The sequence below is a fragment of the Euleptes europaea genome, chromosome 7 (genome assembly GCF_029931775.1).
Source record: "Euleptes europaea isolate rEulEur1 chromosome 7, rEulEur1.hap1, whole genome shotgun sequence".
Lineage (NCBI taxonomy): Eukaryota > Metazoa > Chordata > Lepidosauria > Squamata > Sphaerodactylidae > Euleptes > Euleptes europaea.
In genome coordinates this window covers 80,479,896-80,550,991 of record NC_079318.1, presented here as the reverse complement: position 1 = coordinate 80,550,991, position 71,096 = coordinate 80,479,896, and the positions used below count along the sequence as shown (strand labels likewise).

The 71,096-nt window shown below is 47.3% G+C and overlaps 3 protein-coding genes and 1 non-coding gene across 4 annotated transcripts in view; 3 read left to right on the top strand and 1 right to left on the bottom strand.

The window, feature by feature from the left end:
- The window catches only part of FIBP (FGF1 intracellular binding protein), a 20,780-nt gene extending 11,127 nt beyond the window's left edge, over positions 1-9,653 (top strand). Inside the window, exons 6-10 of the mRNA XM_056852925.1 lie at positions 4,058-4,166; positions 6,587-6,650; positions 7,114-7,200; positions 8,760-8,857; positions 9,470-9,653. Of these exons, the coding sequence (XP_056708903.1) occupies positions 4,058-4,166; positions 6,587-6,650; positions 7,114-7,200; positions 8,760-8,857; positions 9,470-9,539 (428 nt within the window). The 3' untranslated portion in view covers positions 9,540-9,653. The remainder of the gene's footprint in view (positions 1-4,057; positions 4,167-6,586; positions 6,651-7,113; positions 7,201-8,759; positions 8,858-9,469) is intronic.
- Positions 8,280-8,351, top strand: TRNAA-AGC (transfer RNA alanine (anticodon AGC)). Its single transcript has one exon. It is a non-coding gene; the product is annotated as a tRNA-Ala (tRNA).
- Positions 9,654-14,986: 5,333 nt separating the features above from the next.
- On the top strand, positions 14,987-44,835 carry EFEMP2 (EGF containing fibulin extracellular matrix protein 2). Its single transcript, XM_056852923.1, is given in 13 exon segments — positions 14,987-15,157; positions 15,159-15,206; positions 15,208-15,256; positions 21,435-21,526; positions 22,432-22,480; positions 24,263-24,499; positions 33,128-33,250; positions 37,817-37,933; positions 38,310-38,429; positions 39,931-40,050; positions 41,047-41,173; positions 43,586-43,781; positions 44,644-44,835. Coding segments are annotated over 13 exon segments (1,611 nt in total). The 3' UTR covers positions 44,806-44,835.
- Positions 44,836-50,910: 6,075 nt separating this feature from the next.
- Positions 50,911-68,224, bottom strand: MUS81 (MUS81 structure-specific endonuclease subunit). The gene is given in 16 exon segments (XM_056852930.1): positions 50,911-50,977; positions 51,532-51,615; positions 52,566-52,669; positions 53,219-53,341; positions 54,269-54,364; positions 54,590-54,706; positions 56,661-56,773; positions 57,966-58,093; positions 59,395-59,483; positions 59,865-60,039; positions 61,696-61,784; positions 62,002-62,082; positions 62,317-62,415; positions 64,461-64,606; positions 65,987-66,119; positions 68,111-68,224. Coding segments are annotated over 16 exon segments (1,758 nt in total).
- Positions 68,225-71,096: the final 2,872 nt, after the last annotated feature.

Below are 71,096 nucleotides of genomic sequence, written 5' to 3'. Positions count from 1 at the left end.
TGACTGATCTCCCTCTCAGTGGGGGTAAAACTGTGTTGTGGGTTGTTACTGATTTGTTTTCTAAGCAAATACATTTGATTCCATGTGCAGGGATCCCCTCTGCTCAGAAACTGGCCCGCCTCTTCGTGACGCATATATTTCGTTTACATTCGTTTCCGCGTAAAATAATTTGTGACCGCGGAAGTGGTTTCGTTTCTAAGTTTTGGAAAGCTTTCCTCAAGTTGGTGGGGGTGGAACAGGGATTGTCTAGTGCATACCATCCTCAAACTGATGGTCAAACTGAACGTGTCAATGCTGTACTCGAATGTTATTTGCGTTGTTATGTTAACTACCACCAGGATAACTGGGTGGAACTGTTACCTTTAGCAGAATATGCCTACAATAATGCCATGCATCAATCCACAGGTTTTAGCCCGTTTTTTGCTGTGTATGGACAAGATTTCAGTCCCATCGTTCCTACAGATGATGTAGAGGGGGAGGGGAACCCCGACATTGCCTCCTGGGCACACGCCCTCCGTACCACTTGGCCCTGGCTCGTTAGCAACCTCGACCGGGCCAAACGTAAATACAAAGCGCAAGCTGATAAACATCGCTCCCCCGGGGGTGATCTGCAAGTGGGTGCTTTGGTTTACCTTTCCACCAAAAACCTCCGTTCCACCCAACCGTGCCATAAACTCAGCGCCAAATTCATTGGCCCTTTCCCCATTACTCGGGTCATAAACCCTGTCACAGTGGAACTGGCTCTCCCCAAATCCTTGAGGCGTGTGCATCCTGTTTTCCACATAAGTCTCCTCAAACCCCATGTTGCTTCTCCACGGTGGCATCCGGACCCACCGCCTGCGCAACCCATCATGGTGGGGGGGGAAGAACACTTCGAAGTCTCCAAGATCCTTGACTCCCGTATTCACCATGGCACTCTCCAATATCTAGTTCGTTGGAAACATTTCCCCCCTGCCTATGACGAATGGGTGCGCGCACGGGATGTCTCCGCCCCCGATCTCGTCGACGCCTTTCACATTGCTTACCCGACCAGACCAGCCCCCTTGCGAACTGGGAGGGGGCCTTGAGGGGAGCAGAATGTCAGGCTGCTATCTCGGTTTCGTTATTGCCTCTGTCTCTGTGCTGTATTGTCTGCCCCCCAAGGTCGCATGCCTAAGCCTGGGAACTCAGCTCCTGGGAAACTGTATTCCTGCGTGTAATCTCCCGCCTTTACTGCCTTATAATATCTCCCAGCTAGTGAGCCTTTCATAGCTGTCATTTTATTCGTTTGCACTGTATGCCTATTTGATCAGTAAAAACCATCTGTTTGGACTCTATACGACTTTGTGGTGATTTCTGGTTCTGTGGGCCAAGGGCTGACAGTTTTAATGTTTTTATGGTTGTTTGTGTTTGTTACAATAAAATTGTGTTTAGATAATGAAAAAAATACACGAGCACTTCTCAGACTGGGGTCTAACGATCCCTGGGGGTCACCAAGGGCACCTAAGGAGGTCTGCGAGAGCTGTGCAGGGACAAAGAGACAGCCCTTCTTACAGATAACATGCAAATAGAGCTGTCTCCATAGAGCCCTCTCTGTTTTCTAGCAATGGGGGCAGGGACTCCCTGCCTAAAAGAAAGGGGACAGATTTCCCCCTCTTTGGAAGAGTGGAGGCTTTTTGATCTGTCACACCCTGCAGTCAATTAGCTCCCTGATCCCCTCAAAGCCCTAAACTACAAGCCTGAGTGGGACCAAGGAGGTACAGCCCTAATGCGGCTGTCACCGTGACTTCTGGTATAAAATCGAACTGTGTTTCACCCTACTTTCCAAGAACAAAAGATTTCCATGCAGAGGTAGAGAGAGATGCCACTCTGTGTCCATAGACAATAATAATAACAGTTATGGCCCAGTAAGGAAGCTTCTTGCAGGGTCTGGTACAAGAAGGGATTAGAAGCGAGGGATTAGAACTTGAATCATGGTCCTTTTGGGTTGTGGCCTTATAGAGTCAGCTACCCTCAAAGACTCAAACTTGTAGGCCACGTACAGGCAATACAAATGTTCTCCGCACGCTTGCTTTAAAAAAATAAGCTTAGCTGATACGGTTCTTACTGTGTTTGTTTTGAGTATTCAAGAGGACAGAAGCCTCTAGGACTATGCGTGCTAGGGCAAGGAGCTGTTGGGTGCTTGGCAGATGTTTGTAAAGGAGGGGTGTTTATGCAGATGTTCAAATCTAATAGGGGTCATCGAGCTGCCAAAGTCTGAGAACTGCCGCTGTGTGTATTTGGGATATGTCCCTGCTTTACGTTTTGTTTGTGAAGTGAGTTGCATCTCAGCAGGGACTGGGTGTCTCCATATTAGCCAGGGATCATGAAGCTGTTTCCTCTGGGATAGCTCAGTTTATTTATTACCATTCTGTTCCTTCTCTCCATATAAATGTTGATGACAGCAAGATAAATAACAATAAAATGGCAGAGCAGCAAAACAGGATTAGAATAGATATGTAGATGATAACAATTAAACTGCATCAGAGTAGAAAAATATTTCTTTGTGGGCTTTTCAGTCTGCACTTCTCCCCTCAAAGCCGATCACAGTGTAAAAAAATAAAACATATAGAAAATCCACAATTCCACACGAAAAATGTAGGCACCAGTTAAAAGTTCATAAGGATCACAAATTCTTAAAAACCCTAAACTTACTGCAGCATAGAAACAGTTGGGAGCCTTTGAAACAATGATTATATCCAAACGTGGTGAAGTTTTATGTAAAAGCTCTAGGAAAATGAAAGCACCTAAAAGGTTGTGAGTTTAGAGCCAAGTGAGCTTCTGTGGGGGGAGGGAGTTCCACAGCCTGGGTGCCACCACTGAGAAGGTCCTGTCTGTGGGTGCTCAGCTATCTAACCTGTAAGACTAGGGACCCCAACTTTGTTGTGGGCACCCCTAGAATTTTTGAGAACAATGAGGGGGCGCTACCACAACATGACTGTTGTAGAGGTTGGGACCAGTCACAAAATATTGGGAGGTTCTGTGCCAAGCCTCTTTACAATGGAGTAAAATGTTTCTGAATGGGTGCTCCCTGTGGATGGCACCACACTGGGGATCACTGCATAAGAGTTGGGGCATGCACAAATTAAGATGGTCTCAATCGGCAGGCAGGGAGGGAGGGACCGTGGCTCAGTGGTAGAGCATCTGCTTGGCATGCAGAAGGTCCCAGGTTCAATCCCCGGCATCTCCAGTTAAAGGGACTAGGCAAGTAGGTGATGTGAAAGACCTCTGCCTGAGACCCTGGAGAGCTGCTGCCGGTCTGAGTAGACAATACTGACTTTGATGGACCAAGGGTCTGATTCAGTATAAGGCAGCTTCATATGTTCAGGTACACATGGGCTTAAGGTGTTTCTTCAGGTGCTCCAATCCCACATTTTGAAGAGCTTTATGGGTAACCATCAGCCAGTGTAGAGCTTTTGGAATTGACAGGGCAATCTATGTAACTTGCACCAGTGAGTAACCTCACTGCTATGTTTTGAACCCTTCTGAACAGTCTTCAAAGGCAGCCCCACATAGAGTGCATTGCAGTAGTCCAACCTGCATGTAATTAGACCATGGATAAATATAGCCAAATCATGACTTGGTTGGACAGCACTTTGCAGGAAGCTGTGAAGAAAGACCTTTGGGTCTGCTGGGTCACAGGAATTGCCTTGCTGGTCATACCAAAGGTTCCTGCCATCTAATACAGCATTCCGTTTCCTACTGCAGCCCAACCAGTTGCTTTTTGGAGGCCTACCCACAAGGCTTTAAGATGATAGCCTCTCACTGTTATTTGTCCCCAGCATTGGATATTCAGAGGTATATTGCCTCTTTATGTGGAGGTTCCACTTGGTTAAGTCTTTGGAAATGTCTTTCTGTCCTTCACCGCTCTCCATTCCCTTTCCTGCCACCGCTTCTCTGTCAAACAGATTTTTCAAGATGAGCCATAGAACACAGAAACATAGAGCTGGAAGGGACCTCAAAGGTCATCTAGTCTGACTGAGACTGAGCATGTATGGACACAAACTCGATCATTTCAATTGCTGTTTTGCTTTGGCAGATACCAACGTGGATGACATGGATGTCGACCTTGACAAGGAATTCTTGCAGGGGCTGAAGGAGCTCAAAATTTTGATTACAGACAAAGACTTGTTGGATCTTCACAAAAGGTATCTCTGCTGGGCTGGAGAGGTAGCACTGGAGAGGGGAGGGCTGGGATTCTGCCATCTTCTCTTTCTGGAGAGGAATGGGGGTCTACAGCGCAGGATGTGTGGCTTTCTCAGTTCCATTGGGGACCATGTCTATTTTACACTGATGCCCAGACAGAAAGGAGAACATGTTTATCCAGTTGTATTGTTGCTTTGTTTTTGCAAAATATCCTGGAACTTCCTAATGGGCAGCCAAATAGCTAAGAGAGAAGAAGAAGAAGGAGAGTTGGTTTTTATATGCTGACTTTCTCTACCACTTAAGGCAGAATCAAACTGGCTTGCAATCACCTTTCCCCCACCCAACAACAGACACCCTGTGAGGTCGGTGGGGCTGAGAGAGCTGTGACTTGCCCAAGGTCACCCAGCTGGCTTCGTGTGTAGGAGTGGGGAAACAAATCCAGTTCACCAGATTAGCCACCTCCGCTCCTGTGGAGGAGTGGGGGAATCAAACCTGGTTCTCCAGATCAGACTCCACTGCTCCAAAGCACTGCACTTAACCCCTACACCAAGGGTCGGCAAACCGCGGCTCCCGAGCCGCATGCGGCTCTTTGGCCTCTTGAGTGCAGCTCTGCCCATGTGCGGGCGCCCGGATGAGGAAGCCCCGCACGGCGCCTTTCTTTCTTGAAGCCGCCCGCAGCCTTTGGGGAACTCTGAAGGAGAGCCGAGGCCTAGAGCACGCAGTGAGTGGCGGCGGCAGGAAGAAAAGAGCCGCTTTTCCCTCAGAGTGGGAACCGGCAGGCGTTCGCGGGGTGGTGGTGGTGGGGGTGAACTGTGGCGCGCGCCTGGTCAGGTGACCCCAGGACTAGATGACCCTGGTGGTCCGTTCCAACTCTGATTCTAAGGTGAGCGGCTACCGAAGTTTAAGCTGGGATCAATGTTAAGGCGCCCCTGGACTCCTGCTTCATTTTTACTGCTTGACAGAACCCACGTCTTCCACCAGCAGTTGGTTTCTCACCATGACTGGGATTAGCTACGCCTAATCATGCAAGCCCGGTGAGCTCTGTGCGGCGGGCCATCCACACTCGCTAATCACCGAGCCAATCGCTCCGCCGGGCGGGGTGCCCTGGGGCGCTTTGCTTTCCCGCTGCCGCGTGGCGGCAACCCCGCGGCCACATGACGCACTGACTTCGCCCTGGCCACGAAGAAGCGCGATGCCGCCGGCGCAGCACCGGCCACTAATGGGGAAAGGGAGGGGCAGGCAAAAGAGACGAGGCCGCTCTCCCGCCCCGTCCGGGAAGCGAGCTTGCAGCCGGCTCCTTGGGGTTCCTTGGCTGAAAAACCCGCAAGGAGAGGGGTGACCGCAGCCCTTGCTCGCCGCCCTCAGGCATCTGGCCCTTCCTGGGAAGAAAGGACAGCGGAAGGAGCCTTTGTTCGCCTACTGGAGAGGCCGGAGGTGGAGGAGATGAAATGGGGCTTGGGGGAAGGAGGGGGGAGGGAGGGTTGAGGTGAAATGGGGCTGCTGGGGGAAGGAGCGGGGAGGTGAAATGGGGCTGGGGAAATGGGAGGGAGGGGAGAGGTGAAATGGGGCTGGCGGGGGAGAAGTGGGCAGTCTAGCTTGGGGGGGTTGAAGTGTGTCTTTTCTTTATCATTTTTATTATCATTATTATTACTGTGTGTTTGTGGTTGGGTGGAGGGAGAACGTAGAAGCGCCCTTTGTTTGTGAAGTGTGTAGAAATGGGGTGTGGGGGAGGGTTGGCCTGCTGTTGGTTCTGTAAGGTGAGTTTAAGAAATTTGACTCTCAAAAGAAATCTCAATCGTTGTACTGTTGATATTTGGCTCTGTTGACTAATGAGTTTGCCGACCACTGCCCTACACCATGGTGAATCCCAGGCAGGGAGTCTGTAAGGCAAGAGGAGGGTTTTTACCCGTGCAAATTCTAAGTTGAGTTTACATCCTTCTAAATGCATCGGATTCAATTAATCTAAAGGGTGTAACTGCTTATGCTTGCACTGTAAACCTTGCTAGGAAACATTGAGAGCTAGCAGCTTGCTTTTTTTTTAAAAAAAAAAGGTGACTGCTGAGCCACAGGATGCCAAATTCAGCCCGAGGTGTCATATTTTGCCCTTGCCCTGTCCACAAATAACATGCACTGAATACATGGGTGTGTATGTAGGGAGTCAATAGCAACCTACTGAGGTCTTAAATGTTCTCCTGCATTAGTTGTTGTGGGTTAATTTCTAAAGAGATGGGTACTGGAGCTGCAGTTTCCCTAGAAACCCCACCTCCTCCAGAGAGCTGGAAATGTTTTTTTGCACATGCTCAGAGGAACACTGTTCTTTCCATTTTCTCCAGGCCTGGTGCTGCATAATAGGTTTGGGGGCTTAAAATTCTGGCTCCCCCCCCCCAATTCACGACCTTCCTCTTTATCTCTTCTTACACAGCCTGGTGTGCACATCCTTGAGGGGGAAGATTTCTGTGTTCAACGAGATGGAAGCCAATTTCAAGGTGCGCCGTGGAAAGTGGAAGGGAGCTCTGCTGTGATGCAATTTCTTAGTGTCAAGAGGCCGTGTGCTCCTTTCCACCTGCATCCCCTGCCCCATTTTCAGCTCCAGCTGGATGTGAGCTGCACCAAAAAAAACCCTATCCAAAATCTGTGCATGTACCAAGGCTGTTATCTCTCTGGTGGCCAGCGGAGGGAGCTGTTGTACTTTAGACCAGCGGTTCCCAAGCTGTGTTCCCAAACTGTGCATTTGGTGCTCCGCAAAACATCTCCTAGTGCTCCATGAAGAGATGGGGGTGCGGGAATACTACTGTTGTTCAATTTAGTATATAGGTGCTAGGTAAAATTAGTGCTCTGTGACTCAAAAAGTTTGGGAACCGCTGCTTTAGACAATATAGACCAGCAAATAGGAGTGAGGTTCAGCCTGTAGGCATGGGATTTCTGTGACCCTCCTCTGCCCCTTTGCAGAATCTCTCCCGGGCCCTGATCAACATTGCCTCGAAACTTACTCACAGCAAAGATGTACGGGACTTTTTTGTCGATCTGGTGGAGAAGGTAAACAATACCCACGACCCCCCTGCTGTGTCCTTTGTGCCTGTCCGGGAGTGACGGTTAGGGATTTGTATATAATAGATCCTTCCTCTGTATATAATTTGTAAGAGTTGTACATACATGCATACTCTTGGCTACCGAGCCTGTTCTTCCATATTGGTTTGTAGAGAGGCCCTCTTTGAATAAATTGCCTCTCTTAATTGGATGGTCACTAATGGCACTATGGGTAAGCCTTGCTTGAATTTGCACCTTTCACCGTACAAGCTCCTGTCCTATAGGTATCAGCAAAAGCAGGTCCTGTATATGCTCTGTGCATCCCCAGAGGTGCCTTCTTGTTTCCGCACCATCCAAAGTGTAGTTTCTTCCTGGTTCAGCTTAACCCCTGCTAGCCCTTGGTGTTGTCTTATTTTGTTGACCCTTGTACGGGAAGAAACACCCCCCCCTTTCCTACAGCACAAGTTATTTTGGGCAAGTAATTCACTTGGCCTTAATTAGAGCACCCCCCACTTTAGAAGAAGAAGAAGAGTTTGTTTTTATATGCTGACTTTCTCTACCCCTTAAGGGAGACTCAAACCAGCTTACAATCGCCTTCCCCACAACAGACACCCTGTGAGGTAGATGGGGCTGAGAGAGCTCTAAAAGAGCTGTAACTTGCCCAAGGTCACCCAGCTGTTTTTGTGTGGGGAAACAAATCCAGTTCATCAGATTAGCCTCCACCGCTCATGTGGGGGAGTGAGGAATCAAACCCAGTTCTCCAGATCAGAGTCCACCGCTCCAAACCACTGCTCTTAACCACTACACTACACTGGCTTTACCAACGTTATATCTCATGGTGATGTGAGGGCCCCAAGAGTGAGTTTACAGGTATGTTTCTTTCTCGTGGGTGGAAAGAGCGCCATAAGACATGAAATTCCAGTAGCTCTTCTGTGGTTAATGTTCTTATGTGTCCTTGTGAGTAGCAAGAGAGACCCAACTAAGGATGGTGTATAGGTCAAGTTTCATGTTGCGATGATAAAAATGGAAGACGGGAGAACCCCATATGCTATCCTGGGCTGCTTGGAGGAAAGGTCAGGATTAGGGGAGGGGCTGTGGCTCAGTGGTAGAGCATCTGCTTAGCATGCAGAAGGTCCCAGGTTCAATCCCTGGCATCTCCACTTAAAGGGACCAGGCAAGTTGGTGATGTGAAAGACCTCTGCCTGAGACCCTGGAGAGCCGCTGCCGGTCTGAGTAGACAATACTGACTTTGAGGGACCAAGGGTCTGATTCAGTATAAGGCAGCTTGTTCGTGCGATTAGAGTATAATACAGACCATTTAGTAGTAGCAGACCACTTTGACTATGGAAATATAGAGAGATATCATTAATAAGCACTAGGGGCTGTGTAGAACAAGAAAGCCATGCTTTCACCACACTGTCAACATTCTCATAGCACTGCAAGAATGAGGAGGAGGGGAGTCAGAACCTCCAGGGAAAGTTTAGATGTTGCAAAGTTTGTGAGTTTTTTCTTCCTTAACACATAGTGCACACTCTCCTTACCCCGTTACTGGATTATTTTTTTTGCAGTTTGTGGAGCCCTTTCGGTCAGACAAGTGGAGCCCAAACGACGTGCGCCTCTTCCTTACTCAGTACACGGTTTGCGCTCACACGCTGGATGCCTTCAGGTTTGTGGGATCTCCTGGGCCCAAATGGCGAACCGCCCTGGTAGCAGAGGTCCTTCTACCCAGCCTCCCTCACCAGCTAGTCCCACTGCCTCAGATGGAAGAAGAAGAGTTCGTTTTTATATGTCGACTTTCTCTACCACTTAAGGCAGAACCAAACCAGCTTACAATTGCCTTCCCTTTCCCTCCCCACAACAGGCACCCTGTGAGGTAGGTGAGGCTGAGAGAGCTGTGACTAGCTCAAGGTCACCCAGCTGGCTTCATGTGTAGGAGTGGGGAAACAAATCCAGTTCACCAGATTAGCCTCCGCCACTCATGTGGAGGAGTGGGGAATCAAACCTGGTTCTCCAGTTCAGACTTCACTGCTCCTAACTCCACCACTCTTAGCCACTACACCATACTGGCTCTGGGAGAATGACGCGCTGGGAGAAGGGCCAGTGGCATTTAGAGGCACTAGTTAAATCTTGTTGCCTTTGCACAGTTATGTATTTGTTTTTCTTTGGAAGGAAGGCCGTGGGGGGTGGTGAAGGTATTTTCATCTTGAAAAGACAAAAGGGCTCCTCCCCAGTTTCAGAAGCTTGAAACGTCGCATCTTTCTCTTTCCTTTCCTTGCAGGCACCAAGTGCTTTGGGAGAGATACATGGGCACGCTCAAAGCATGTCTTCTGAAGATGTACCATGACTGACCAGCGGTGGTTGGGTTTTGCTTGCATTTCCCCCTGTGGGGAAGAGATGAGTTCTTGGCCAAAGAGCGTACAAGCCCAGCTGGAATGGGCCTCTTTGCTGGCTGCATCTCTCTCTCTCTCTCTCTCTCTCTCTCTCTCTCTCTCTCTCTCTCTCTCTCTCTCTCTCTCTCTCTCTCATTCGCACACCGCTCTCAGTCTTCAGAGTCAGGGGGCTAAAACCAATGTGTATTAAATAAAGGACTTACAATCTCTTGCCTAATAGCGAACCCAACTGAAAAGCATTACACTTCCCCTGCAGCAGTTCCCATTAGATGGCAAAAATGTTCCATGTATTCTCTCTTCATTCCATTTTCACTTCCCTTTCCTACCAGCATCAACAATTCCAGCCCCCTCCTCCATCTGGTTCAGCCTAGTATTAATCCTCTTAAATAGGACTCCCAGGCTTATATAATGCGATTTGTGCTCTCCATGTGTATGGTGAGGAGGCACTCTACATGTGCCTTTTCCATTTTTTTCAGGTATCTGCATATTTTCTAGTGACAAAGCCTAATGTTGAAGCTCTGGAAGAAGAGTTGGTTTTTATATGCCAACTTTCTCTACCACATAAGGCAGAATCAAACCTGCTTACAATCTCCTTCCCTTCCCCTCCCCACAACAGACTCCCTGTGAGGTAGGTGAGGCTGAGAGACTTCAAAGAGAGCTGTGACTAGCCCAAGGTCACTCAGCTGGCTTCTGGCATAGGAGTAGGGAAACAAATCCAGTTCATCAGATCAGAGTCCACCACTCCAAACCACTGCTCTTAACCACTACACCACACTGGCTCTAAGTATCAGATTTTAGCCCTGCACTTGAACCAAGGCCAGTAAGTTACTTCAAAGAAAAGCAGGATTTTAATGGAGGCCTCTCAAATCAAAGACATGCTCTTTATTTCATTTTCCTTTTTTTGTTGAAAATATTTATATCCTCTTCTAAAGAAAGTTGAGGGCAGCTAACATCAAGAATTAAAAAACCATTACACGTCAATATAATTTTAAAATACCCTGAGCCACACCTGTAATAAAGCAGTTTAAAACATCATTTCCACCGACCACAACATTGTGCAGACTTGATCACTCAACTAAAATGACATCCCAGTACCCATTCACCATCCAATAATTGTCAGCAAAGACTTCCTCACATAGCCATGCCTTATAAGGTTTTCTGAAGGCCAAGAGTCTTGGGATATGGTGTATTCTTTCAGGGAGGGTGTTCTGTCATGGGAAAGGAGCTAAAGAAGATGTCTGGGGTCTCTGAGGTCAGCTGCACTGCATATGAAGAGATGGCCAAGAGAGATTGTTGAGCTGATCTCTGAGTGTGTGCAGGGTTCTTTAGTAGGAGAGAGAGTCCCGTCAAGAGGCAAGGGGCCTGGACTGCGAAGGGATTTAATGGAAATAAGTAGCACCTTGAAGTGAATCTGGACTCAAACTGGAAGCGCATGTGATGGCTTCAAAACTGAAGGTACACGATCAAATCTGCCTGCTCCAGTAACCAGATGAATTGCATTTGTGCGCCAACTGAAGTTTCTGACTAGCCTTCAAGGGCAGCTCTGCGTAAAGCACATTACAGTAGCATAGACCAGCATGGCCAGATGGGCTAGTTCTAGAAAGCTTCTTTACATACAGCTTGAAACAAAGGGCTTTTTGCCTGCACCTGTTTGTAAAAGAGCCTCTCCCGGTCTGATAATTTTTAGCCATCCAGCTCAGTCTCTTCTCAACTGGAGCAACCAACATCGCTTCTGTCTCGTCCTGATTCTTTTCAGCTTTTTCTGCCTTCATATCCAAGGGCTGGTTTAGGACAGACAGATGCAGCAGGGGGCAACTAACAGCACACGAGCCGGGTGTCGTCAGCAGCCTCAAAGCTTCAGCTAGTCTGAGTGGCCTGATGTAAAGACTGAACAAGGTGGGTGCCAGGGTGGAGGCTTGAGGCAAACCCTAATTACAGGGCTAGGAATCAGTGTCTGCATCTCCAATGGAAGCTCTGTGTGTTGTTGGACAGAGAAGACCAAAACCATCCAAGTTTCGTGTCTTGTAACCTGTCTCCTTCTCCGACCAATGCAACAGGATGGCAGTGGTCTACAGTGTCAAAGTCCAGGGATAGAAGAAGAGGAGTTGGTTTTTATACCCTGCTTTTCTCTACCTTTACGGAGTCTCATACTGGCTTACAATCGCCTTCCCTTCCCACAATAGGCACCTTGTGAGGTAGGTGGGGCTGAGAGAGTTCTGGGAGAACCATGACTGGCCCAAGGTCACCCAGCAGGCTTCATGCAGAGGAGTGGGGAAACAAACCTGGTTCACCACATCGGAGTTTGCTGCTCTTAACCACTACACCACACTGGTTCTTAACAGGATTACGAAAGAGGATACACCCTTAATCCAACTGAAGTTGGACATCGTCTGGGATTAAAGCTGACTGTCCCATAATGAAGCCAGAGGCATCATTCAGATTCACCTGCTCTGCCACCACCCGCTCAAGAACATGCCTGTAAACCGCAGTTTAGGAACAACTTTATAATTGCTCAAACCCTCCTTTGCCAAAGAAGCCTTTTTAAAATGGACCTTCATTAGTGTAGCATTGTTAAAGGGCTCAGGGAATCATTCCTTCCTTCAAGGATGTATTAAGAATTCAAGAATTACTTTAACCAGGATTATTATCTCAGCAAGATTTACGCCATGCTTCACCCTTCTTTCCAAACTACCAGATTCTTCCTTGCTCGGCTGAACCAGAGAAGGGCCTTAGTTTCAGTCTCCCCCTCTCTGTCTGCATTAATCAAGCAAACCCTACAGCCCCTCCCATATCTTGGTTTATAACTCAGCCGTTCTGCCTGCCTTGCTGTTGTACTTGGTTTAGGCTGACTGTGCTCCCCCCCCCCATCCCCTACACCATTTCCTCTCCCGCACACCTGCCTGCAGGAAAGACACCGGGAATGTTATGCGAATGTCATGAGTGGGTTAATCATGCCCCAGGGCAAGATCTCTCCCCCCCCCATTCATAGGAGCTCTGCAAGAAGAATTTGTCCTCCTGCTACCCCTCCATCTCCTTTCCCCCTCCTCAGTGAATCGCACCTGGCTTGGGGCTGCTAGGAGCGCCATGTACTAGAGGGGAAACAGGTGACCTGGCTTCTGACTCTGCTGCTGAAAAGAGAAGTACCTACTAGACAGGTGTGTGTGTTAGTGAATCGGGGCCCAGTCCTGAAAGACCTTATCCTTCCCAGATCTCTGTGTGTACATACAGTATGATGTGAGCTGAGAACTATCTTTTAAGGCCAAAGTTCAGGAAACAGGGCTGTCTTTTAGAAATCGTCAGTGAGAAGGCAGACTTCCTTTTGAGAAAGCGTCCATGCTGAAAGGGAATGTGTGTTTGACTCTTGTGTATCCTTGAAATTTGTAGGTTGCCAGGGTTAATGTATACAGGAGGGATGGGAAGGTTGCCAACCTCCAGGTACTAGCTGGAGATCTGCTATTACAACTGATCTCCAGCCGATAGAGATCAGTTCCCCTGGAGAATATGGCCACTTTGGCAATTGGACTCTATGGCATTGAAGTCCCCTCCCCACACCCTGCCCTCCCCAGACTCCGCCCCCCCAAATCCCCAGTCCAGAGTTAGCAACCCTAAGGGACAGTGCTACTCAGAAGGTTCTAGGGTCAGTCCTTGGCAATCTCCCCATAATGATTGCAGGTGTTGGAGAAAGACCTTTCTCTGCCTGAGTCCCTGAAGGTCCATCTGCCTTTAACAGCTGAGTGGCAGAATACCTGCACTGCACACAGAAGGTCCCATGTTTAGTTCCTGGAAGTCCTTCCCTTTAAAGGCTCTCTGCCAGCAGATATGAGAAGGTGACTGTCCTCTGCCCTGGAGAGGGAGCCACTGTCCCATCTAGCAGACAGCACAGCTAGAGAGTATGGCTTAGCATATGGTTACCCTTCTGTGTTCTTAAGGGAGGTGAACCAGGAAGGTTCCTAAGTCAAATCTTGCCTCCTCTATAAATTCAGATGTCACTCCCAATTTCAGCCCACCCCCTGCCCTGCTTCCTAATGGGAGGATAATAATAGCCATCTTCCTTGCAAGACCAAGGATTTCTAGAACATGTGGGAAAAGCATAAAGTACTATGTGCATATTTGATAGTCCCGTTGCACAGAAAAGGGACAGTTTAGGCCAAGCTTACATTCTTTCAGGTGCCAGGTATAGTCATTTTTTAAATTTAATTTATTTACTTAATTCATTTGTATCTGACCCTTCTCCCTAATGGGGATCTAAAGGAGCTGACATCGTTCTCCTCGTTTCCATTTTATCCTCACAACAACCCTGTGAGGTAGGTTAGGCTGAGAGAGTGTGACTGGCCCAAAGTCACCGAGTGAGCTCGAGTGGGGATTTGAACGCGGGTCTCCTAGACATGAGTCCGACACTCTTCACCGCTACACCACACGTGTTAAAAAACACACTCAGCAGCTGCTTTTTTAATGTGCCACTTTTCTGATGCCTTTGCTGTGATTATAGGCTTTTAATATCTTAATCTTTTTAATCTGAAGATTTGATTGTTTTTAAAAAATCTGTTTTGTATTCTTAAGGTGTTCTGTTTGCTTGTAGGTGGTGGTGGTTTACGGTTTTGAATCAATTTACTGTTGTGTTACTCTGTTGTGAGACACCCCAGTTACAAATTGTTGGAGGGGCAGGGATATACATATTTAAACAAATATCTGTTGCTATATGCATTTTGCAATTACGCGAACGTACATCTATGCACATAGGACAGGTTTTGCTGTTCAGGGTGTGAGCAAAGATTTAGGCTTGTCCTTGGAATTCCTGCTTCTTCCCTCTTCCGCCTTTGATGTTTACACCCTTACCTCCATACTTCAAAGCCCATTTGCTGCCCCTTTAAGGGTTTTTGAAAAAGAGAGCAGAGGTGTTCAGGATTTAGAACCCTGCTGTGCCCACATAGCCATTTCCGTGCTAATGGGGCAGTGTGGAATGCAGTCTCGAACCTCCAGATCTCTTCTGACTGTAGCTTAGGTTTGCAAACTCCAGGTTTGGCAATACCGGGAGATTTGTGGTGCCTGGAAGAGTGGGGTTTAGGGAGAGGAGAGACCTTGGTAGGGTATAATGCCATGCTGTCCACCTTCCAAAGCAGCCTTTTTTTCCAGGTGAAGTGGAATGAATGTTTTAAACAAATAAGCGATTTATGTAGTCTGGAGATCAGTTGTAATTTTGGGAGATTTCCAGCCCCCACCTGGAGGTTGGCGACGCTACAGTAGCGATCCATGCCCCTCTAGTGAAAAATGCCCACTGTCTCTGAACAGAGTTCCCATGAGGCAAATGAGCATGGGTGCTGTTGGAAGCAGTACACTCTCTGCTGGGTGCAGCATAGGTGGGGTTAAATGTTCCTTTTGCTGTGAGGGTTGTTGGGGGGGGGGTGATGGCTGAGAACAGCTGGCCAGGAAAGGGTGTTTGCTGGAAGCTAAGTGGAACCAGATGTTGGGTGGAATCCTTTGGCACTCCTGCTGCTTGGCTGGGGGCCAGGAATTCGGCGTGGGGGGCTGAAGGAGGGGAGCCAGTGCGCACTCTCCCAGGGAGCAAGCGCCCGCCACTTCTTGCTCTGCACCCAGCCGGAATTGGGGGTGTTTGAGTTAACCGCCCCCGACAAGGCAAGCAGGGTGCCGGTGTGTGCCAGGCAGCTGTCAGTGTGGTGAGTGATGGGTTTTTGGAGGGGGGGGGAGGAAGAAGGGCAAGGCTCAGGCCCTGGTAAAAAGAGGACCTGAGAGAAATCTTTCGGTGCACTCACTGAAGTTGGTGCCCCAGTTGTATGTGGGGGGAGACACTGGATGGGCGAGCCTTACCACAAGGACAGACTTGGGGGGGATGAACCCTGTGACCCCAAAGTGAAAAGGGTTTCGCTGTTCTATATTTAGGGCTTTCCCAGGTGGGCTCTGAGCACGTAAGTGTTAGCTGCAGGCTCTGGGGACTAGTGCATGGATTTTGGATTCTCCGCTATCCTGACTGCCTCTCCCCCCTTCTCTGAAGGCTGAAATTCTCGCCCCCTCAGGTTGCCTAAGAAGCTTCCCTCTGGCCTTGTCCCCGGGCAAGATGGTATGGAGGCAGTCCAGTCTAGCTTTGAGAATTCAGGGTTTCGTAGGGGCAGGCGGGAAGCTCTTGAGCTCCGGGAGTAGCAAATGAAACTCCAAAATGTCTGGAAACACTTGTACTAGGGGGTCCCTCCCTCTGATCTCTAGGGCCTGCCAACCAATTCTCCCACTTCTGTGATCTTTTTTTTTTTATTGTGGAATTGTTGCTTTTTAACCCACATAGCCTCAAGAGTGGGCCAGGTGCTGTAATCTTATGCACTCTTAATCTGGAAAGTACAAAATGACCGATCACAGGTGCCTCAGAAGCCGCAACCTGGGACTTTCCCCATCTCAATCCAGATTGGAGGTGGAGGCAGCGTGAGCTGGTCCCTATGAAACCCTTCCCTTTCCTGTTCTATATCTCAGTTTTCACTTTTTTAAAAGTGTCAAAGTATTGCTTACCACCTAAAATAGGTAAACATTCACAGCTGCAGTGGACTATTAAGTAGAGAATGAAGAGCTCTGTGTAACACAGAGGCTTACACCTTATGTTGCGATGTTACTCATCTCTGCCTTATTTATGCATACGCCCACCCCCATGTTCAGGCATTTCTTGGAATACCTTCCCCTCAAAAGAACACCCCAAAGCATAACCTGTAAAACAGTTGCAGGCTGATGTTTCCCACACTCTGTACAATGTACCTCGTTGTTCATTTTAAAACACCAGTCAGACTGCAGGGGAATGTTGCTGCCCTCCATTTTATATTGGTCCCAGGGGGTGCAGAGGTTTGTCTTAATTAAAATATTTATATCCTGCCTTTCCTTATGGCTCAAGGCAGTTTGAGCAAGCTCTAGATTTAGGAACAAAACCTGAGAAGCTTTCAGATTCAATTTGGCAGCAGCTCCATCCCATGTTTGCTTGTCCTAATCTGCCTTTAATAACTCGCTTTCTTGACACCTCTGAATCGCAAGAGCTGCTCGCTAGGTTACGGGCAAGGGGGTATCGGCTCCCTTGAAGTTCCTGGGGTTGGTTCAGCTCCTTTCCTCCAGATCAAAACAACTTTGCACTTGGAGATGTTTGATGATTGCCTCAGAAGCTTAAGGTTAAAAAAGATGCTAGGATCAGCTCTCTGGGTGTGTTGTATATGTTATATGTATACATTAGTTCAAACAAGGCCTATATTTAGCCTTAGCTGGAAGAAATGCCTGCACACAGGTTCTTTTCATCTCTTGAAAGGGGGGAGATTTCTGAAATCAAATACCTAGACCCACCCATTACCAGACCTGAATTTATTTTTAACTACAGCTTGGTATTAAAATAAATTCTAGTTGTTGGTGATGGCACTCCTCCATTGCCTCTCTTATTTAAGTCCTTTGATACCCTTTCTTCTTCCCCTACAGGTGTGAAGTTCAGGGGCAGGGCTAGGGTTGCCAACCTCCAGGTGGTGGTTAGAGATCTCCCACTATTACAACTGATCTCCAGCTGATAGAGATCAGTTCCCCTGGAGAAAAAAATGGCCGCTTTGGCAATTGGACTCTATGGCATTGAAGTCCCTCCCCTTTCCAAACCCCTCCCTCCCCGGCTCCATTCTCAAAATCTCCAGGAATTTCCTAACCCAGAGATGGCAACCCTGCGATTGGTACTGAGGCAGGATTATGGCACAGCAAGCTTTGACAGCTTCCCACCTTCACCCCCCTTTGATATTTCCATCCTTGTTTTTGCCTTGAGACTGAAGCAAATGTTTCATGCTTCGTTGCTCTAAGCTGTGTCCTTGTCTCTCTGGAAAGCCGTAAGAACTGGGGGGTGGGAAAATGGAAAATGGAATTTTCCATTTCTTTTTTTTCTTTTTTCTTTTCTCTTTTTTATTATATGATATGGAATTATAACAACTTTAGGTTAGAATTGAAATTCGATATTGTTATAGATGTTGTTTAATGCAATGGAAAATTTCTATCATAAAACCCAATAAAATTTATATAAAAAAAAAAAAGAACTGGGGGGTGGGAAGGAGCCCGGAAGCAAAGGAGTGATGCCTCATCATAGATCAGGTGGCACAATGTAGGAGGGCACTTGGTGGGTCAGGTGGAGTGGGCTGGTTCTAGCTCCCCCCCCCCCCATACATAGGGGTAAATCTTGTAGCAAAAAACAACAACGGCTTTTCAATCTATAGGCAGAGCCTGGAGAGCTCCTGGAATTATAATTATCTCCCACCAACAGTAGGGTTGCCAACCTCAAGGTACTCAGCATAGATGCGAAAAGATATAACCAAAGTGCAAAAATTTATTTAATGCTACGCAATACAAAACAACTTATAAAAACAAATATGACATACACAACATAGATATGTGCATCACCAACAAGCAGTCCAAGACCAACGTGTGTGGTCCAGAAGTTACACGATCCTTCAAAAGGTCAGTGTTCAATAATCCCTATAAAGGTAAGTGTACATAGTCAACAATGGTCCCACGATGGTTTCCACGAAGTGCAGATGTAGAACGATGGGGTTGGTGATGCACATATCTATGTTGTGTATGTCATATTTGTTTTTATAAGTTGTTTTGTGTTGTGTCATTGTGTAGCATTATATACATTTTTGCACTTTGGTTATATCTTTTCGCATCTATGCTGATTTCCAAACCTCAGGTACTAGCATAGAGGTGCCTTTTTCCTACAAACCTCCAGGTACTAGCTGGAGATCTCCTGCTATTACAACTGATCTCCAACCGATAAAGGATCAGTTCACCTGGAGAAAATGGCTGCTTTGGCTATTGGACTATGGCATTGAAGTCCCTCCCCTCCCCAAACCATGCCCTCCTCAGGCTCCACCCCAAAAACCTTCCACCGGTGGCGAAGAGGGACCTGGCAACCCTAAACTACAGAGATGAGTTCCTCTGCAGAAAATGCCTGCTTTTAGAGGGTGGACACTATATAGGAAGACCAGGTCTCCTGCATTAGCAGGAAGCCTCTGGGTCTCTCTGTTCGTTGCCCGCTGCAGCAGGAGTTTTTTTTTTTTAATGGTGCCACACTGGTGGTGCAGTATCACTTCTGTGAATATTTGGAAGTGATGTTGATGCAACGTTCTATGATTTGGGCAAAACTATGGTTTTAACATAGGGTCTTGCCCAAATCCTGGAGAGGTGGATCAATGTCATGCATGCAACATGATGCCACTTTGGTATTTGTCGGAAGTGACATCACACCACTGGGACAGAGTCATTTCCCCCTCCCTGTGCCCTCTCAGCTGGTTGCCAGTCATCAGTTGGCAGTCTGAACTCTATGCCATAACACAGTGCTAAGGTCTATCTACATAACGTAATTTAATAAATCAATGTTCCCAGCATGCAACAACATCACATATTAGTTGATTCCTGCCTCTTGGTCATTATACTGATGTATCGATGGCCAAATGCATGGACAGCTTTAAAAGGGGATTAGAAAGATCCATGGAGGATAGGTCTAGCAGTGGCTACTAGCTAGGGCTACCAGCTCTAGGTTGGGGTGGAGACTGAGGAGGGCGGGGTTTGGGGAGGGGAACGATTTCAATAGGGTAAAATGCCATGGAGTCTACCTTCCAAAGCAGCCATTTTCTCCAGGTGAACTGATCTTTGTCGCCAGGAGATCAGTTGTAATCCCTGGAGATCTCCTGCCACCACCTAGATGTTGGTAGCCCTACTAGTAGCCTTGGGGACTGAAGGGAACCTCCGCGTTAAGAGGCAGTCAATAGGGTTGCCAACCTCCAGGTACTAGCTGGAGATCTCCCACTATTACAACTGATCTCCAGCCGATTGAGATCAGTTCGCTTGGAGACAATGGTCGCTTTGGCAATTGGACTCTATGGCATTGCAGTCCCCCCTCCCCAATCCAGGCCCTCCTCAGGCTCCGCCCCAAAAACCTCCCGCCAGTGGCAAAGAGCAACCTGGCAACCCTAGTAGTCAACCTCTGGGTCCCAGTGCCAGGAGGAAAGGCCTCAGCCTCTGTGCCCTTTTGTTGGATCTCCAGAGGAACAGGTTGGACACTGTTTGAGACAGGATGCTAGTCTAGGTGGAGCACTGGTTGATCCAGCAGGGACATTTTTATGTTCTTAATCCCATATGAATTTTGTGGATGCCTGTCAATAGGTATATGACCAACTGCAATGAGATGACTTTTAACATCACTGAGTTTTTGGACATTTTCTCAAGGGGAACTGATCTCTATCACTTGGAGATCAGTTGTAATAGCAGGAGATCTCCAGCTAGTACCTGGAGGTTGGCGGCCCTACCTTTCAAGCATCTGTTGAAGGAAGTTTAGGCCACACCATACCAGTTAGTGTTTTGGTTCTCCCAGGACTCTTGGGATAATTTTAGAGAAAAGGACCATTTCCCATAATATTGCCAAGGAAACCAGACATTTCTTGTATGGGCACAAATGGCAGAGAGCCCTGGGCCCAGTGGGAGTTTCTTGAGGCTGTACTTCTATAGCACATATGTTTTAAAATTAATTTTTTGAGTAGCCATAATCATTTGACCTGATAGAGTAAACAATGATGGTTTTGCTAGCTTGTTATTTATTCTCCAATTTAAGTAATGAATTTGCTTCATATATAGCCCCAATGGGGACCCAAAGTCGGGACTCATCATTCTCCTCTCCTTTATTTTATCCTCACAACAGCCCTGTGTAGTAGCATAGGCTGAGCATAGGGTTGCCAGCTCTGGGTTACTTGTGAGACGTGGGCAAACCCTGAGAAGGGCTGAGTTTGGGAAGAGGATGGAGGTCAGCAGAGATTTTATGCCATAGAGCCCTCTGAAGCTGCCATTTTCTCCACAAGAAGAAGAAGAGTTGGTTTTTATATGCCAACTTTCTCTACCTTTTAAAGAGAACCAAACTGCCTTACAATCTCCTTCCCTTCCTCTACCCATAACAGACACCTTGTGAGGTAGGTGAGGCCGAGAAAGTTCGGAGAGAACTGTGACTAGCACTAGGTCAACCAGCTGGCTTCATGTGTAGGAGTGGGGAATCAAACCTGGTTCACCAGATCAGAGTCCGCCGCTCATGCGGAGGAGTGGGGAATCAAAGCCGGTTCTCCAGATTAGAGTCCACCGCTCCTAACCACTACACCAGAAGAGATCAGTCTGGATATCAGTTGTAATGCCAGGAGAATTCAGGTCCCACCTGGAGATTGGCGCCTACGTGTGACTAGCTCAGAGTCACCCAGCAAGCTTCCATGGCAGGGAGGGGATTCAAACCAGGATCTCCCAGATCCCACTCTGACAGTCTAATCGCTGCATCCCACTTGCTTTCCTAAGATGAAAACTTCTTAAGATAGCAGGATTTCAAAAAGATCTGAAGAGTCTACAAGTGACTGAAACAGACAATGTTTCCTGCATTATTAACTGTCTTCAGAAATGTGAATATTTTAGATATTTTGTAATACAGTCTGTCTCCTATATACAATGGAGGCTTTGCTCCCTTCTCATTGTGGTGATAAGAGCTCTGTGGAATTCAAAGACTTAGTCATTGTTTGACTAAACTAAATTAAAGCATAGGGTTGCTATCTGACCATAATTTCACAGACTGGTCCTTTTAGACTTACCCAGTTCTATGGTCAAATGTCTTCTCAGACAGGAAAAGAACTCTGCACATCTTCAGAGGCCCCCTGCTCTTGGTGTTAAAATGTGGGAAATAAAAAACTGGCACTCCTATTAGTGCATGATGAAAATATAGTATTTTTTTGCCACTTTGGTGTCTCCCAGCCTTTAATACAGGCAACCCACTGTATGCTGTGAATACGCTATACCTCTGACTGGCCTCCCTTTCCCCAGGCATAAGGATGAAACCCATTTCATGTCTGCTCCTGGCAACGCTCCTGAGAACTGCAATTTCACAAGAACCGGAGGAACCCGACACCTACACGGTAAATGGCATGACTCCAACCGTAAGATCTGTTGCCCAGAGGAGGGGGTACTGTGGGGAAGGAGCGAATCAAGCAGACACACACAGTTAATGCAGGATAGGGCCACCAGCGGCTATTAGCCATGATGGCTAAATAGAACTTCCTTGTTCAGGGGCGCTATACCAGTTGCTGAGAAAGGACAACAAGAAGGATTGGCTTTGGCCACTGTGCCCTTCTCTTTGGGGCTTCCAAGCTATCTGGTTGACCACTATGGAAGCCAGGATGCTGGGCTAGGTGGACCATTGGTCTGATCCAACAGGGTTCTTCTAACGTTCACCCCACCCCCTCATCCAATATGTACATAAAGTGGTTTCTAATGGTCCTGACTGAGATGCATCTTCTTCTGGGGTTAAGACTGCCTGGCTAAAAAAGACCAGCAAAGCTGAGAATGGGAGAATCCAAAGCCCTTAAAGCAAGCCCAAGCTCGGGCAGCTCTTAAAGCCCCCAGACCTGTTTCCACTGCTGAAGCAATGGAAACGGTTGTGTAATTGAGCAAGAGTAGGATACTCCCCACCTTGACAAGATCTAGGATTAAGGGCAGAGGGCAGAGCTTCCAGGTCAGAGATGTCCTCATCCTGTATTGGCTCAGATTTTTTTTTCCAATAAAGGGTGAAGTCGCAGTCCCACAGTGCCTCTGAGCATGTGCAGAATACCCTTCAGAATCACAACCAGCCACAATACACGGACAGAACTCACAAGACACAGAAGGCCAGGTTTCCATGCTGGCCTGAGCCCCAGTGCTTCTCTGTTTAGAATTTAACCACTGGGCTTAGCATCAGAGTGTTTAGCACCAACAGGACAGTAATCCCAAATCCACAAAACTGAATGGCTCCTTTAAACTCTTTGCTTTTGTCCTTCTGTGGTAGGAATGCACTGACGGCTATCAGTGGGACTCCGAGACCCAGCACTGCAAAGGTACCGATCCCTGAAAGCCACAGGGGTGGTGAGGGTGGGAGAGGGATTCTGTGGTACATGGAGGATAATCCTGTCTGCCTGTGTTGGCATTGGCACTGTTGCCAAGGAACATACAGTCACACTACACCATATTCAGACATTACAATAAACCCTGGTTCATAAACTGTGGTTTGGTCCCACCCCAGTTAGCTACAACATCAGACTGAAGATGATCCAACAAGATGGAGTTTGTTGGCTGGCACCAAACCAGGTTTTCTAACTATGGTTGTTGCTGGTTTGTTAACCAGAGTTTGTACAAATGATGGTTTGTAGCAATGTTTGAATTCACAAACCACCATTTGTTGAGCAGCACCACCCCTTGCAGCCCCCTGGCCACACAGGTGGAAGTATGAGGAAGGTAACCTCCTTTCTGAGAGCCAGTGCTTATGCACAGCCTGTGACTGAGTGTTTAAACTGAAGTTTGTACACAAACAAGTCATGGTTTAAGCCTATCAAAAAGTCTGAATGCAACATTTCCAAACAGCTAGCAGGAAATCAAATTAACACCATTCTGGGGACAGCTACGTAGCTGTAGCCATTGTGCAGTCACCCGAAAAAGAACAGGTAAAGCTTCAAGCTTTGCATAGAGATGTCATGGTGAGGCAGGGTTGCCAGCAGCCAGGTGGTGCCTTACGATCTTCTGCAATTACAATTGATCTCCAGACTATAGAGATCAGATCTCCTGGAGAAAATGGCTGTTCTGGAGGGTGGGCTTTATGACATTAAACCCTGCTGCCGTCCTTCCTCTTCTCAAACCCCGCCCTCCCCAGGCTCCATTCCCAAAGCTCCAGGAACTTCCCAACCTGGAGTTGGCATCCCTATGGTGGGAGGAGCTTCTTCAGGTGCTGTGTCCTGTTGTTCAATGCACAAAGCTTCTGCCCACCAAACAGACAACAACCTGGTTGATAGGTAAAATGGCTGCAGGTTCTGGAGATACCAGCTTCCATCTAGAAAAGCCTGTTTTCCCATGGAGTTCCAATCTTTAGCCAAGGGGTTACCAACCTCCATGTGGGGTCTGGGGAGCCCCCCCCCCCAGAATTACAACTGCTTTATAAAAAGGTAAAGGTAGTCCCCTGTGCATAGGGGACCTGTGCATTCCTGACCCATAGGGTGACGTCACATCCCGACGTTTACTAGGCAGACTTTGTTTTACGGGGTGGTTTGCCAGTGCCTTCCCCAGTCATCTTCCCTTTACCCCCAGCAAGCTGGGTACTCAGTTTACCGGCCTTGGAAGGATGGAAGGCTGAGTCAACCTTGAGCCGGCTACCTGAAACCAACTTCTGTTGGGATCGAACTCAGATTGTGAGCAGAGCTTGGGCTGCAGTACTGCAGCTGACCACTCTGCGCCACGGGGCTCCTAACAACTGCTCTGTAGATGACAGAAATCAGTCCCCCTGGAGAAAATGGGTGCTTTGGAGGGTGGACTCTATGTGGGAAGGAGAGAGACTTGTGGGGTATAATGCCATAGAGTCTATGGCATTATATACCCCACAAGTTCCTCTTCTCCCCAAACCCAGCCCTCATTACGCTTCCCCCTCAAATGTCCAGGAATTTCCCAATCCAGAGTTGACCACCCTAGCCAAATCCATGCCTACTCCTTTTGGAAGCCTTTCAGGATTCAGAAGCTGATGGGATAGTAAAGGCCAAGGCACCTCCTGGCTGAGAAGCAATATCCAACGAGAAGTTGCAAGAGAAGGGAGCGTCTGGAGAACCCCACGTAACTCTGTTTTCTTCGCTCCTCAGATGTGAACGAGTGCGAGACAATCCCCAATGCCTGCAAAGGGGAGATGAAATGTATCAACCATTATGGCGGTTACCTCTGCCTCCCTCGCTTAGCCACAGTTATCAACGACGTGAACGCAGAAAGAGCCTCCCCTCCCAGCCCGCCCCGGCCGAGGCACCCCTGGCCCCCACACCCCGCCTCCCGACAGAACTCTTGCCCCCAGGGCTACGAGCCAGATGGACAAGGATCCTGTTTGGGTGAGTGAGAAATGGAGGGCGAGGGGAGGAGGGAGGCGGCTGCTCGTCGTTGGGTGGTGAAAGACGAAGGAGAGAAAGTGGATTTGGCTTATTTTTTTATTTTTTATTTTTTTATTGCTTTTTATAATAAAACATACAAACAAAAAAAGGAAAAAAATATAATAGTAATGAAATCATAATACAACAACAACAACAACAACAAAATACATAAAACATACAGAGCACTGATTCACTGCTAATACAATATTCTTTTCTCTTTATAAACCCTATAGTGCCCTAAAACCCAAAAACCCACCCACCACCACTGTGCCCTTCACCATTGAACTTCCGGTGAGGTGTTATGACAATATATAGAACTCTATTATTATAATCATTAATTTAAAAATCACGTTGAACTATAATTCATTAACTATACTTTTAAAATCCGTTTTTGCCCATTTATCCCAATATGCGGCGGCCTTTGACCATGTGTATTTAAATTCATCCATATCTTTACCATGTAAAGAATCTGTAATTTTGGTGGATTTGGCTTATTTGGAAGGTACCACAAGGGCTGGGCTGAATCCGACATGCATAGAAGATGTCGGCCTGCCTTATGGACTTCAGGTAGGGTTGCCAGGTCCCTCTTCGCCACTGGCGGGAGGTTTTTGGGGTGGAGCCTGAGGAGGGTGAAGTTTGGGGAGGGACTTCAGTGCCATAGAGTCCAATTGCCAAAGTGGCCATTTTCTCCAGGTGAACTGATCTGGACGTCCCTGGCTGGACATTCAGCACACACAGTGATCTGGATAGCTGCAGTGAACCGAGTAGCCGTGTTTGGCAAGAGGGTGGAGGTGACACATTTGAGCCCTCCTGTCTCTTGGAGTGGGAAGACGTGCCTCCATTGGTTCCCTAGTCGCTTCAGGAGGGGCTGTGGCTCAGTGGTAGAGCATCTGCTTGGCATGCAGAAGGTCCCAGGTTCAATCTCCAGCATCTCCAGTTAAAGGGACTAGACCAGTAGGTGATGTGAAAGACCCCTGCTTGAGACCCTGGAGAGCCACTGCCGGTCAGAGTAGACAATACTGACTTTGATGGACCGAGGGTCTGATTCAGTAGAAGGCAGCTTCATGTGTTCATGTGGGATCAGTTGTAATAGCAGGAGATATCCAGCTAGTACCTGGAGGTTGGCAACCCTATTTGGGGACCTACACTACTGGTGAAATGCAGAGGGCGTTTATGGACATCATTGTTTCCTAATGTTGCAATCCAATATGTCTTTAGCCAGGAGTGTGGGGCGGGGGGCAGACAGAGGCCTATGGCTCACATACTGAAAGTTAAGTTGATTTAATATCCTGGGACTTGTAGCTTTAGAGAAAAAGTAATGGAAGAGATGGAAATATTTCCCACTTTGGCCATTTTCTTTTTGGTCTCTGGGCGGGGTGTGTGTGTAAATCCGGTTCCCCAGATATGAAGATTGAGATGATTCAGCACTCCTGAACCCTACTTCAATCAAACAAACGCTCCCATATTTTCAGGTCAGGGTATTTGCGAAGCCATTATTTACTGTGGATTCTGAGATATGTTTGGAGATTTGTATCCGATACATTTGCATGGGCATATATGACAAGTCCTTTGGTTTTGGTTTTAGCCAAGGAAATAAAAGATTGACCCAGGGTCTTCCTCTCCAAATATTTTTTGTCTTTTTTTGAAATAAGAGTCTCTTGTAAACATATTAATGAATGTTTTTGTAAAAATTTAAAAATCCGCCCTCTTTTCACCTTCTCATTTAGACCGTTAACATTCCACGATATGACTTTAGCCATCAGAATTTTATTTATACAGTCTTAAACTCCACCCACTGCTCCTTTATCTGCATCCTCATCTTCTTCTTGGCTTGATTCCTCTTTCTGACCTGGTGTGTAGCCAGCCAGGTCTTTCTTGTATTTTCTCAGGAATTTTCCAACATCTTCTTTTGTGGTGATTGTATATTTAACATCTTTGTAAGTAAATGTCAGTCCTTGTGGTAGCAACCACCTATATTTAATTTGAGATTTGTATCCAATACATGAGTGGTGTAGTTGTTAGAGCGCTGGTTGGGGAGACCAGAGTTCAAATCCCCACTTAGCCACAAATCACACCAAGTGACCTGAGGCCAGTCACACACTCAGCCTGTGAGAAAAAAGGAGAGGGGAAGGAAGTATTTCCTTTCATATGTGAATGAAATATTTACTCAAATCGTCTCAGTGAAGGAGTTCATGACATCTTTCCTCTCCTCTTAAAGAGTTCTCTTTCTTTGACTGAGATTCAGACTATTGCCAGTGAAAAAATTATATTTTTAAAACCACATGATTAATTGTTGATGGCTTTTTTTTGTGCATGGAAATTGAGAAGTCTACGCCCCTGCTGGTGAGGATGGATCTTTCCAGGGAATATAAGCCCTAAGCGCTATGTGGAACTCCCAATTTAGTTCAACTTGCTGCTGAATGCGGAAAAGGGATCCTTCAGCAGCATAGAAAGATTGTAGTGCGGAGTCACTCCAGATGACAGTGAAGTGCACGGGGATTAAGAGCCATTTTTGTCTAACTGGTAGTACTGCTACAGTAGCTGCTGTCGGCATAATTAACTTGCTATCATTTGCAAGCAAAAAAAAAAGTTTGTTTTGCAAAAAAGCAGGGAAGAATTATCCGGTCTCTCATAACGATAGTGCATCTGAACAAACAGTGAGACAGTTTATCCCATTATACAAATGCACAGGGAGTCCTTTGGAGTAATTTTTCACGATCTGTCATCTGAAACAGGGCAGAGTATCACCTACGATCTAAGAAAATAAATATATTTCCTAATGAGGGTTTGTCTTCGACAGCAAAAATAGCTTTCAAACCCAAATTGGTACTTAAACATAAGAGTATCGTAGTACTGACTAAAAGAGCCAACTCCCAATGGATAGACACATTCAGATGTCATGATAAACTGTGATTTTAGACAGTGGGTTGTTAAACAAACTCTGGTCAGTCTGCTAGAGGTAAGTAATACATCCTAGGACTCAAACAGATGCACATTTGTGGAGCCTCAATTTCTAGGGTTGCCAGCCTCCAGGTACTAGCTGGAGATCTCCTGCTATTACAACTGATCTCCAGCCGATAGAGATGAGTTCCCCTGGAGAAAATGGCCAATTTGGCCACTGGACTCTATGGCATTGAAGTCCCTCCCCTCCCCAAACCCCGCCCTCCTCAGGCTCCACCATGGTTTGTTGTGATGTCTGAAAGCAACCCTTGTGTAAGTTGTTTTTTTAATCTGCTTAACTGCAGGTGGCTTGATACCAGAAAGACATCTTCCACACAGGCTTAATGTTCTGGTTTCATTTCCCTTGGTTACCTCCCCCCCATAATTTCTCACAACTTTGGTGACAATCCCTTAGTGTCCTAGCTTTTTCCTTCCCCCCCCCTTTCTTGCGATTTTTAATCTAATTTTATTGCAACACTCTGCAAACCTCTCCCTTGCAACGCCCCTCTCTCGCGGAGTCCATCTTTCCGGCTCCCGGGATCGCACCAGCAAGGGCGAGGGGGGAAAGCTACCTTTTGCTGGCAGCCCGCTGCATAAAAACCACAGCTGGCGCCAACCCCGAGGTGGTTTGTGTGCTTAGGAAGACTCCAAAAAATCAAATGTGTTACTTTATCGATATATCGCTATTTTATCGGGGAGAAATAAAAAAAAGTACAGAATGACGCAGTTCTTTGTGAGATCTCCACTTACGGAAAGCAGGTTTATTCGAGGGGGGCCGCCGCACCGCGCACATGGGTGGGACGACAGAGGGCGGGGAAAGAGACTTGCCTCCCACTCCAAAAGGTGGGTAAATGGCTGTGGGAGGAACACCATTGAGATAACCCAGCCCTCTCGGAGCAAAGTTCTGCACGTTGGGATACCATTCCATAACAAGCAGCTCCAATCAACATCGGACTTTCTTGTCTGATTTGGTGCCGTGAACCAGCGTTTTAAAAGGCGGATTTAAAAAAGAGAGCTTTGAGCGAGCAGCAAATTCATCCATGCATAAATGGCCATAGAGTCCAGTTGACCTTACCCTTAGAGGAAGGATTTTTGAATTTTACCCTGCTTGGGATATTTTGATATTGCAATATTTTGGAAACCTTACCCTAAGGGGATTGTGCAATATGGATGATAACATAGGAATCTATTAGACTTCTGTTATGAAGGACTGATGAAGATTTGAATTTGAGACTTCGAAACGATCGTATCCTCACGGTGAACTTTTGTCCATTGACATCCTTTCGTCCATACAAACCTGCTCCTGTTGAAAAAGAAACATAGAAAGATTATTGACTGAAGTGTACTCACCCTATTTATTACTCACCTTTTGTGTTTGATGTATGTTGCGCTTTGTATGTTGATGGTCAACGTGACTATTTTTGAATATATATGTGTGTAGTCACAATAAGAATTTGTTGATTTCTAATAATATTCGCTCCTGTACTGAGTACCTGGAGGTTGGCAACCTTATTGAAAGTGCGGGTTTTTAGCGTGCATCTTGCAAGACCAACAATGGTTTTGACTTTCACTAGATTTTAAATGTAACATAAACTGCTGCCTCCCCCCTTGTGTCAAGCGAATTGCCCATTTCCAGCCTGAGCTTACTGCATAGCCAATGAAACAACCAGTCAAACGTGGGAAAGCAGCTAACCTATCAAAGGCCGGGCATGTAGACAAGGACTTTTAGAGGGGGTGACTGCATACGCAGATATTCAATAGAATGCACCATTGTGACAGCACAGGCAGAAAACAACCCAAAAAATGCTCCAAACTAAACAAGTCTGAAAAGGATGGTAGAACACACACGGGGAAATTCCACATATAACCCCGCAGTGAGGAACAATTGCTTTGAACATGCTATGATCGGAGGCATCCTGGAGGCAAGGAAAAACCAAATTGAGGCTGCAATCTGGAAGACATCTGAAACAAAGGAAAAGTCAAACGTCTGAATTGCTGGGACTAATTTCTGGTACCAATGGAAAGTTGTATGAGATCAGTTGAATCAGCTCCAAAAGGCATATTTTTGGCCATGAATAATCAGGCATGGACAATAATCTGACCTAATAGTTGAAAAGATAGGAGTGGTTTATTGTTTCCACTGATAAACCCCAACTTTCTTAAGGAAACAGTGAGCAGACATGGAGGAGTTACCAATGTGGGTCTGCGACTTTTGTTTTATAAGTCTTCAGAGTCGGATGGCCCATAAAAACCACTGCTTGTGGGACTGCTTGTTTCAAAAGTTTTAATTCAAGTTTATAAATCACGTTGTACAAAAACCAACTATAATTGCTTGTTTTATTTACAAGAAGAAAAAAACTAAACCAAAACACACTGTGAAAAGGCAAATGTAGACCAATAACATTAAAGCTACCAGGACAAAATACTTATACATTAAAAAAAATCAATAATAGTGAAATACAAAAATAAATAAGTAAAAGGCAAATAAAATATTAATTAAAATGTAAGGATAAATCATTGAATTGTGTTAGGCAGTGAACACATGAACACACATGAAGCTGCCTTATACTGAATCAGACCCTCGGTCCATCAAAGTCAGCATTGTCTACTCAGACCAGCAGCAGCTCTCCAGGGTCTCAGGCAGGGGTCTTTCGCATCACCTACCTGCGTGGTCCCTTTAACTGGAGATGCCGGGGATTGAACCTGGGACCTTCTGCATGCCAAGCAGATGCTCTAACTCTGAGCCACAGCACCTCCCCAAATCCTGTTTATGGTAATTTGTTTATTATTTATTAGGACCATTTTTATCCTGTTCTTCATCCAAGAAGCTCAGGGCTGCATGCGTGCTTCTCACTTCCACTATATCCTAACCTTATAAGGCAGGTTAGGATGAGAGGGAATGACCGGCCCAGGATCACCCATTGAACTTCATAGCAAACATGGAGTTTTAATCAGGGTCTCTCCCCTGTCCCAGTCCAACACTCTGACCACTACATAGGGTTGCCAACCTCTAGGTACTAGCTGGAGATCTCCTGCTATTACAACTGATCTCCAGCCGACAGAGATTAGTTCACCTGGAGAAAATGGCTGCTTTGGCAATTGGACTCTATGGCATCAAAGTCCCTCCCCTGCCCAAACTCCACCCTCCCCAGGCTCCACCCCAAAAATCTCCCACCAATGGCGGAGGTACCTAGCAACCCTTCCAGCTCTAAGTTTCTGTCTACCAGTATAATTTGCCCTGTTTCGTGGGTATCAAAGTGCTAGATGTGCTGAGCAATTTGACTGAATGCTCCTGCTTCATATGTATTCTAATGAATGGTCAATAAATTTTGCTTGCAGTAAGTAACATGTAAGGTCAGCAGCCCAAGCAAGCAGACATATGTGGATGAATGAAAACTACATCAACTGTGCAACATCAAAAAGACAGTTTCTTATTTCCCGGAGTGGGGACTGGGGAAAACTTATGACTGCCAAAAAAGTAAAAGGGTGATAATGCATGTTTGTTGTAACAGTCCTAAAATATAGTTAATATCTTTGTTAAAAGTCCATTCACAGTGCAATCCTTAACAGAGTTAAAACTTTGTCTGTTGAATTCCATGCATGGGCTTGGAATGGTGTAACTTTATTTAGGAAGGCACTGTAAGAAGCAATCTTAGTTTTCATCCTCTTTGAAGTAAAGAGTTAGGAATGAGAAGATTATGCCGTGCCCAAGCGAAGTGTCCCTTGTTTAATAGTCTCAAAAGCAGACATCATGTCCAGAAAGGGAGCAGGCAGGCAAATTTTCTGCCCAGTCACCAATTTTAGAATTATACGTTCCAGTACAAAACCTGTCTATAGCCGAATGACCACTTCTAAATCCATGCTGTTCGTTAGGAAAATTTCTGGTGCAGACCAATTGTTAGGTCTTTGAAGTAGGAACTTAGCATATAATTAGGCCAGCACATCAATTAAACCAACGGGTGGGTCTATAATCTGAAGGATGATTAGTATTTTGCATGCCACCCATTAGGTTAGTAGTCTTATCCCTGTATTGCAGAGGGGATAGCACTGGGGGCCGGTTCACACGTGTACTCTAATTATGCACTGGGAGTTCTGTGCTGGGAACTTGATTCCCAGGCACATGGAAGCTTGATTTTGATCAGGAATGCCGCATACAGGGAGAGAAGAAGAAGAGTTGGTTTTTATATGCCGACTTACTCTACCTTTTAAGGGGAATCAAACTGTCTTACAATCTCCTTCCCTTCCTCTCCCCACAACAGACACCTTGTGAGTCAGGTGAGGCTGGGAGAGTTCAAAGAGCTGTGACTAGCCCAAGGTCACCCAGCTGGCTTCGTGTGTAGGAGTGGAGAATCAAACATGGCTCTCCAGATTAGAGTCTGCTGCTCATGTGGAGGGGTAGGGAATCATACCTGGTACTCAAGATTAGAATCTGCTGCTCTTATCCACTACACCACGCTGGCTGAAGGGGCCAGAAGAGTTTCCCTCCTGCTCCCTGATGCCATTTTCTTGACCTGAATTCAACGGGGGGACGGGACGACATTGTCTCACCCGTTGAGAAAACTTACAAGTATTGAGACCACCAAGTGTGTGTGTGGCAGGGGTGAGATTAACAAGGGACCTCCTTTGCTTCACAGCCCAGTCTCTAAGCCACTATACCACACCAAACATTTAACTTGTGGTCCCAGTCAGCAACGTGGTGAAAACCATACTGGCCTCCCTTGCTGGGCTGTTGGAAAGACTGCAAGAAGTAATAACTATCATTATTATTACATTTGAAAGGAAGCAGCAAATTTTACATCAGTCTATCTAGACTTCATGGAGATAGCAGCACTCTTATGTCATGCAGCATCCCAGTCACCTCCAGACAAAGTTCTCAAATTTATCCCAGTGGGGGCGTGGCTCGGTGGTAGAGCATCTGCTTGGCATGCAGAAGGTCCCAGGTTCAGTCCACGGCATCTCCAGTTAAAGGGCTTGGGGTGGTAAGTGATGTGAAAGACCTCCACTTGAGAGAGCCACTGCTGGTCAGAGTAGACAGTAGTGACCTCAGTGGATGAATGGTCACAGCATACACATTCATGTGACCCTTCCTGGCTAAGTCTCTTGAAGTCTGCTTAGAGAGGCTGTCCCACTTGCCTCCTGCCTTTCTCTACTAACATAAGAAACGCCATGCTGGATCCAAGTCCAGCAGTCTGTTCACACAGTGGCCAAACAGGTGCCTCTAGGAAGCCCACAAACAAGATGACTGCAGCAGCATTGTCCTGCTTGTGTTCCAAAGCACCTAATATAATAGGCATGCTCATCTGATTCTGGAGAGAATAGGCATGCATCATGACTAGTAGCCATTTCTACTAGTAGCCATGGATACCTCTCTCCTCCATGAACATGTCCACTATCCTTTTAAAGCCTTCCAAGTTGGCAGCAATCACCACATCCTGGGGCAGGGAGTTCCACAATTTAACCTTGCATTATGTGAAGAAATACTTCCTTTTATCTGTTTTGAATCTCTCACCCTCCAGCTTCAGCAGATGACCCCATGTTCTAGTATTATGAGAGAGAAGCTTTTCTCCCTGTCCACTCTCTCTGATCTGAAAGAGCTGCCCTCTTTCTACATAACCCTGAACTCTAACTGTGCATTTTCCTTCCGTACAGACACGGACGAGTGTGAATACGATTTGCACGACTGTCAGCCCAGCCAACAGTGCATCAACATACCAGGCGGCTTCCACTGCCAGTGCCCAGATGGCTACCGGAAGATTGGCACGGAGTGTGTGGGTGAGTCAGCCGGCCAACTGGCATTCCCTGTCTAGAAGCGGAGCAGTTTCAGAAAGGTGGTTCCAGAGTCAGGCCTTCTCAGAAGCCATGCCCTCTGACCTGGAAGTTATGTCTGCAAAACCTAGATGCAGCAAGTGCCATGAGAAACTGGCCATTGCAATCCTTCCCCCTTGGGGCTGCTTTTTGAGATTCCGACTATCTGTACATTAAAAACCGATCATAGCCACGAGATCAGACTTAATGAGTCACCTTCCAGGAAACAGCAGTGGCCAGAGAGCCCTCTTACATCTGTTATTCCTTCAATCCGTATTCCAAGTAGGAAGCCCCGCTAATCAGACCAACAGATTTATTATTGCACCATAAACTTTTGTAGGCTAGAGATGTATGTGATGAAACCTCAGTCCACAGTGGTATGTACACACAGGGAGGGGGGAAATGGAAAGGACTCTATCCCGGGAAGCTTAGGCTGAAATGAGTTTGTTTCTCTTTAAGGTGTCACAAGACACAATTTTGTTTTTATTCAGTGTTTTAGAAAGCGATGGTTTTAAGAAACATCTCTGCCTTGACCGATAGTCATTCTTTCAGCCCCAGTTTGCATTTTAAGCCAGTTTCACCACTGGCTGGTCCAAAAGTTGCAAGAGACACTAAAAGCAGACTTAATTGGCCAAGAGTCAGGCCAATGGTCAGTCTTGTCCCACATCATGTTTTGCAGAGTAGAAGAAGAAGAAGAGTTGGTTTTTATATGCTGACTTTCTCTACCATTTAAGGAAGAATCAAACCGGCTTACAATCACCTTACCTTCCCCTCCCCACAACAGACACCCTGTGAGGTAGGTGGGGCTGAGAGAGCTCTAAGAGAGCTGTGACTAGCCCATGGTCACCCAGCTGGCTTCATGTGTAGGAGTGGGGGAACCAACCCGGTTCACCAGATTAGCCTCTGCCGCTCATGTGGAGGAGTGGGGGAATCAAACCCGGTTCTCCAGATCAGAGTCCACCTCTCCAAACCACTGCTCTTAACCACTACACCACGCTGGTTCTCTAGCCAACCAGATACTTCCAGAAGGCCCACAGGCACAGAGGCTAAACCAGGAGTCCCCAACGTGGTGCCTGTGGGCACCATGGTGCCCGCCAACACCTTTCCTGGCGCCACCGAGTGTTTTTAGAAAAGTGGGTGGGACGAGGTGGGGCTCCTGCCCAGCAGGGCTTCTGATTGGCCACTGGAGTTCTGATTGGCTGTGCAGATTAAAATACCTGTATGACAGTTGCCACCACAGGGTGACCTTGGGCTAGTCACAGTTCTCTCAGAACTCTCTCAGTCACACCTACCTCACAAGGTGTCTGTTGGGGGGAGGGAAGGCAATTGTAAGCTGCTTTGAGACTCCTTACGATAGAGAAAAGCAGGGTATAAAAACCAACTCTTCTTTCCCCCCTGCTTTTTATTAAAAATGGGTCCCATTTCATCAGAAAAACCTGCTGTCTGATAAACCTTTAAAATCTGTCACACGGTTTCCAATCTATTACATTGATTATTTGACCACAGCCCAATCCTATGCATGTTTACTCAGAGGTAGATATTATGGGTTTAATAGGCCTTACTCCCAAGTACTTGGATGTAGGATTGGAGCCTACATGTTGCAGCCCTAAAGAAGAAAGCCAAAATGACTTTGATCCTCAACGTTGTACAAATCTGTCTTCCATGTTATTTTATTTCACTTAGTTTGCTATTTTTATTCCCAAATCATTCTCTGAATATTTGAACATTCACTGCTTATTCAGCTGAGTGCTTGATACTTATTCATCTTTGATTTCATTGTTAGGCATTTGAAAGTTCATTTTAACATGCAATGGTTGTTAGCATCTGAAAGTTGGTTGTTGCCATGCAATGGTAATGAATTGGCAGGTGATGAGATCTTATATTTGACAGATGCCAAAATGAGGGTATGATGATGATGGGTGCAGAGCCAGGTAAATTCAGTAGGAAGGTGCTGGTAGGCAGGAGGCACGTGGAGGATCAGGAGAAACACCAAGTGTTCTGTGCCATCAGGTCACAGATAGATAATCCCTGGTATTGTAGGGTTGCCTGGAGGCAGCAAGTCACATGCAGGTGGACACAGGGATCGAGGGAGAGCGAGTGCTTAGTCATTGGGCATTTTCACACATGCTGAATAAGGAACTTTCAATCCACTTTAACGATTTTGCTATTTTACACAGTAAAATACAGCTGCAAAGTACATTGAAAATGGATTGAAAGTGTATTATTTGGCATGTGTGAAAGGGCCCAATGGGAAATGCAGCATCCCACCTAGACTACTTTGCATCCTACTGGTGATACATGTACCACCAACCTAGAACCACTGCTCTAGAACATTGAAAGATTTCTCAAATTTTTAAAAAAGATTCCTTTGAAATGTGAACATCCTTAGTATGTTTCAAACATTTGCAAATATTCATTGCAAATAAAAATGTACTTTGGAGATTAATACCTTTATGTGTGTGTGTGTGTGTGTGTAAAGTGCCTTCAAGTCGCAGCCAACTTATGGCAACCCCTTTTGGGGTTTTCATGGCAAGAGACTAACAGAGGTGGTTTGCCAGTGCCTTCCTCTGCACAGCAACCCTGGTATTCCTTGGTGGTCCCCCATCCAAATACTAACCAGGGCTGACCCTGCTTAGCTTCTGAGGAGATCAGGCTAGCCTGGGCCATCCAGGTCAGGGCAATACCTTCATATAGCAAGGGCTATATTAGATGTTCAAGGTGCTACTGGACTGAGATCTTGCTCTACTACTTCAGACCAAGACAGCCACCCACTAGAAGCTGATTATTTCTGAGTTTGTTTGAACTGAAGTCCAACAAGATTCCCAGGGTAGAAGCATTTGCGAGTCAAAGCTCCCTTCGTCATAGTTCTCTCCTCCCTCATTTATCCTCACAACAACCTTGTGAAGTAGAGAAGGCTGAAGGAGAGTGAGATGTGGGAAGTCACCCATTGAACTTCCTAGCCAACTCGGGTCTCCCCCTTCCCAGTCTGATATTCTCAACCACAACACCCCACACTCTTTCTAGCTTCATTACTAGCTCTAGTATCACAACTGCAATTGTGTAACACTCTTGAATTAAAAAATGGTTATGAACTTTTGTTGCTTGGACAGCAAACCAAGTCCCACACAGAGTATTCGCCTGTTCCCTTTTAGAAGAAACTTAATCTTGGGCTGTATCAACAGAAGTATAGTGTCCAGATCACGCAAAGTGATAGTATCACTTTACTCTGTTCTGGTTAGACCTCACCTAGAGTATTGTGTTCAGTTTTGGGCACCACAATTAAACAAAGATGTACACAAGCTGGAACGTGTCCAGTGGAGGGCAACAAAGATGGTGAGGGGTCTGGAGACCAAGTCCTATGCGGAAAGGTTGAAGGAGCTGGGTATGTTTAGCCTGGAGAGGAGACGACTGAGAGGGGATATGATAACCATCTTCAAGTACTTGAAGGGCTGTCAGATAGAGGAGGGTGCCAAGTTGTTTTCTGTTGCCCCAGAAGGTCGGACCAGAACCAACGGGTTGAAATTAAATCAAAAGAGTTTCCGTCTAGACATTAGGAATAATTTTCTAACAGTTAGAATCATAGAGTTGGAAGGGACCACCATGGTCATCTAGTCCAACCCCCGGCACAATGCAGGAAATTCCAAACTACCTTCCTCCCCCTACACCCCAGTGACCCTCACTCCATGCCCAGAAGATGGCCAAAGTGCCCTCCCTCTCATGATCTGCCTAAGGTCACAGAATCAGCATTGCTGACAGATGGCCAACTAACCTCTTCCTAAAAACCTCCAGGGAAGGAGAGCTTACCACCTCCCGAGGAAGCCTGTTCCACTGAAAAACCGCTCTAACTGTTAGAAAATTCTTCCTAATGTCTCTAGACGGAAACTCTTTTGATTTAATTTCAACCTGTTGGTTCTGGTCCAACCTTCTTGGGCAACAGAAAACAACTCGGCATGATCCTCAATAAAACAAGTACTCCTCAAGTACTTGAACATGGTTATCATATCCCCTCTCAGTCTTCTCCTCTTCAGGCTAAACATACCCAGCTCCTTCAACCTTTCCTCATAGGACTTGGTCTCCAGACCCCTCACCATCTTTGTTACCCTCCTCTGGACACGTTCCAGCTTGTCTACATTTTTTTTAAATTGTGGTGCCCAAAACTGAACACAGTACTCTTGTTGAGGTCTAACCAGTTATAGCGGTTCCTCAGTGGAACAGGCTTCCTCGGGAGGTGGTAAGCTCTCCTTCCCTGGAGGTTTTTAAGCAGAGGCTAGATGGCCATCTGTCAGCAATGCTGATTCTGTGACCTTAGGCAGATGATGAGAGGGAGGGCATCTTCTGGTCACTAGGTGTGGGGGGGAGGTAGTTGTGAATTTCCTGCATTGTGCAGGGGGTTGGACTAGATGACCCTGGTGGTCCCTTCCAACTCTATGATTCTAATCTAATTTCCAAGATGCTGAGGAGCGAAAGAATATGCATTCTCAGGTGGTAATGGGGAAAGTGACACCATGATGATATTCTCCTTCCCTCTTGCAGACATTGATGAATGTCGGTACCGCTACTGTCAGCACCGCTGCGTCAATTCCCCTGGCTCTTTCTCCTGCCAGTGTGAACCCGGCTTCCAGCTGGCCAGCAACAACCGTTCGTGTGTCGGTAAGGGCTTGCCCTTGATGCCTCCTCCCTGCAGGGTTTCAATGCAATATAGACCTCTGAAGCAGATAGAGTTGCCAGCTCTGCGCTGGGAAATATCTGGAGATTTTGGGGGTGGAACCTGAGGAGGGCAGGGTTTGCCCAAATCTCCAGGAATTTCCCAACTGGAAGGAAGCTGCCAGCTTCAGTGCAGAAAGAGAGAAAGGGTGGAACCTTTGATGGGAACAGGAAATGTTCAGGCAGCTAAGATTGACTGTGGACGGCTGACACCAGAAAGACAGGGAGATGGAGGTGCCCCCCCTTTCCCTGTGCTCAGCTTCCATCTTCTGCATCTCGGAAAGCCTCCAGTTTCAGTCCCATCCTTTGCCCCTTTCCCCAGATGTGAATGAATGTGAGATGGGGGCCCCCTGCGAGCAGCGCTGCTTCAACACCTACGGAACGTTCATCTGCCGATGCAACCAAGGCTACGAACTGGACCACGATGGCTTTACCTGCAAAGGTAGGTAGGTGGGTCTCCCCACACGTACCCTCCTCAGCCCCTGCTCCTTAGCTCTGCCCTTCAGTTACCTCCTCGCTGTACTTCTCTTGATTGTGTTTGAATTTTACATTACCTCTCGTCCAGTATTTCATGCATTTCGTGGCCCTTTGACCCTACTGTTTTATAAAAAACCCTTCTAACCTCATATATATTTGTCTGCCTAACAAGGACCCCCTGCATGCATCTGGAAGCCAACGTGGTGTAGTGGTTAAGAGCGGTGGTTTGGAGTGGGATTGATTCCCTACTCCTCCATGTGAGCGGTGGATGCTAATCTGGTGAACCAGGTTGGTTTCCCCACTCCTCCACATGAAGCCAGCTGGATAACCTTGGGCTAGTCACAGCTCTCTTAGACAGTGGCAGACTGGGTCTAAAAATATTGGTTGCCAGGAGACAAAGGGGGGCCACCCACAACTATAAGGCTACCATTTAATTTTTATTTTTAACATATTGTCTAATGTTTAAGGGGCCCCACTTGCCATCGGGCAAGCTAACACAATGGCCAGTCCGCAACTGCTCGTAGATCTCTCTCAGCCCCACCTACCTCACAGGGTGTCTGTTGTGGGGAGGGGAAGGGAAGGTGATTGTAAACTGATTTGATTCTTCCTTAAGTGGTGGAGGAAGTTGGCATATAAAAACTCTTTTTCTGATGAAGTGGGCTCCAATCCACAGAAGCTTATTGTGAAATAAAATCTTTCTTTGCTTAGTCGCTATACCAGTTCCCAGTGCAAAACCATGCTTTGACTTTACTACTACCATTGCTTATGTGTGTGTGTAAAATGCCATCAAGTTGCAGCCGACTTATGGCGACCCCTTTTGGGGTTTTCATGGCAAGAGACTAACAGAGGTGGTTTGCCAGTGCCTTCCTCTGCACAGCAACCCTGGTATTCCTTGGTGGTCTCCCATCCAAATAATAACCAGGGCTGACCCTGCTTAGCTTCTGAGATCTGATGAGATCAGGCTAGCCTGGGCCATCCAGGTCAGGGCACCATTGCTTCTAGGATCACCTTTTCACAGAATGAACTTCAGAGGATTTGTAACGTGTGCGTGTTCATCTCCTTTTCAATTTCTAGAGAAAACACAAAGTCCACCTTTTGGAGTTTATTATTGTGGGGGCTGGGGGAGGGATATGGTGCTGCTTTTCCTGCACTTATGCTGTTCTGTTGCTTGCTTTCTATGTTTTAAAATGTTCTTATGTCGTTTTCATCTGTTTTGCGAGCTACCTTGACTTTTGGAGGAGGTGGAATCTAAATATGTACCCCCCCAAAAAAAACCTCAATGGAACAACTGGCCACAAAGCTGTCATGGCATGCCTGATTTCCAAGTCCCACATCCAGACAGCTGTTATTATTGCTGAGTTTAAACTCTTGCGATTTGAGAGGCTGTTATATATACAATCCAGCGTCTGAGTGACTCACTAGGACAGCACCGAGGTCTGACTGAGAATGTTTTCTTTGCTTTCCAGACATCGACGAATGTAGCTATTCCACCTACCTGTGCCAGTACCAGTGTGTGAACGAGCCAGGGCATTTCTCGTGTGCCTGCCCACAAGGATATCAGCAACTGAGCACCCGCCTTTGCCAAGGTAATCTACTGCATGTGCTGCCTTGTGGCTGAGGGGCATCATGAGTCCTTGAGTGTGTTAAGGTAATTTTCTCACCTATTTTTTAACGACCATGTCATTCTCACAATTAGGGTGGTTAATGAATAGATTCCTCCTTCGTCTTCCCAATGCTTGCATGCAAACCAAGGGTTCCAGTTTGTAGAAAAGAAACTTGAAAATCATTCCACTTTACAAAAGATCTTTACTCCCTGGTCTGCTGGGAGCTATTTTTTGTCATATCTACTCACAAATCTGGCTTACGTCACAGAAAAGCCATATGAAGTTAGACCATTTTATTCTCTATTTTTATTCTCACAACAACCCTGTGAGGTAAGTTAGGTTCAGAATGTGTGACTGGCCCAGGGTCCTCCAGCAAGCGTCCAGGACAGAGAGGGGATTTGAACCTCAATCTCCCAGCTCCTAGTCTGATAGAAGAAGAAGAGTTGGTTTTTATATGCTGACTTTCTCTACCACTTAAGTGAGACTCAAACCGGCTTACAATCGCCTTCCCTTCCCCTCCCTACAACAGACACCCTGTGAGGTAGGTGGGGCTGAGAGAATGTGACTTGCCCAAGGTCACCCAGCTGGCTTCGTGCGTAGGGGTGGGGAAACAAATCCAATTCACCAGATTAGCCTCCGCTGCTCGTGTGGAGGAGAGGGGAATCAAACCCGGTTCTCCAGATTAGAGTCCACCGCTCTTAACCACTACACCACGCTGGCTTTCCCTCTACTCTAACCGGAGGCTCCACTTTGATACCCTTGGCCCTTCTCACCTAGCCAACCAGACACCTGAGCTGGTATAATTCCCTAATACTCTCTCCTGGTACTTGGGAGACTAGTGGGGCAGGGAGCAAGCAGAGAGGGCAGGTACTGAAGATCCCTTGTTTTGGGGATCCAGAAAACCTGGAGACGCCTGCTTGCTTGCATTCTTCAGTGTCCCACCAAGCCCCGCTCTCCTAATTTCTTCTGCTTCCCTAGATATTAATGAGTGTGAAACGGGAGCCCATCAGTGCACGGACTCTCAGAACTGCATCAACTTTCACGGTGGCTATCGCTGTGTTGAGAAGAACCGCTGCCAGGAACCATATGTGCAGGTCTCTGAAAAGTGAGTATGTTAACAGGACTGAGGCAATAGGGCGTCGTGGAGAGGCATCTGGACATGCAATGAACTTGTGGAGCTCACTGCCACTAGATGATGTCTAGCTTAAAAAAAAAAGAATTAGAGAATCTGATAACAGCTATAAGCCAAGATTGATAAATGGAACTTCCATGTAGATAGGCAGTATAGCTCCAAATAACAGCTAAGAGCATAAGAAAGGCCATGCTGGATCAGACCAAGGCCCATCAAGTCCAGCAGTCAGTTCACACAGTGGCCAACCGGGTGCCTCTAGGAAGCCCACAAACAAGACGACTGCAGCAGCACCATCCTGCCTGTGTTCCACAGCACCTAATGTAACAGGCATGCTCTTCTGATCCTGGAGAGAATAGGTATGCATCATGACTAGTATCCATTTTGACCAATAGCCATGAATAGCCCTCTCCTCCATGAACATGTCCACTCCCCTCTTAAATCTTTCCAAATTGGCAGCCATCACCACATCCTGGGGCAGGGAGTTCCACAATTTAACTATGCTGTAGAAGAGTCAAAATGACAAGGGCATATTGTTGCCCCCAATGCCTTACTTGTCAGCTTCCTGGAAGCATCCAGCTGGCTACTGTCAGAAACAGTATAGATCAGGGGTCCTCAAACTACGGCCCGCGGGCCGGATACGGCCCGTCAGGGTCCTGAACCTGGCCCCTTTAAAAAATTGCAGTCGCAAGGTAATGCTGGGAGGAAGTGTGTTGATCCCTGAGGGACGCGCTGGGGTGGAGCGATGACCTTTTCTCCCCCCCCCTTTGTGGGGGGGAAAAGAAAGCGAAGCTTAGCGCGGTAGGGGATGAGCTTGCCCGGCCACCGTAGCTCCCGGGAGGCCGCACCACAGCGGGAGCTCTCGCCGGCCACCGTCCGTGTGCCAGCCGCAGCAGACTGACTGCCAAGCCTCTCACAGCAGCCGCCGCCTGAGCTGAGGTGATGGAGCGACGCTGCCGGAGGCGGCAGCAAACGACGGGCAGCACAGCGGCAATCATGGCCACCGCCTTCCCGCTCCTGCTGGGCGCCCTCGCCCTCCTGCTGGCTCCGGTGGCTGCCTTGATGGAGGCGAAGGAGTGTGACAAGCCCTGCACCAACGGAGGGCGCTGCCAGCCCGGCACCGGCCAGTGCCAGCCTGGCTGGGTGGGCGACCAGTGCCAGCACTGCGGGGGGCACTTCGGTGGGACGGGGGCAGAGGGAGGGAGGGAGGGGGGATCCCTGGGGGGGATCAGGCGAGGCTCTTTGTGTGCAATGGGGGGGTTAAAATAGGGTTGCCACCCTCCAGGTGCGGCCGTGAGATATCTTGGGATTACAGCTGATGTCCAGACGACAGAGATCAGGGGAGGGGCCCTGACTCAGTGCTGGAGCATCTGTTCAGCATGCGGAAGGTCCGAGGTTCAATTCCCGGCATCTCCAATTAAAGGGACCAGGCAAGTAGGTGATGTGAAAGACCTCTGCCTGAGATCATGGCTCAGTGGTCGAGCATCTGCTTGGCATGCAGCAGGTCCCAAGTAGGTGATGTGAAAGACCTCTCTGCCTGAGACCCTGGAGAGCCACTGCCGGTCTGAGTAGACAATACCGACTTTGATGGACCGAGGGTCCAATTCAGTATGAGGCAGCTTCATGTGTTCATGTATTAGAGGGGAGAGGCTGTGGCTCAGTGGTAGAGCATCTGCTTGGCGTGCAGAAGGTCCCCAGTTCAATCCCCGGCATCTCCCGTTAAAGGGACCAGGCAAGTAGGTGATGTGAAAGACCCCTGCCTGAGACCCTGGAGAGCCGCTGCCGGTCTTAGACAATACTGACTTTGATGGACCAAGGGTCTGATTCAATATAAGGCAGCTTCATGTGTTCATGTGAAGTGACGACCGGTCACTTCCTCCCAGCTCCCTACCCACGGGAGGGAAGAGAGACAAGCCGCGAGGACAGGAGAGCCGCGCTGACTCCCATTAGCCACAGCCACAATCTCATTAGCCAAAAGTAGGCCCATACTTCCCATTGAAATATTATAAGTTTATGTTGATTACAATTGTTCTTCATTTTAAATATTGCATTGTTTCTCTTAATTTTTGTGCACTGCAAATAAAATATGTGCAGTGTGAATAGGAATTTGTTCATTTTTTTTTCAAACTATAGTCCGGCCCCCAACAGTGTTTGAGGGACAGTGAACTGGCCCCCTGTTTAAAAAGTTTGAGGACCCCTGGTATAGATGAACCTTTGTTCATAAGTACAGTGAGACTATTTTTGCATTCTTCACTTCCATATTAGCAGAGCAGGGAGAACGGTACATAGCTTTATGAGACTCGTGCTCTGTGCTACTCAATTAGAAGACTTTAAGGTAAGCATTGAGATGTATCCCTCCCAAACTCAAATAATTTGTTCCCACCACAGCCGCTGCCTCTGCCCAGCCACAAACCCCCTCTGCCGAGATAATCCATCGTCCATCGTCCACAGATATATGAGCATCACAGCTGATCGAACGGTGCCCTCTGACATCTTCCAGATCCAAGCCACTAGTGTCTACCCTGGGGCTTACAACACTTTCCAGATTCGTTCAGGAAGTGACCAAGGCGAATTTTACATCCGGGTGAGTCGACTTCTTAGCGACAATTGGAGAGACCACCTCTACAGCCGTCGTCTCTCCTATAGTACTTGGTAACTGGCAACAAAATGAGCTGATGTTTGCTTTCTGGCAAATCTCGCAGCTCAGCATCTTGGTGGCTAGTCCACACAAAATTCGTACATGCAGCCTCCTATGCCCCATCGGGAAACACTTCTCTCCAGCTCCTTTTTCAGCCCTCTGAACTAGCCTGGGGTGAAAGTCCAAACTGGAGGTGTTTCCCTTTGATGGCGTAGTGGTTTAAATCTTGCCGAGACAATAATCTGAGATAATAATCCTGGTTAAAGGAATTCTGATTTTAACACATCCTTGAAGGAAGGGATGTTTCCCTGAGCACTTTAACGAGGCTATGCTAATGAAGCTCTGTTTTAAAAAGGCTTCTTTGGCAAAGGAGGGTTTGACCAATTATAAGGTTGTTCCAAAGCTGCGGTTTACGGGCATGTTCTTGAGCAGGTGGTGGCAGTGTGGGTGGATCTGAACAACGCCTCTGGCTTCGTTATGGGACAGACAGCTTTAAACCCAGATGATCTCCAACTTCAGTTGGATTAAGGGTGTATCCTCTTTCGTAATCATGTTAAGAACCAGCGTGGTGTAGTGGTTAAGAGCGGTGAACTCTGATCTGGTGAACCAGGTCGGTTTCTCCACTCCTCCACATGAAGCCTGGTGGGTGACCTTGGGCTAGTCACAGTTCTCTCCGATCTCTCTCAGCCCCACCTCCCTCACAAGGGGCCTTTTGTGGGGAGGGGAAGGCAATTGTCAGCCGCTTTGAGGCTTCTTAAAGGTAGAAAAAAAAGCAGGGTATAAAAACCAACTCTTCATCTCCCTGCAGCAAATCAACAACATCAGTGCGATGCTGGTCTTGGCCCGGCCTGTGACGGGACCCCGGGAATTTGTGCTGGATTTGGAGATGGTCACCATGAACACCCTGATGAGCTATCGGTCCAGCTCGGTGTTGCGTCTCACCGTCTTCGTGGGAGCCCATTCCTTCTAATCAAGCAGAAACGTCCCTTCGCCTGGCTGGGAGGGGAAGGGTAAGTCCGGTTTCCAAAACGGAAGGGGCCATCACCTATTCCGTCCTCCTCACTCCTCAAAAACAGGCTGGCCTAATTTCTCTTGTGTTCATTTTGTTTAACAATTAACAGGCTAAGCTGAGGGAGGTAGTGAGCTTCCCCTCACTGGCAGTCTTTAAGCAGAGGCTGGACAATCACTTGTCAGGGATGCTCTAGGCTCTTGATCCTGCCTTAAGCAGGGGGTTGGACTAGATGGCCTGTATGGCCCCTTCCGACTCTATGGTTCTGTGACACAGCCCAGTTGGTAGCCATTCCTCACTGGCTCCTTGAAGTTTATTACTTATTCCTAGCTTGGTCCACTTTGAAAGATTCCCAGGGAAAGAACAGCGAACTGTTCAGAATTGTCCTTATGTGTTAAAGGTACCTTGGCCACTGTAGCAGTTTCTACAATCCTCTAACCCAGAGGCCATAGTCTCTGGCCTCAGGATGAGGAGGTGGGGTCCACAATTTTTCAGGGGTGAGTGAAAAACACTCCCAGAGCCCCAATTGTTATTTTTACTTTGCATTCCAGGCTTAGCGCTGAAATTTAGACTAACATACATTAATATACAAATTAATCACAGACTGAAAGTTTAACTCTCTGCTCCAGGGCTTAATCCCTGATATGAAGAAGAAGAGTTGGTTCTTATAGGCTGACTCTCTCTACCACTTAAGGGAGAACCAAACTGGCTTACAATCACCTTCCCTCTCCCCCACACACAACAGATACCCTGTGAGGTAGGTGGGGCTGAGTGAGTTCAGAGAACAGTGACTAGCCCAAGGTCACCCAGCTGGTTTCATGTGTAGGAGCGGGGAAACAAATCCAGTTCTCCAGATCAGAGTCCACCACTCTTAACCACTACACCACACTGTTGTGTTTTCCCCTCCTTGTGATCATTTGGTGACTTCAAGCAAAGGCGCTCTGTATAAATTCGAAGAGACTATTCCTTATCTCTTCCTTATTAACTCCTTCACAAGTCCCAGGGCTGAGCCAAGGTTCTGAGACTGAGCTGCATCAATCCATGGACGCAGCTCTCTGGGCTAACAGCAAACCTCTTTGGTGAATGCAGTGTGTTCTCTTCTCCCGGCCTTACTTGCAGAAACTTGTGCCTGGACAGGGAAGAAAACTGAGAGACCAGAAGGGGAATAAACTGCCAGGGAGGGATTCTGCTGCCTTCCATCCTTCCCAGAACGATCGACAGCCGTGACGGGATGAGGCCTCCTGCAGCCAGAGGTGTGGCTTACAACCCATTTGCTCACCCAAGAAACACAGCCCGGACCCTCCACCGCCACCCTTTGAGCCATAACGGTGCCAGCCATGAACCTCTGTCTCCTACACCCGAGGAGGGGCGGGGGGGGGGAAGCGAGAGAGCCCACCCCCTGCAACTTCGAGCCAGGAAAAGGACTTTGGACCCTGTTGCAAATCTTCATCTCTGTTTTCTGGTTAAAAAGAAAAAGACATACAAAAATTAGTAAAAGGTTTGAAAAGGAAACTCCTCGGAGAGATTCTGTGCCGACTTACATCCTAGCGGCTAGGACCTAGCCGGACTGCTCCAGCAACAGTAGGTTTCCACCCTCATTCCCCCTTTATAAAGGTTTCCCCACTACAGCTGCAAAAAGGGTGTAAGAAAAAGGCGAGTTTATCCCACTCTTCTTTCTAGCTTTTGGATATAAAGTGCCTGACCCAGTATGGGCTTATGGGTAGTTCACATATGCGTTTGTAACCTGTGCAGTGCAGCCCCAAGATATGATGTGCATGTGTACATAAACCATGCTAGCTGAATTGGCAAAAAGAGCCCCATGGTGCAGAGTGGTAAGCTGCAGTACTGCAGTCCAAGCTCTGCTCACAGCTTGAGTTCTATCCCGACGGAAGTCTGTTTCAGGTAGCCGGCTAAGGGTTCTCAGCCTTCCATCTTTCCGAAGTCAGTAAAATGAGTACCCAGCTTGCTGGGGGTAAAGTGTAGATGACTGGGGAAGGCAATGCTAAACAACCCCGTAAACATAGTCTGTCTAGTAAATGTCGGGATGTGATGTCAACCCATGGGTCAGTAATAACCCGGTGCTTGCACAGGGGACTACCTTTTTAAGTTGAATTGGCACTGCTAGAACTTTCATCTCCCCCACCCCCAATCAACTCAGACACAATACTTTTCATCTTGGGACAATTTGCACATTCTGCTGAATCCAGTTTTGAGTCATCGTGGCTATGCTTGTCTGTGTGAAGCATCCCCTGCACCCCCCCACAATTGCCATGTGGGGCTGACCCCACCCATCCATTAGGCCAGCACAGGGTTGCTGGAAGTGGCCAGCCAGATGACCCAGCCTGGGAAGTTCACAAAGCAGAGCAAGAGGGAAGGAACTGATCCTTTATTTAGAAGAGTGGGGAGCTGGGGGTGTTCCAGACCTTAGCTGTGACCTCACTGGGGAGGCTTGAGGCAAACTGCTCTCCTTTTTTTAAAAAAAAATATATTTTTTATTGCATTGGAAGTCATTTTACATCTCCATACCTTTATAATTACAATTTACACTTTCCTTCTTCCAATACAAGTTTCCCCCTTTCCCTCCCCCCACGGACCAATCCATAATATCATATTTTCATATTTTCATCCATGAGCATAGCCTTTTTAGTTTTACTAAAGTCTCTTCGTTGGCTTCTCCTCTTTTCACCCAATTAATATATGGGTTCCACTTAGTCTTCATTTCCATTTCTTCTGTTTCTCCCATCGTCTGTTGTTTTAAGTATCCCAATACATCTGTTTGCACGTATTCGAACACATAATTATTCCACCTGTCCATAGTCCACTTTGTTTTATCTTTCCATCCAAAAGCTATAACTGCGTGAGCCGCTAATATCATCGCTTTAAACATCTCTTGTTCACTCTTTTCTACCTTCTCACAACCCATTATTCCCATAAACATCAGGTCTACAGTTACTTGAAGTGTAATCTTAAACAAATCTCTAATTTTACTAAGTATTTTGTTCCAAAATTCTACTACCCTTGGGCACTCCCACCACAAATGTGAGAACCACCCCTCTTTCGCATTACAATGCCAACAATTCGGTCTCATTCCTTTGATCATATGTGCTATTTGGGCCAGTGTTCGGTACCACTTCAGCATTATTTTCCTTTCCAACTCTTTATATCTATCCATCTTCAACATTTTAATACCCTTCATCATTTTATTCATCATTTGTGTTGATATTGTGGTTTCTTTTGCCCATTTTGCCTGTATTATTCTAATCATAAATTCTTTATCTCTTATCATCATTCTGTATATTTTCCCTGCTAATCCTTTTCTAATATATGCTTCACTCTTTATTAACTCTTCCAATTCATTGTCCTCTCTTTTCATACATTCTCCCCATCTTCCTTGTTTTACTGCTTCATATAGTCCCCTCAGTCCCAGCCAATGTCTTTGGCCCACTTCATCTAATACTCTCTGAAAAGGGCAAACTGCTCTCCTTTCCCATCCAAGGCTGTTGGAACAATTACAGAACGGTTTGGAAAAGTTCAGAATATGGAGAAAGCCTGATATAAATGCAGTCTTCCACAGCAATGGTATACAGCCTCTGACCATGGAGGTTCCATTTCTAACTGTAAGCCCTGAACAGAATCTCATGATGGGCAACTAGGTGCATCTTGGATGGCAATAGCTAGCCAAAGATGCAGGCAGCTGGGTCAGTCAATATGCACATAAAGAAGCCTGCTTCTGCAGGCAGCTCAGCCTCGTTTTAGACCGGAACAGTCACATCTAAGTGCTACCAAGAGCCTCTTTCTTCAGTGCCTCCTTAAGAGCCACTTACAACCGTGACAGCATGGCATCATGTGGCAATGAGATTACAACGATAAAGTACAGCTTGTCCTTGCAGAACAGATTTTCTTTTCTTGGGCACTTAAAAGATAGATAAGTCATCCAGAATTGGTCTCATAAGAAAAGCCATGCTGGATCAGACCAAGGCCCATCAAGACTAGCAGTATTCACAGTGGCCAACCAGGTGCCTCTAGGAAGCCCACAAACTGGACAACTGTAGCAGCAGTATCCTGCCTGTGTTCCAATGCACCTAATATAACAGGCATGCTCATCTGATCCTGGAGATAATAGGTATGCATCATGACTAGCAACCATTTTTACTAGCCATGAATAGCCCTCTCCTTTATGAACATGTCCACTCCAATCTTAAAGCCTTCCAAGTTGGCAGCCATCACCACATCCTGGGGCAGGGAGTTCCACAATTTAACTATGCACAATTTAAATACAGATATCAGTTCCCCTGGGAAAAATGGCTGCTTTGGATGGTGAGCTCCACCATCCCAATCTCTCCCAACCCACAGTTGGCAACCCAGGTCCCAACTCATACGTTGAAGCCCACAGCCTTAAAGGAAGAACTAAATAAAATTCTGCTATAGGTAGCTGCCCTGACCTGGATAACCCAGGTTAGCCTGATCTTGTCAGATCTTGGTAGCTAAGCAGGGTCAGCCCTGGTTAGTATTTGGATGGGACATTTTTGGAGAGAGAGGGTGAGAATTATTTCTGCCATCCCAAATTCTTAACTGGTTTTTTTTTTGGGAGGGGGTGAAAATGGAAGAAGCACACGAGCAGCCACTTGTTGCTGTCTGGAGGAGAAAACCAGCAGTGAAAGGACTGGGTAAAAAACAACTGTTTAGCAGAATCGCTTGCATTTTGTACACTTATGAAAGTATCGATTTTTAAAAAACTTTATTCATGGGTGGGGTGCAAATTAGACTTAGTATTTAAAGGCAGACAGAGCAGTAACTGTTTACTAATAAATGGACAAAATTAGGCACGGCCCTGAACAAGGCGTCAGTGACTTAAGCAGTTACTGAAAGGCCGCCAGAAGCCCTTGCCTGTTTTTCCAGTGTCTAATTAGAAAGGGCAGTCTGCAATGTGAACAAGGTGGGACACTGAACTTTGGGCAGAAGAAAGTCATAATATTTGTCTTCAAATATTACAAATTCTTCCAGTGATCACTGAAAGTATTTTAATGCTTCCTTTCCCTCCGCCATTCGAGGGCACCAGGAACACAGAGGAAAATGGGTTTGCCTGAAAGACTGGCCTTTCGTTCCTGACCTCTTCGCCTTTAAGCCAATGTTCGGACAAAATGGCTGCAACACATTTTTTCAAGCCCTTCAAAATTCTGGTAGGGTTGCCCTGTTGAGCGCCTCAGCCAGCCCAGGAAGAAAATCGAATTAGCAAACCCCTCTGCTGCTTAACGATGGGACACAAGCCCTGTCCAAACAAGAAGTAATGCTCTTGTGCTTCTTTCTCTTGTTTGGGGAGGGGCTGTGGCTCAGTGGTAGCGCATTTGCTTGGCATGCAGAAGGCCCCAGGTTCAATCCCCAGCATCTCCAGTTAAAGGGACTAGGCAAGTAGGTGACGCGAAAGACCTCTGCGGCCCTGGAGAGTCGCTGCCGGGCTGAGTAGACATTACTGACTTAGATGGACCGAGGGTCTGATTCAGTATGAGGCAGCTTCATGCATTCAATGGGAAGAACTCCCTGGCAGGCAGTGCCGTGCCACAGAGGCACTTCAGTAGCTGGGAAGATGGGAGGTTGGCTTTGCATCTGACGGGCCAGGCTGGGGTCCCTTGTTTTGCTCACAGAAGGGGATGTGTGGGTTTCTCTGCTTTCGCTCCCATTTCCAATACCAAGGATTCACCCCCCTCGGAGATCATTAAGCAGTCCTCCATGATTGAAAATTAGCATGTAACTTTATTAGAATATAAACATCAGGAAAAGTATCATTTAGCACTAGAGGGTCAACAGAAGTTCTTCCCAAAAACCACCAAGAAGAATCCATCTGGCCCCTTTGAGAGCCAGTAGCAGAGAAGTGGGTCTCTGGCCACGGTGTGCCAGCAGCCCCACCACCCAACCAGCCCTTCCCCAGGCACTTGAGTCTGACATATCTGCTTGGGCTGGACTTGGGTTCGTTTCTGACCATGATGGCAATTTTGGTCACGATGACCCAGCTTGTACGCTGCTGAGAGAAGATAAGGACTACCTCCACTTCACACCCTTCTCAGAGGTTCAAGGCAGAGGGCCTGGGATACAGTACAACTGTGCCAAGGTTTTGCTCAGAGCAGGACCCAAGTTCCTGGAAAGGAAAAAGGAGAGAAGGAAGAAGAGGCATTAGGGGGTGGGGGATGGGAAGCCCAACATTTTTCCCTGCCACTGGCACACCCTGAAGACAGCAGGACAGTCCCCAACAAACTGCAGAGAGCATATCGCAGAGAGCGAGGAAGGCGGGGCAGGCCTCTGAAACTCTCCCAGGCGTTCAAAAATCATAAGAACATAAGAAAGGCCATGCTGGATCAGACCAAGGTCCATCAAGTCCAGCAGTCTGCTCACGTAGTGGCCAACCAGGTGCCTCCAGGAAGCCCACAAGCAAGACAACGAGCAGTATTGTCCTGCCTGTGTTCCAAAGCGCCTAATATAATAGGCACGCTCCTCTGGTACTGGAGAGATGCCACAGCAAAAGCCAGCCCTGGGTTGGGACTCTTCGCTGCCAAGCCTGCTTTGACCCCTTTGGGCCCCAGAAAGCCACAAGTCTTTGGGCTTCGCAGAAGGAAACTTCCTGCTGAATTGTGCCTGGAGAGAAAGACACTGAACTGGGGGTAGGGTAGGGGAGCGGGCAGCCCCATTGCTCACCTCTGCAGCTTGCCACATCTGATGCCACTGAGCAGCTGCTCTTTCTCCTGTGCAGTTGTACAGGTGGTGTAGGCAGCTAGAAGGCTGCAGGGAGAAAACAAACGGCTTCTGACCCACTGGCAACCTGGAAGCCCCTCCGTGTTCTTTTCTGCCCCAAAGGACTACAGAGCCACAAACCCTACAGTTGGGCATACAGCAGGGCAGGACTTGTTCAAAAAGCTTAAACTGCTTTTTTTGAAGACTTACGTTTTTATGGCGGGAAAGAGATGGTAGTACGTTTCACTGCTGGCCTCGCTTGTCATGTGGAATCACCTCCACAGGAGATGTTTTCCAGCAGAAATGAAAGTTCTCCCTTGTTTCCACCGCCCCCCTTTCTGGATCAACCCAAACGATCCATCCAGCTCAGCACTCCCCACTTCCCAAAGGCAAAAAGCCCAGGATTGGGCTCTATCGGGTTAGATCAGTCTCCCTTCCTCAGTTGATGGCCCCCGACATCCCTTCCTGAGCAGGTTGCCGTCTAGTAGGCTGGTCTTTGTAAGGAAGGCGTTGCACCTTTGTAGATGCTTTTTGTTGCCCTCGTCTGCAACATGTACAGTAGGGGTCCCCAAAATGCTGCCCATGGGCGCCAAGATGCCCACCAACACCTTTTCTGGTGCCCAAGTGTTTTTAGGAGATGGGCAAGGCCAGGTAGGGCTTTTGCCCAGCAAGGGTTCAGATTGATTACTGGAGATTTGATTGGCTGTGCAGCCATTTTAGATGTCGCTTTGGCAGCAGTTGCCACCATAGCACGAAGATCTGCGCTGTGTTAACTGAAGTTAAGCTGTGGAAATAATTTTGGGGCTGGCTTTTCCTCCTGCAGCAGCCATTGTGTGGCATCCATTTTTATTGCTGTGCCCACCATGCCGTATCAGAATTTCAAATGTGGCTGCTGGCTCAAAAAGGTTGGGGACCACTGGTGTACTAGTCCATTGGCACCTGCCTAAAAAGGTAAAGGAAGGTACAGCTCCCCCCTCCTTAAAGACACCCACTGGTACCTGGCTGGCGTCTTGTATCGCTCCAGGATGGCAGCTGCTTTCTCTCCACTGATGCCACTGATTTGCATGAGCTGCCGAGCAAAGACCTCACTCACTGTCTGGGGCTGGAGGTGGAGGAAGAGGAACAACAGGGGTAAGTATGGGTGGAAATTCCCACTTCTCCATGCTAGAAATGGAAAGGACAGAGACCTGCCCACCAGGGTTAATGGGAGGGCAAATGATGGAGTAATTGGCAAACTGGAATTATAAACAGATGCAATGTGTACTTGGGATAAAAGGTAAAGGTCAAGGTCCCCTGTGCAAGCACCGGGTCATTCCTGACCCATGGGGTGACGTCACATCCCGACGTTTCCTAGGCAGACTTTGTTTTACAGTGCCTTCCCCAGCCATCTTCTCTTTACCCCCAGCAAGCTGGGTACTCATTCTACCGACCTTGGAAGGATGGAAGGCTGAGTCAACCTTGAGCTGGCTACATGAAACCGACTTCCGTCGGGATCGAACTTAGGTCGTGAGCACAGTTGGACTGCAGTACTGCAGCTTACCACTCTGCACCACGGGGACAGAGAAGAACAACGTTTTTGATCAAGAGCCACTCTGCACCCCCTTGAAACGCACGCGCCCTCCTGCGTTCCCTTGTTCTCCCGCTCAACAACCTTGTTCTTCACGGCTCCCTCATTAAACTCAGCAAAGGTCAGGAGCATGCAGGAGTCATTCCTGGGCTGCAGGGGGCGCTCACGCTCCAACTCCTCCTTGGTACAACTCAGAAGGGTTTTGTCCTAGGAGAAAAGAGAAGACGCACTCTCAGCCCTGGGTTTGGAACCACAGCATCAACCCCCCACCGAAACCCTGGTTTCTAACACCCGTTGTCTTTTTATTAACTCAGCTCAAGTTTCCTTCCTGGTTGAGAGAAATTAGCAAACAGAGGGCCAGCATTCAAGCCAGGGCTGGTGCTGCAGTCTTCACATGATGCAAGATATCTGGCTTAAGGTGGAACTGATTTGATAGAATCTAAAAATTTGCATAAAAAGGCAAAATAGTTTTGAAAGGGGGGAAAATGCACATATAATACAGGTTGGAACAGCTCAGCGGGTTGCATTCCTTGCTAATAAGAGAGGAGGAGGAAAGTCTCTTCTAGGACTGAGTTTGTCATTTGTGGATTTTGGAAGCACTTGTATCAAAAATAATTCAAGACAAGGAAAAATACATGTGCTAATCACTTTACTGAAGGCTCCCATTTAGGTGACTAAAACCTTTGATCAATTACACACTGCAGAGCTATTATCTGCGTGCAAAATAGTAAATATTCCTGAGCATGTGTAGAGTGCCTTACAAGCACCACTGAATAATGTCCACCAGCCCCTACATATCTTGAACTGGGGAAAGAAGGCAAGATAGGAACACAAAAGTTGTCATGGTAGGCTAGACGAAAGAGCTGTGCATTCTAGTATCCTGTTTCCAACAGAGGCCAGCTTGATTACTCTGAATTTTGGAAAAACGCCCTCCCCTTTACTGGTCTCTCTGCAGCATCCGGTACTCATTGGTATACTACCTCTGTACATGGAAGTCTCATCACAGATGTAGCTTCCAGGCATTACTCAAGTCATTTCATTTAAGATTTTTTTTAAAAAGGAACATAATCCAAGTCTTAAGTATCCCACCATTCTGGGTTGTGAGGCCCCTCTATGTCTTCAGTTGGAACTCACCCCGTACAACTTAGTCAGGTGACGCGTCATAATAGTCAGATATGCAGCTGATTCCCGAATATCATGGGTGCGTTTGACAAAGAAGCCGTCTACCACCTGGGAGAAATGGGGGTTGTCGGATGAGTAAGATGTGGCTGGCCCCCACCCGCAGGTCCCAGCAAGGCCCTACATGAGCAGCAACCAAGCAGGTAAGGACAGCAGAGGCCAGTTTGGAATGGAGATGGGAATCCAAAGCGGCAGTGGATTCTGGGACAGATCTCCGGAGCAAGACAATGGTTTCCTGCTCATATGCGTGACACCTGGGCAGAGGAAAGTCTGTACCTGGGTGTTGGTGATTGCTTGCTGCAGAGTCTTTTCGGGGAGGCTGAGGTGTTGCACAGAGCCTGAGTCTTCGACCAGGTAGATGGGGTGGGAAATGCCACACTGCCGCAGACGGAACTGGACAGAGGTAGGAAGGAGAGAGGTTGACCAGATTATAATCCGCCTGAGGCCAGGTTATTAGCGTGTGACCCAAGAACTGAACTGAGGTCATTTATGCATGGGAGTTTTCTCTGGGGTTCGATGCTTGCTCGATCCACACTTTTCTCTTTCAAATTCAAAAATTGCTATCCACCAGCAAGAGTTACTAAGCTCAAATCCGGAAGCGTCTCCCCGCCCCTTGAGAACACTGCTTTGTAATTGGCTGTAGTGCTTACTGTGAGAAAAACGTTCAGTTCCTCCCCCCACATGGAAACCCAAGTGCTGTGATAAAATCCATTTCACAAAAAGGAGTTTTAAAGGAACAGAATGGGGGGAGGGGACCCGAGCGTCATTTTTAAACACATTTTTATGTGACAAAGAACTCTGGCTGGAGATGAAAAACCAGGAAGCATTTGAGTCCCTGCCCCCTGAAACGCTGCTTTGCAATTGGCAGCAGTGCTTACTGTAAAAAAAGTCACACATGCCTCCCCCAACTCCACTCTCCCACGCTTTGGATTACACATGGAGAGGACGACAATTTGACCTGGGCTGATCTCAGGAGAGATCGAAGAATCGGGATTTAACAGCAACTGGAAGACCTGCGATTTGTGGGGGCTGGGTGCGAGGTCATCTCTAATGGACAGAAAACCATGCATAAACTCCAAGGAACAACAGAGTCAGTCCGAGGGTGAACATGAGTCCACATACCCATGCATAAACAACCTAAGTCTCCCAAGTAGCCTCTACAACAGGGGTGGGGAACCTTTTTTCCGCCAAGGGCCATTTGGATATTTATAACATCAAGCCACAAGCAGGCAGCTGTCCCTGATGACACCCCACCTTTGGTGCGGGCCTGAGTGGGAAACGGTTAATACAGTTTATTGGGAGGTACTAGCAGCTCCATAGCTAACGACTCTTCTGCAAAGGGGGGAAAGGGTTCCTTTTCTCAGCAAAACAAACTCATGACTGCCTTGAACAGAGGCTATTCCTGTCCGCGGGAGGGGGCGGATCGCCATTCTCAGATACTTCTGAGCTAGAGATCTGCCAGGACCCACGAAGGGCCAGACCAAATGATTTCGCGGGCCTTAAACGGCCCCCGGGCCTGACGTTCCACACCCCTGCTCTACAAGGACAGTAAAATAAAACAGGAATCCAGTGGCGCCTTGGAGACTAAGACAGCAAAGCACAATTGTTAGGAATGTCACTCTGGGGAACCTAGGCCTGAATCTCCACTCTGTCAAGGAGGCCTGCTGGGTGACCTTGGGCCAGTCACATTCTCTCAGCTTAACCTACCTCACCTAGTTCCATAGTACAGCACCACTTTGGTGTAACGGTTAGAGTATCAAACTAGGACCTGGGACACCCAGGTTCAAATCACCACTCTACCACGGAAGCTGACTGGGTGACCTTGGGCCAGTCACACTCTCTCAACCTCACAGGGTTGTTGTGAGGATAAACTGAAGGAGAGGAGAATGGTGTAAATCGCTTTGGGTCCCCATTAGGCAGAAAAACAAGACATACATTTAAAAACTAATAAAAAATAAATAAGCTTTCGTGGAGTCACACTGAGCAGACCTAGATTCCTGTTTTATTTTGCAGCTACAGACTATCACATCTGGAATTACTGCCTGAAGGATATCTATATTCGTATACACAGACACACAAATCTCTCCATGCACTCATTCTTTTTCCAATGGTTAAATTCCAGAACAAGAGACATCTACTGGACAGCCATGCACTCTGCTTCGAAGGGGAGGGGTGCATGAGTGCACATGCATGTACAAACTCTGATGAGCCTTGGAGGGAAATTAACTCTGCAGGGCCACTGAACACAGGTCCCGGTGCCGAGCCCTGCAGCTGCTTCCTGTTTCCGGAAATCTCAGATCCCAGCTCCTCTAGAGGCCCTTTTGCCAGCCCCCTCATAACCCAGCACCTTCTGCTCACGAAAACGGCCGTCGATGATGCTGCCACACAAATCCGGCATCCGTTTCCGTTCCACCACATAGTCCAGCACCAGCTCCTGAGCTGTCAGTGCTTGCAGCTGCCCTGCAAGGCAAGGGGCAGGTTAGGATAACAATATCTATCTATCTAGATATAGACACCCACAAGCCAGCTCTGATTACCCCAACAGGGTTTCTTTGCTGTACCCCCTGACAATCAAGTCCCAGGCCACAGCAGGGAGATCTTGCTCTTTTTCAGCGGCTGCTCCTTCTCCTCTGGAATGGCATACCAGAAATAATTCATACAACTCTTCCTAAGATCAGATTTTAGAAGTTTTGTATGGATTGCCGATTTAGTGAAAATGATAGCAGTGCTGTACAGCTGTTTATTTTGAACACATGAAGCTGCCTAATACGGAATCAGACTCTTGGTCCATCAAAGCCAGTATTGTCTACTCAGACCAGCAGTGGCTCTCCAGGGTCTCAGGCAGGGGCCTTTCACACCACCTACCTGCCTAGTCCCTTTAACTGGAGATGCCAGGGATTGAACATGGGACCTTCTGCATGCCAAGCAGCTGCATTACCACTGAGCCCATAGCCCCTCCCTTTTACTTTGTTTAACTGCTTAATTTTTATTTTTTTACATTTTCTGTATCATGTTGCTTTGAACTTCAGGAAATGCAGAACAAATAAATAAATAAATGTTACACTGTGATATAGCCTTAACACGGTCTATCAGGAAAAGAAAAAGGACCAGAGAGGACTTCTGTCCCCTTCTCTGCCTCTTACCACCACTGCCCACTGCTTGCCCTCATAGAATCATAGAGTTGGAAGGGACCACCAGGGTCATCTAGTACACCCCCCTGCACAATGCAGTAAATTCACAACTACCTGCCTCCCACAGCCCCAGTGACCCCCTACTCCATCCTCAGAAGATGGCCAAATGCCCTCCCTCTCATGATCTGCTTAAGGTAATAGAATCAGCATTGCTGACAGATGGCCATCTAGCCTCTGCTTAAAAACCTCCAGGGAAGGAGAACTCACCACCTCCCTCAGGAAACAGGTATGTTTTGCTTGGGGAACTGTATGACTTGTGAGATCTGTATGATCTGTGAGACATAAGCAGGCCTGGGGAATCTTCTGGTCATGCTGTTGCAAGAAACCAGAAGGAGAAAAGCCTCAAACAGAATCCCAGCCCGTGGTAGTGAAAACGGCCTCCAGAAGCTCCCGGCTCCGGTTCTCTGCTAGCTCAAGAAGTGGTGCGTTTCAAGAGGAGCCAGGCTCCAAGCAGCTCCCACCTGCAACTGGAGAGTGCCTCTCCCTGGCAACCCAGAGGAAATCTCCAACATGAAGCTTCCGGATGCTGAAAGGAACCCCGTTTCGCTCGAGTTCATTCACCAAGTCTCGTTTGCGGGATGTGGGGCCCCTAAAAGGAAAAAGTAAGGATGAGGCAACTGTTTAAAGCTTATGTGGTCAGAAATATGGAAATGCTTATCCCGAGGTTGTTATCCTGAAATAACAATCCCAGCCTTCACAACAAAGGAGTTCTAGGTTGTTCCAGCCACACCCATTAGCAGAACCTCTTGGCTCACTGCCCAATACAATTGCTTCCACACCAGTATTCTTTTGCAAATCAGTCATTCCTTCTCTGCAATCAGCTCTCAGTGAAATACAAACTGGGGACCCTCTATATTCCTTTGTCATTAAAAGTTGCCATGGCCTATACCTATGGGCAAGATTCCACCACAGTTTATTCAGAAGTAAGCCCCATTCAGCAAAGCTTCCAGCGTGGTGTAGTGGTTAAGAGCAGTGGTTTGGAGCGATGAGCTCTGATCTGGAGAACCGGGTTTGATTCCCCACTCCTCCACATGAGTGGCAGACTCTAATCTGGTGAACTGGGTTGGTTTCCCCACTCCTACGCACGAAGCAAACTGGGTGACCTTGGGCTAGTCACAGCTCTTAGAGCTCTCTCAGCCCCACCTACCTCACAGGGTATCTGTTGTGGGGAGAGGAAGAGAAGGCAACTGTAAGCCGGTTTGAGTCTTCCTTATGTTGTAGAGAAAAGTCAGCAAATAAAAACCAACTCTTCTTCCCGCAACTATCCTTTACAATGTTTCTCTTTCATTATACAGTCATTTCCCTTAATCTGCTTAATTAATTACTTCTTGTTCTCTCTTGGGGGCTATGATTAATTCTTAAGCATAAGTTTACTAGAGAAAGTGGAAGCTTTCATCACTGTTTTTCCCTTTGCAGTCAAAGTGATTGCTCATTAACTTTTCCGTTTATTGCAGTTTTTTAGCGTAATTATGAATATAACAAACCAAAAGAAAATAAAGTAAATGAGCAACTGCTTTGGCCCACTCTGAAAAACAAGAAGTTATCATGAAGTGTCAATTTAGGAAAGCAACAGCTGCTATAAGCAAAATCAAAATAAACTATTAAACTGGTAAGAGGAATAGCTGTAAAACAAAAGACCAAAATATAAAAGAACAGTAACCCTGAGAAACCACAATAGCATTCTGTTTATACTGGACAGTCCAACACTGAAGTATTAAGGTTTTTGTTTTGTTTTTAATTGACACAAATCATGTCTTTTCCCCTCTCTGACAGGAAGGCAATGGAGTAACCCTAAAATGCAATGAGTGACTAAATCCAAAACAAATACCCCACATCTGACCATCAGTTTCCCCAGATAACCACCCCCACTTCATCAGAGCTGCTGCTTACCCTGTGGTTTCAATGAAATCCACACACAGAATAACATCAAATTGTCTGGGGTGAAAAGTAAACAGGGGCTTAAACGCCTCTGCTCTTGGCTCCTCACGGCATTCCCTGGGGAAATGAAAAAAGAAAAATCCAGCAAGTTTACCTGGAAGGGTGAACTTCTCCAGCTAGAGAGACCCCATCCTCTTGCAAGATCTTAGCATAGCATTTCTTCTCCTTTCCGCAAGACTTGTGTTCCTAAGATATACAGTATGGCTAGGATGTGCCACAGAGGGCAGCCAGCATAAAGCACGGCCAACTCCTGGAATTTCTTGGGAGCCAGGAAGCAGTAAACTATCACATCTGTGGCCAGCCACAGTCTTTGCTTCACCCTCTGGCAACTACATCCCCACTGTCACTCAGATGAACCCAAGAATGCCTCCTCCTACAGAAAGAGGGGCAGTTGCCTGCAACTTGAGGAGCAGGGAGACCACTCACTCAAGAGTGGCGTCTTGGTCTGAGCACCGCCCGTCATCTCCCTCTGAATCCACTAAGGGCTCTTCAGTTCCAGCAGCGGGGTGGCCGAGGTCATTATCTTGCGAAAGAGGCGGCTTTCCCAAGGCGAACAGCTCCTTGGCCAAGGCGAGCCCAGTCTCTGTTAGAGAATACCTGCCAAAGCAGAGCAAATGAGCTGAAGCTGCCTCCATGCTCAGGCCCACAAGACTCTCCATCTCATCATCCCTCTTGCATCTCATTTTGACTGCTGTTTCTCATCCCCTCCAATCCCAAGTATCAAATTCCATTATAATATGCCACATGGCAGAGTCCACTAGGAACAGGGGCACACAGACAGATGGGTTCCTGTAGACAGAAGGTGGGTCGACCCACCCCACAACTTAATCGCGCACCCCACTGATCCACACAGATGCAATGACTAGCACCCTACAAAATGGCAAGGCCTTCTGGGAATACCAGTGTCCCTTCTTGAATCTGGAGAGCTTCAGGTGTATGTTTTTTTAAAGGCAAAATTTCGAGCACACTTGAATTTAGCTTGGGAACACATTAACAAATTATGCGAGAAACTCGTAAACCAACTCCAGCTACTTACTACCTATAGCCGTGTTGGCGAACCTATGGCACGCGTGCCACTTCCGGCACGCGTAGCCCTCTTTGCCGGCACGCATGGGTGAGCTCCAAAAGGCCTCCTGGGTCGTCTGTGCCCCTCCCTCTCTCAGCTGAGCTCCCCCCCCACCGTGTGTGCGTCGGCGGGTCAGCTTCCTGCCTCGCACGCACGCGGCTGGCTTCTTCCTCTTCCCCCCCTCTTGCCCCGCAACAGCTGATAGGCGGCGGAGAGGCCAGCAGCAACGAGGAGGGGCCTCCTCCTCTAGGCTCCAGCAGCAGCTCCTCCTCACCGCCTTCCTCCTCCTTGTCCCCCTCAGGCGGCTCCCAGCAGTCCAGCTCCAGGCTGCCGCCGCCATCGTCCTCCTCCTTAGGCGCCTCTCCCCCGGCCGTTTTCGCCCGCCTCCTCCGGGCGCTCGTGGAGAGCCAGGCAGCCCCTCAACAGCCGCGGGTCCACCGGAGAAAGGCCTGCCATCTCCCGCCATCCTCCCCCTCTCCCCCGTTCGCGCTCGTCCCTGACTCCTGCGTTAAGCTTGTGGGGTAGCTGGAGCCACCCTCGAGTCCTCCGGCTTGGGCGTGGCTGCGTGGCCTCTGCCTTCTCCCTCCCCGCCCCCTAAGGTTGCCCGCAGGCTGGCGGGGTCGCAAGTGTTGGCGCGCTCGCCCTCGCCGCCCCCTCCTCCCCTGCCCCCAAAAGCAGGTGCCCAATGCCGCCGCGCCGGGGCCCAACGTCTCCGCCGTCCCGCGCCGTCGCCTCGCCGCCTCCCCAGAGCTGCCGGTAAGGGGGGGGAGAACTTCAGGTGTGCATCCTGGAGCAAGTCCTGGAGGCAAGTCCTTCCTTCCTTACATCCTTTCTTCCCCAGTTCCTTCCTTCTCTTTCCTTTTCCAGTTCCTTCCTACCTTCCTCTCTCTTTCTCTCTTTCTCTGTCCCTCCCCCCTTCCTTCCTTCCTTCCCCAGTTCCTTCATTCTCTTTCCTCTCCCAGTTCCTTCCTTTCTCCATCCCTCCCCCTTCCCCTACTAGGGCTGCCAACCTCCAGGTGGTGGCTGGAGACCTGGCAACCCTAGCAATAATGTCCAGTATTCAGGTTAAATTGCTGTATTGGCACTTGGCGATAAATAAGTGGGTTTTGGGTTGCAGTTTGGGCACTCGGTCTCTAAAAGGTTCGCCATCACTGACCTATAGATTCTCTGTAGCAGAATACCCTCACCTAGCTGGGATATTGGTCTTGAGGACTAGCTCCTTGCGAATCAAAGTGCTGACTGCCGACCAGGCCGTGATCTTACTCCCAGGACCAGCCTACAAATGTGAAAAAAAATTAACACGAGCACCAAAGCTTTGGCTATGGGTAAAGTGTTATTCTTCTTTAAAGGAGGCGTGAATGGTGAACAGAGAAAATCAGGGAAGAGTAAGGATGCCAAAATAAAATGGACTGGGGGTCACGTTGTAGGGGCAAACAAAGATGCTTCACAAGTGGATGTTCACCTGTGAATCATAAGGACAGGCAGAGACTCACCAGAAAGAAAGATTTATCACACAGTGGCTGGGCTGCTCGCTGCAGCTCCGACTTCGTCAGGTATCCGCGAGTGTGAGGACTCTGGGAAAGGTATCAAAATCACTGCACAGATTTTTTTAGAACTCTTGTTGTCTCAGCCCTCTCTCCTGCCAGCCTCTGCAGCCCCACCAGGAAACCCAGAAGTCCAAAACTCCCAATCCCCCAAATTCCACTGCAGTGGTATTACGTTTGCCGTCATGGAGTATGGAAATGAGAACCACCCCCTACCCAACATCCATATGCCTTTCTTGAGGCTTTGAGCTGCCCATATCTTACAGTGCAGTCCTGGTAGAGAGCCACCAACACGGCACAGGCCCCAGACCGCTGAGCTGGGAAGTAGCCACGGGCACGGCGGTGTGACACAGGCTTGGTTTTCTAAAAGCAGAAAGAAGAATTAAGTGAGCCTTCCCTTACGGACTCCTCCCAGTAGTTCTTCTCACCACTCCACAAAATTCTCTCTCATGGCCTTTGCTTGGTAATTGTCATCTGTGTCTCAGTATATTGGCTGAGACAAGCCTCAACCCTAGAACTGACCTGCAGTGCTGGACCATTTGCATCTCCAGGGTAGTGTGGTGGTAGACTGCTGGACAAAGATCTAGGAAGCCCAGCTTCCAATCCTCACTCTGCCATAGCAGTCTGCTGAATGACCTTGCGCCAGTCACTCTCTCAGCCTCAACTGCCTCACAGGGTTGTTGTAGTGAGGATAAAACGGAGAAGGGGAAGACACTGTTGTAAGCCACTTGAGGAGAAAAGCAAAGTATAAATATTTCAACCAATAGAACGCTGGAGCAAGAATAAGTTCCCGTTTTGTAACCGTGACTGAGGCTCTGCAGCTTGTACAAACAATCCTCCCTGGTCTCTTTCTTTTTCTTCTTCTGTAAGCAAAGCAAACAGCCTAGTCTCTTGTGACAAAACCGGATTGTTGTGTGTCATGCTGGACCCTCAATGACATCAGGTCGTTGGGACAGCTGACATCAGCCTTCCCGTACTTCCTTCATCTCCAGGTTTCTCTTTCCTGACCTTTAACCCAGCCAAATATATTTTTGTGTTTCCAGACATCAGCTTTTTGGTGTTTCCAAACCAAAGTGGGGGCAAAATTTGCCCTGCTTCCCCAGTCAGAGGAATGACCCAGACAAAAGAAGAAGAGTTGGTTTTTATATGCCTATTTTTACTTAAGGAAGAATCGAACCAGCTTACAATTACCTTCCCTTCCCCACAACAGACACTCTGTGAGGTAGGAGGGGGCTGAGAGAGTTCTGAGAGAACTGTGACTGGCCCAAGGTCACTCAGCAGGCTTCATGTGTAGGAGTGGGGAATCAAACCCATTTCTCCAGATTAGAGTCCACCGCTTCAAACCACCACTCTTAACCACTACACCATGCTGGCTCTCCTTACAACAAGGCTTATGACAACAGCGTGGGCACACAGGACCATACAGGCAAAGCCTGGGCCAGCTGGATAAGCAACCCAGCTGGCCAGATGTGCAGGAAAAAACATCCAGCCCACTCCCGTGACTTTAGCATCAGCTTAATCGGCAAACATCAGCAGGTGAATCTTAAAGATAAGCTTTAACACCTGGAAATGTCTGCAGAACCTATTGTGGATAAAAAGCACAGGAGCCTCCAAAAAAAGCCTCCCAGCCTGCTTTGTGAGGCAATTTTTTTTTTGAGGCACCAGTGAAGTTATGTGCAGCCAAGAGTCACAGCCAAACTACCAATACAGCTTTGGTCGGTATTTCCTGTTTCTAACTGAACATGCCCCTTAGGGTTGTGATTAGTAGCAAATACGGCATGCGTGCATCATAGAGGTACAGAGCAAACTGCTATTCCCCCATCTGCATCACAGCCCTACAACCAAAGGAAGCTATCAGTTTTGTACCGGGAAGTCAGGGCTGCGTGCCACTCTAGTAATTTCTTATATCTATGGCTGTACCTAAGGAAAAGATCCTGGGGTGCGGCCCTCAGACATTTGATGTTTTAGGAATGGCCCTGCAAAGAGGAAGTAAGGCAGTAGCTTCTGTTTGTATTTAATGCAGGACATAAACTTCTGGGTTACACAAAGGTCTGTTACAGTCTACTTTTTTTTAAATGAAGTGTTTTGTTCCAGGGGTTAGTGGTAAGGAAGAATTTTCAACTGGGAATAAAGCTGAATACATGAAGCTGCCTTATACTGAATCAGACCCTTGGGTCCATCAAAGTCAGTATTGTCTACTCAGACTGGAAGCTCTCCAGGGTCTCAGGCGGAGGTCTTTCACATCTCCTACTTGCCTAGTCCCTTTAATTAGAGATGCCAGGGATTGAACCTGGGACCTTCTACATGCCAAGCAGATGCTCTACCACTGCACAACTACTCAAGAAAACTTTGCTAGCCTAAATAAACATTACAACAAAGGGCCCTGTGAAAACACATCACGTTCTTACCTTTAAGTGCTGCCCTTGAAGCTGGTCTGGCTCGATAGAACATGAGGCAGGCAGAATTACTGGGATGTCACTGGCCAGTACATCTTTGTTACTGGAAGGGTCACAGTCTTCTTGCACACTCCCAGAGGTAGTTGGGGCCACCAGATCTGAAATTCACAGTATTTCGCATTCAAACAGCACTTTTACAGTGGTGAAAGCACTTTATTTTTATTTATTTATTCATTTAAACCATGTATTTTCCACCTTTCTACCTTGTGGAACGCAAGGTGGCTTAAAATGCAAACAGAACAACAAAGATAAATTAGTCAAATGCAGTCCTAAATAAAGCTGTCGTCAACTGCCACCTGAAGATTGAAAGTGAGTGGGCCAGGCACACTTCCCTGGGGAGGATGTTTCTCTCTGGATAGCAGTGTGTGTGAACAAGATCTTGGGGTATGGGTGGACCGCAAGTTAAACATGAGCAGTCAGTTTGATGCAGCAGCAAAAAAGGCTAATGTGATCTTGGGGTATATCAATAGAAGCATAATATCCAAATCACAAGACGTCATAGTCCCACTGTACATTGCATTGATCGGGCTGCACCTGAAATACTGTGTGCAGTTCTGGAGGTCTCACAAAAAGGATGTAGACAGAAAGGAGTGGGTGCAAAGGAGAGCAATGAGGATGATCAAGCCCTATGAGGAAAGGATGAGGGAGCCTCACGTCTTCACTATGCTAGTCCAAAACCAGCCCAACTTTGAACCATCTAAATAGGGTAAGGTATGCAGCATGCTAAGCAGACTGTACAGTCCTTTTGCTTTTATTCCATTCCTCTCTGCCTGCTTGCTCTTGGAGACGGGCTAAGGGTTGTTCAAAGAGCTAAAAGGCCAGCCTCTCGTCCTTCAAATACAGGTTTTTTTTTTAGTTTTATCAATTTTCTTGCTTAATTTCACAGCCACAAGGGCTAGACAATTATAATGAAAGATTAGTTTTGCCGGCCCAAATGAGGTTTAACTGCAATAGTTGTGTTTGTTTATATGTGACCAGGTCAGTTTTGTGCGAGAATGGTGCTTGCTTGTGAAGTTGATTTTTGAGTGTGGGTGAGATAAAAAGAACCTTCACCATACAGTGGAATTATGAGAGTAGCTGAGTGCTAGTGAGGAAGTGTGTGCATGCTTTGCACATAGAAGGTCCCTGATTCAAATCATGGGGTATTTCACTATTAAAAGGATTTCAGACTTTTCAGTGCCTGAGAAGCTGGAAGGCAAATGCCAGTTGCTGGCCCTTTTAGCTTATCATTGGCTATTGCAGTTTCCATGTGCAGCAGTTTCATATGTTCAGTTCCTCTCACCTAAACACCCATTTGGATGTTAAAATCAGGCCCAGCACAAACAGTGCACAAATGTGGCTCCAGCTATCACCACCAGTTCACCACATACCAAATTCTTGAGTGAGGGGGAGCAGAATCTTAGAAGAGCAGAATATCCAGTTCTTTGTATATATCTGATCCCACATGCTTTCAACATCCACACCTGCCAATGACATACCCTCCTGTGTGTGGCGGTGCTTTTCCAGCTGCTCATCTAACTGGCGGCAGATGTGCTCCCCAAAGCACTGCAGAATCCGGGCCTCACGCCCACTGCTCAGAGGGAGCGGATACTTGTGGAGGGAGCTCAGTGCCTGTGGACGAGAGGCAGGAAAAAACTGCAGGGCGGAAAAGGAAACCTCACCCAGCCGCTCCCCATTTTTCAGTTTCTTTGACAAGGAGAAAAGCAAGTGTAAGGAGGGAAGGAAGAATCGGTAGCATCACCTCCAACCAACACCTAGGCTGCAGGAGTAATTGACACCCTGTAACCAAAGCAGGCAGGGTCATGCCTGCCAATTCTATTGATTTCCTGTTGTGCCATCACATTGACCTCTGGAAAACAACATCAGCAGCCAGCAGGGTGTCAGATTAAGTCTGCTGGGATTGGCCCAATCTCTGCCACACCACAGAAATCTCTTTCATCTGCAGACTCCTCTGCAGGAATACATGAAAGTGGCATTTCAGTCAGGATGGATTTAGATGACTCATGGTCAGGGGAGATCCTACTCCCTAACATGCATTCATGAGGATAATGCACACACATAGAATCATAGAGTTGGAACGAATCACAAGGGTCATCTAGTCCCACCCCCTGCACAATGCAGGAAATTCCAAACTACCTCTTCCCCACATCCCCAGTGACCAATATTTCATGCCCAGAAGATGGCCAATCTCATGATCTGCCTAAGGTCATAGAATCAGCATTGCTCAAAGATGGCCATCTAGCCTCTTCTTAAAAAACTCCAGGGAAGGCAAGCTGACCACCTCTGGAGGAAGCCTGTTCCACTGAGGAACCACTCTGTTAGAAAATTCTTCCTAATGTCTACTCTTGACAGAAACTCTTTTGATTAAATTTCAACCCATTGGTTCTGGTCCGACCTTCTGGGCAACAGAAAACAACTCGGCACCATCCTCTATTTGACAGCCCTTCAAGTACTTGAAGATGGTTATCATATCCCCTCTCAGTCTTCTCCTCTTCAGGCTAAACATACCCAGCTCCTTCAACCTTTCCTCATAGCACTTGGTCTCCAGACCCCTCACCATCTTTGTTGCCCTCCTTCTTGTACACTCCCAGGGGTAGTTGGGGCCACCAGATCTGAAATTCACAGTATTTCGCATTCAAACAGCACTTTTACAGTGGTGAAAGCACTTTATTTTTATTTATTTATTCATTTAAACCATGTAATTGCCATCTAAGGTGGCTTAAAATGCAAACATCTGCATTCCAGCTTGTGTACATTTTTGTTAAATTGCGGTGCCCAAAACTGAACACAATCCTCTAGGTGAGGTCTAACCAGAGCAGAGTAAAATGATATCATCACTTCACACCCATAGATATAATGTATTCTACGTGGCATAAAGACCAGGACGGGGCTTACTTTTATAGAACAAGCGGGTTATCCCTAAAGTGAAGGACGGCGGGAGGAAACAACCCAGCTGAGGAGGAGGAGGAGCTGTTCCTCAGCGTAACGAACCCAACAGCGCGGCAGGTGGGTACCATGGAGGTGTCAATATTTTTGAACAAAGGTGGCTACTTTTTTAATGAGACGCGTGGCTTGTTAGAAAAGAGCAAGAGTCCACTAGCACCTTAAAGACTAACAAAAATATTTTCTGGTAGGGTATGAGCTTTCGTGAGCCACAGCTCACGCTGTGGCTCATGAAAGCTCATACCCTGCCAGAAAATATTTTTGTTAAGTCTTTTAGGAGCTACTGGACTCTTGCCCTTTTCTACTACTGCAGACAGACTAACACAGCTACCTGCTGTGAATTATCTTCATGGAAGGCACCCCATTTAGCCGTACAGAATGGAAATCCATCAACCTTGTGAAGAAGACAGATGGATTCACATTCTAGCTGTATCTGAAGAAGTGAGCTGTGGCTCACGAAAGCTCCTACCCTGCCAGAAAATGTTCTTGTTAGTCTTGAAGGTGCTCCTGGACTCTTGCCCTTTCCTACTACTGCAGACAGACTAACACGGCGACCCACTGTGAATTATCTTGTTGGAAAGGGGCGGGGCACTAAGGAGCCGGTGCTCAAGCGGCAAGGCGAGAAGGGGGATGAAGATTTCCCAAGAGGCGCGGCCTACCCTTTCATAAGCCCGTTGGAGCCTAACGCGCCCGCGCTCGGCGGCCTGGTCCCGCCATTCTTCCAGCCAGCGTTTGAATAAAGGATTGGGGCATCCTTGAGAAGGCTTCGGCATGTTCTGCAGGCGGGAACACCCTCCTTCCGCCGTGTCCCCTTTTAACCCGGAACTTGTCGGGCATCCTTACCATAGAGTCCCCTATGGCTGGGCTTGGAATAGGAATGGGGTAGAGCGGGCCGTGGCTGGATTGGGCGTGCGCGCTGCGCCCCCTGGCGGCACAACGGCGCCACAGACGTAGGAAAAGAGAGGCGGGTCCTGAAACCGTTCCACGCCCAGCCGCAACTCTGAAGTGTAGCCGCGCCCACCCTCCAAAGAGGGGAATTAGTTAGGTGTGGTTTTGCCTCGTTGACCCACTTCCATCCCAATCCGTTAGGGAAGAAAAAATAATAATAAAAAAAGCAAACATCCTGAGCAAAAATAACTGGATTTACAGGAGAAGCTTTGTACGTGCATTTAATCCTGTCCGTTCATTGACCAATTTCTGTAGATCGTTATCTAAATGCAGAGCAAAATTGGAGCCCAGTAAAGACCAACACAAATGTCTCCCTTATAAGCTTTTGTGGGTCAAAGCTCAATACACCAGATAAAAAGTAGAATAAAGATCCATCGCTCTTATATCCAGATCAGGAGGGGGTTTACAAAGATGGGCCAGTCAGAATCAGGATGTACCTCTTTGGCAGTGTACCTCTGCACCCTGATTTCAGCTGTCCCTTCTCTGTAACAGGCAAATGTAGTTGTTCTTCAAAAATGCTAGCCATAATTAGACAAGGAATACAGAAAAAAACTGCTCCTATCATACTGCCCTTATACAAATTATTTTGAGACCACACTTGGAATACTGTGTACAGTTCTGGTCACCAAACCTAAAAAAGGATATTGCAGAGTTTGAGAAGGTGCAGAAAAGAGCAACCAAAATGATCAGGGGATTAGCAACTGCCCTGTGAGAAGAGGTTAAAACGCTTAGGACTCTTCAGCTTGGAAAGAAGGCGGTTAAGGGGAAACACAATAGAGGTCTGTACAATTATGCATGGTATGGAGAGAGTGGACAGGGAGAAGCTTTTCTCCCTCTCTCATAATACTAGAATGCAGAGTCATCTGAAGCTGGAGGGTGAGAGATTCAAAACAGATAAAAGGAAGTATTTTTTCACACAACGCATAGCTCAATTGTGGAACTCCCTGCCCCAGGATGTGGTGATGGCTGCCAACCTGGAAGTCTTTAAGAGGGGCGTGGACACGTTCATGGAAGAGAAGGGTATTCATGGCTACTAGTCAAAATGGCTACTAGTCATGATGCATACCTATTCTCTCCTGTATCAGAGGAGCATGCCTATTATATTAGGTGCTTTGGAACACAGGCAGGATAATGCTGCTGCAGTCATCTTTTTTGTGAGCTTCCTAGTGGCACCTGGTTGGCCACTGTGTGGACAGACTGCTGGACTTGATGGACCTTGGTCCGATCGATCATGGCCTTTCTTATGTTCTTATGTGCTACTGGACTTGAATTTTGTTGTACTATTGCAGACTAATACAGCTTCCCCCTGAAACACATTTAAATATACTCCCCCTATTTTTTGTATTTATTCAGGTTCATGAACTGCACTTCCCACAAGGACGCTATCATGGAAAAGGTACTGTTGAAAGCTGGGTACCCAAGGTTGGGTGGAAAAGGTAAAATTATACAATAGAAAAATATTTTTATTTTAAGGCACTTATAACAAGGTTAAAAATATTTAAAATGATAAAACCAGGCAAAATGGCAATTCATAAGGTTGATAGACTTAAACTACACAGACCATAAGCGTTTAGGCCTACAGGACTTCATCAGTGGTCAAATAAAAACCCATACAATGCACACATAAGTAATATACAAATGTCTGACCATGTATAGATAGATAACTTTATACAAGCCCAGGCATGTGTGCAGGATGTATAATAAATTTCAAATTAGAAATCCCTCTAGGTCGAATACCTGTGTGTTGTTCTACACTGGGTTTGTATTGATCTCTCACACAGACTGTGCACGCAAGTATCAACCTGGTAAAGCAGTCTTGCAGGTATGCAAACCTAAGGCCATGAAGGGCTTTGTAGCTGATAGCCAGAACCTTGAACTGAATGTGGTAGCTGATTAGTTACCAGTGGAACGTTTGTAGAATGGGGGCGATATACCCATTCCACTTAGCACCTGAAAGTAGTCAGGCTGCAGTGTTCTATGTCAACTGGAGTTTCCAAGTTGTCTTTAAGGACGTTACAACAGTCTAGCCTTGAGTTAAATTTCTCAAATGTTGAGTCACATGTGAATACGGATAGTCGCAGACAATGGCTAACAACACAGAGATGGGCTAGTGAGTGAATATTGACAAGTAAAATGTGATGTTCAGCATTTACTGGGGTATGCTTCCAGTAGAGAAGTATATTTTCCCCTAGACATGCAAGACTCCTTTTGGTTTTTAGCAAAACAAAAACAGACCAGGTGGGTGTTCACTCAATATCTTTTCCACAGACCATTCATGTGTCAAAGGTGTGGTGACACATCATTCTATCAAGAGCCACTTAATGGTGAGCATGGCTTTCAGGACGGTTAATGCGATGCAAGTCGCCTGCCTGCAGTCAGTTTGTCTGCGGAGAAGACTCCTCATGAGCAAATGGTAGAGGTGGAGCCTTGCAGGTCTGTAATAGCAAAACAGCGCCGCCAGCTTCTACGGTGCCACAAGCACTCCCTCCAGAAAGAGGTAGGACTATACCATTCCTTCAGAGTTTCCCTCAGAGTCCACCAGTAAGCGGATAGTGGTCTGAACCCCTTCTGACCATATCTAGCCATACGTGATTTAATGGTTATTGACCTAATGGTTATTGACCTTTGGTTAGGCAGTTCACGGAAACAGTTACTTCAAATTAGTGAAACCCTCTGATCACTTCAACCATTTGTTCT